Source organism: Coregonus clupeaformis, chromosome 25 (genome assembly GCF_020615455.1).
Source record: "Coregonus clupeaformis isolate EN_2021a chromosome 25, ASM2061545v1, whole genome shotgun sequence".
Lineage (NCBI taxonomy): Eukaryota > Metazoa > Chordata > Actinopteri > Salmoniformes > Salmonidae > Coregonus > Coregonus clupeaformis.
Window position 1 is genome coordinate 20402862 of NC_059216.1, and position 72089 is coordinate 20474950.

Consider the following 72089-nt stretch of genomic DNA (forward strand, 5'->3'; position numbering starts at 1 on the left):
TTACACAGACCCAGACAAGGGAAATTACATCATCACAGTGACTTTGATTGGCAGATACATGCTCTGCCCGACCTCTCTCTGTCTGTCTCTCTTTCACTCCTTCTCGCTCTCTCTTTCTAACTTCCCCTCCCTCTCTCTCTCCTTCTCCAAATATATACATATTGTTACACTTTCCTTTAAGTTTTTGAGGGAACTAGTAAATAACTGTAGCTAAATTACCTGTGATCCAGAAGAGTGGGACAGTGATAATGATCAGAGGTTTGTACATGTTGACTCTCAATGATTGTTGAAAACCAACTGACATCTCATCTGAACTGAGTGGAGAGGAGGGCCAGGAAGTGACCTCATCAGTGATGTAATGACAGAATGCAGCGTGACAGCCAGCTGTACTGTTATATTCTATTATATTGGCACTGAATCAAATCCAGACCTCAGTGCAGCTGTGAGGGAGGTGTTGCTTCAGTATAATCCACTGAGACAGTGAATGAGAGGGTTTTTGTAGTGTAGAGACGGAATCTGCAACACTGTGCTCCACTAGCAGCACAGAAATACACAGCACTGTGATCAGGTCGTCTCAAGTTGAACATGTTCAGAGAGGCATTCTTTGGGCCACCTCCACTCAAATCCCCACTCATATTGAAATGCTTTTCATATGGACTTTCAATGGTTGTAGTCAGAAAATACAGATTTCCTATGAGTTTTAGGCTGGTTTCACCAGGTGATTTCTGGTACCACAGCATCACTCCATATTCTGATTTCTGATGGTGGCAAAAGAGTTGAACATTCTCTCCAGGTCTGCTGAAGCCTGCAGAGGGAGTCTGGTGAACCTCAACACTGAGAGAGAGACCTGGAGAGAGATGGAGAGAAGACATTATCTTTCACGAGCATCGATAAGGAATTAACATACATAGTACTTGAAGAAATAGTGTCTTATAAACCCACATAGGGCTGGACACCAATTGGTGTACGACAATCAATCAATCATAGTGCCCATACTACCATACATCTAAACAAGTGATAATATCCAAGTCAGATTAATGTTATTAACCTGTGAGCCAACAGAGTACGAGGGCTCTGATCATGTTGACACGTTTGAGCTGAACAACCAACGACCAACTGACAGCTCATCTCATCTGATTCTGACTGCAGCGGAGGAGGAACAGGAAGTGACATCATCAGTGTTGTAATGACAGAACGCTGTCACAGTCGTAGAAGTAGAATCTCTAGAAAAGATGGCTGCCAGTCCACCCGTGTATGGCATCATTGACTTGAATGGGGAGGCCCGATCTACTCATTCTGTGGTTATAGAATATTGGCACTGAATCAAATCCAGATCTCAATGCAGGTGTGATCTGCTAAACAGTAGACTACAGTGAGACAGACTGTGTCACACGGGGTTTTTGTAGTGGAGAGAGGGAATCTACGACACTGTGCAGCACCTTGGCTCGCAACACAGAAATACACTGCACTGTGTTTGGGACCTTTGAGGTTGAACATGTTCAGAGAAGCGTTCTTTGGTTCATTTTGACTCAAATCCCCAGTCACGTTTAGATGCTCTTCAAAGTATGAGGTTGTAGACTTGAAATATAAATAAGCTAGGTATTTTAGTTCTGTTTCTCCTGGTGACTGCTGGAACCACTGCATCATTCTGTAGTTAGTTCTCTCATGACGGCAGAACAGTTGAACATTTTCTCCATTTTTAAGAAAGACTTCAGATGGAGTCTGGTGAACCTCAAGACTGAGAGAGAGACCTGGGGAGAAAATGGAGAGATGGAGAAAACACATTTAGCTACTTTTATATAAATAGATGTTTAAAAAAAATGAAACATACGTACACAAAAACTCTCATACTTGTCATAATTTCCTAGACCAATGTTATTACCTGTGAGACAAATAAGTGAGACAGAGAATGGGATGAGAAATCGGAACATGTTCTGTCAACAAGGACAACATCAGAGAGTCATTCTGAACTCACCAGGGAGGACGATATTAAACAGTATGACATCACATTCCAAACATGGGCATTACAGTAATGGTTCCTCCCACTTTGAAACAAAACAGAAATTGTGCGTCACAAATGGATCCCAAATGGCACCCTATTCCCTAAATAGTGCACTACTTTTGACCATGACCCATAGGGTGCAATTTGGGACTCACACCCTACAAATGATTTCAGCTGTTCACATCCTACAGTACAGGCATTTACAGTGGTGTTAAGCAGCCAGGTGGTTTGAATGAGCATCAGTACAGATAGTGATTCAACTGGATCATAGCAAGGGGTTTGAGAGGTTTTCAGTACTGTGTCAAACTGTCTGCACAGAAATACACAGCCCTGTCTTCCTGTGTGATCACTGAGATGTTCAATACACAGCCCTGTCTTCCTGTGTGATCACTGAGATGTTCAATACATAGCCCTGTCTTCTAGTGTGATCTCTGAGATGTTCAATACACAGCCCTGTCTTCCAGTGTGATCTCTGAGATGTTCAATACACAGCCCTGTCTTCCAGTGTGATCTCTGAGATGTTCAATACACAGCCCTGTCTTCCAGTGTGATCTCTGAGATGTTCAATACACAGCCCTGTCTTCCAGTGTGATCTCTGAGTGTAATTTTCATCATAGGTACACGTCAACTATGACAGACAAATTGAGGAAAAAAAATCCAGAAAATCACATTGTAGGATTTTTAATGAATTTATTTGCAAATTATGGTGGAAAATAAGTATGTTAACACCTGCTGATACCACAGTATGGTGCTGTACTGGGGAGAGTCTGTTAACACCCGCTGATACCACAGTATGGTGTAGTACTGGGGAGAGTCTGTTAACACCTGCTGATACCACAGTATGGTGCTGTACTGGGGAGAGTCTGTTAACACCCGCTGATACCACAGTATGGTGTAGTACTGGGGAGAGTCTGTTAACACCTGCTGATACCACAGTATGGTGTAGTACTGGGGAGAGTCTGTTAACACCTGCTGATACCACAGTATGGTGCTGTACTGGGGAGAGTCTGTTAACACCTGCTGATACCACAGTATGGTGCTGTACTGGGGAGAGTCTGTTAACACCTGCTGATACCACAGTATGGTTTTTCAGTTTCTCCAGAACTCTGAAACACTGAAGCTGGAGACTGGAGAACACTGGAACAGAGGAGTTCACCTGTTACAGAAGAGGAGAGAGAGAGAGATCTGTTATACTGTACATTTACATTTATGTCATTTAGCAGACGCTCTTATCCAGAGCGACTCACAAATAGGGGCATTCAACTTATGATAGCCAGTGGGACAACCACTTTTCTTCAAAAGAGTAGAGAGAGGTGTTATACTCTAGTCATTCATACAGGAAATATACAGAATTATAGATTATTTTAGACAATCTCTAACCTGTGAGCAAGAACACAAAAAGGAACAAGATCCATTTTGATACTGTAGCTAAAAATATCCAGCAGTGATACATTCTTAGCACAGCACTGACTGTCGGTGAACATTCAAAAGGACTAGGTATGGAGGAAGTTGCGTCGTCTTCTGAATGTGTCCAGCTCTCCGCCTCTCTCTCCGCCTCTCTCTCTCCGCCTCTCTCTCCGCCTCTCTCTCCGCCTCTCTCTCTCCGCCTCTCTCTCCGCCTCTCTCTCTCCGCCTCTCTCTCTCCGCCTCTCTCTCCCGCCTCTCTCTCCCGCTCTCCGCCTCTCTCTCTCCGCCTCTCTCTCTCCGCCTCTCTCTCTCCGCCTCTCTCTCCGCCTCTCTCTCCGCCTCTCTCTCTCCGCCTCTCTCTCCGCCTCTCTCTCCGCCTCTCTCTCCGCCTCTCTCTCTCCGCCTCTCTCTCTCCGCCTCTCTCTCTCGCCTCTCTCTCTCCGCCTCTCTCTCTCTCCTCTCTCCTCTCTCCGCCCCTCTCTCCGCCTCTCTCTGCCTCTCTCTCCGCCTCTCTCTCGCCTCTCTCCGCCTCTCTCTCTCGCCTCTCTCTCCGCCTCTCTCTCCCGCCTCTCTCTCTCCGCCTCTCTCTCCGCCTCTCTCTCCGCCTCTCTCTCTCCGCCTCTCTCTCCGCCCCTCTCTCTGCCTCTCTCTGCCTCTCTCTCCGCCTCTCTCTCCGCCTCTCTCTCTCCGCCTCTCTCTCTCTGCCTCTCTCTCTCGCCTCTCTCTCCGCCTCTCTCTCCGCCTCTCTCTCCGCCTCTCTCTCCGCCTCTCTCTCTCCGCCTCTCTCTCTCCGCCTCTCTCTCCGCCTCTCTCTCTCCGCCTCTCTCTCCGCCTCTCTCTCCGCTCTCTCTCCGCCTCTCTCACACTCATAGCAAAGTACATTGTGGTTCTGCATCTCCTGAATCCATGTATTCCATCTCTCATTTAGTAGTAATGACAGCTGGACACCGATGAACGTTTGTGTCTTTACTATCAACTTTGATCACTCTAAACAATCTCAACTGTGACCTCTGAAACCCCATTAACCCATTGTAGCTGGACAGCAAGTAACTAAATACATAACACCGCATGGATTGGTTGAGCTGTGACTCCACCTACAGGAAAGACATGATATCATATCAATAACATGTCATGGATTGGTTGAGCTGTGACTCCACCTACAGGAAAGACATGATATCATATCAATAACATGTCATGGTCTCCTGAATGTGCCATCAGAGGGAACCTCCCCTTTGCAATGGGCCGGCTGGTGAGCGTGTTGGCACCGACTGAGAGTCGGTTACAGTGTGACAACGCAGGTGTGAGGATTCTGACAGCATATCGGGGAGGAGGGTTGTTGTAGAGCAGAGAGGGAGATCTGATGCACTGTGTTAGCTAGAAGCACAGTAATACAAAGCACTGCTATCTGGAGTTAGCTCTCTGATGGTTAAGGTGCTGGTAGCACCTGCATTAGCATCTCCTTCCAAAGCTATATCAAATCCAGCCTCAGTGAATCCTGAACCCCCAATCATGTATCCCAGAAGTATTAACTGTCTATGTCCATCTTGTTTGTACCAGAGGATGGTGTTATAGTTTGGTACTCTATGCGAACACTCCATCTTAGCAGACTCTTCCTGGTTCTTGTACAGGGCTGCAGGATCTGGCCAACACGGTCACTCAGAGAAGAACCTGGAGAGAGAGAGAGAGAGAGAGAGAGAGAGAGAGAGAGAGAGAGAGAGAGAGAGAGAGAGAGTGTCATTGCCAACAACATTTCATCAATTTTAGAATAAGGGTGTAACGTAACAAAATGTGGGAAAAGTGAAGGGGTCTGAATACTTTCCGAATGGACTGTGAACATGGAGGTGTTCGCCTTAGCAATCTCGCTGGAATAAAGACCTCCTCCATTTCTGTTATTATTGAAAGAGATTGTGATAATATCTCACATCTCAAAATAGGGCTACTTAATGTTAGATCTCTCACTTCCAAGCCAGTCATAGTCAATGAACTAATCACTGATCATAAACTTGATGCGATTGGCCTGACTGAAACATGGCTCAAGAATTATGAATTTACTGCGTAGTCATGGCAGGTAATACTCACATTTTTGGTGACTTCAATATTCACATGGAGAAGACCACAGACACATTTTAAAAACGATCGGCCTATGTCAAATCTCCCATTCCTCTCTTTTGTTTTTCTTTTTTTCTTAAAGCTGTTCACTCAGCCGTGACCGGCCTCACCTCCAGTACAGTAAGTGGCGGTGTATGCACCTCAAAAGTTAGATACGATCCGTCTACCCAATCCCAAAGAAGAAGAAGAAGAAGACATTTCTCATCATTAAATTCCAAGAAAAGATTAACCACAAGCAGGTAAAACGGTTATACATGTAAATAGATTGGTTTATGTATGTCACATCTGACGTATCGGTCCACAAAGTCAGTGAAGAAAAGTAAACATAGAATGCATATTTCTTGCAGGCGTTTTACACGTTTACGTGGCGTATTTTGCGTGGACAGTGACGAAAGTGTTACATTTCATCTGCAACGAAGGATGCTGGCAAAACATTTCAAGCTAGCTATAAATAATAGTAGCTAAGTGCAGGTAGCTAGTTTTGATAACATTGTTATAACAATAATAGCTACGTTGGAGAGTACGATGTGGGCAATACGCTATGAATTACAACGTGCCTGCTGTAGGCAATAAGACTTAGGCGAGAAGATTGTCTGCCTGGCTAACTAACGTTAGCCGCTAGCCGATGGTGTTTAGATTTCAGCTAAAGTAAGGATCAGACTAGTTAGTTAGCTAGATTGACATGTTTGCATAACAAACCGTGTTCAAGATCAATAAGTTGCTGCCTATCTACATCTTTGAAAGACCAGAAATGATTTAGCTAACTGTTATAGCGAACGGACATGGCTGTTGGACCTGTGTGCAGCTAGCATTGCGACGTCGATGCGTTTGATCATTGTTTTGTTTACACTTGGCGTTTATTTGTCTAGCTAGCTAACGTTAGATCATCAGCACGAACCACAACTCGTGTCTAGCAAGCAAGCTGAAGAGCAAATCTAGCAAATCATCTGAACGCTTGTCAACCTAGCCAGTTAGTTTCTGGATTCGTCTTGAGGTCAGCCAAGCAAATTGTTGCTGTCAAGTTAGCAAAGCAAAGCTGCAACTATGTCTATGGACGACTTCACTTCGATCAGCCTGCTTTCCCTGTCCATGTTGGTGGGATGTTATGTGGCTGGAACCATTCCTCTGGCTATCAACTTCTCAGAGGTGAGTAGTACTCAAACTACAACTTTTCTGAGAAACAAAGTTCAATTTAAAATGGAGTCTTCGGCAGAAGTCCTTAGCTAGTTACTGAGATTACAGTGCTCATCAATGCACAAATTTTTTTGAACAGCATTGCCGGTGGTTTTTAGTGTAACCAAGCCGAACTAGTCAACTTAAATATATTCTAACGTTCACATACAATTCGACAAATTCAGTGATGTAAGGTAACTGATCACGTGAGGCCAAAGTTCATGGTTGGAATATTGATCCCTGCCATGATTGATCCCTGTCCTGGTTGTTATGTAATGCTGATGAACCCTCTCTCCTCTGTCTTGTCCTGCAGGAAAAGCTGAAACTGGTGACGGTCCTGGGAGCAGGGCTGCTGTGTGGTACTGCCCTGGCTGTCATCATCCCTGAGGGGGTCCATGCCCTGTATGAGGAGGTCCTGGAGGGTGAGACTCAGGCTGCGTCCCAAATGCCACCCTATATTCCCTTTATTATAATAATAATAATAATAATAATACGCCATTTAGCAGACGCTTTTATCCAAAGCGACTTACAGTCATGTGTGCATACATTTTTACGTATGGGTGGTCCCGGGGATCAAACCCACTACCCTGGCGTTACAAGCGCCATGCTCTACCAATTGAGCTACAGAGGACCACACTACTTTTGACCAGGGCCTATGGGGCTCTAGTCAAAAGTAGTGCACTATGTAATGGCGAGCACAGATAGAACAAGGACACATATATTTCACTGGATGTATAAATCTGAAGCATCCTCTTGGCCAAATATGGTGGTGAGAGGAAGCCTAGTGGCCGGCAGTGGGAGAAGGTGCGAGATGGATTTTGGCCAACGTTCTGCTAATTTTCTCATTGATGAAACATTTTGATCTCAGTACAGTTTTCTGTTCCCAAAACTAGAAATTGTTACGAACAGAGTGGACTAAGTTTTGTAGACTTTACCCTTTGCCAAAGTTGTAAAAAATTGCGTTGTTTAGACGGAGTGCAAAGGCAAATTGAGTTATTGCACACGCCCACTTCACAGAGTAGGCGTTCTCTAACGGAAATATGCAAATGCATGCTAGAACGCGCACATAGGATCTCGGTAGCTCGTGCTTGGCTCTGCCCAGCTTGCTTGGCTCTGCCCAATATGACTCATTGGTTCCCATTGGAAACGACAGGCTGTGGTCTGTCTTCGGTGATACTGTCTGTTCTGCTTGTGTCTGAGTGGGCTAGCAAGGTCTAGTAGGTAACACTGAGGACATAGTGAAGTGTATCAGGGTTTCCGTTAGCAGGTAAATGCTGGCTTTTGCCCCCCCCAAAAAAAAATAAAAATAAATAAATGAAAAGCCGATAAATACAATTGTTGCCGGCAAAGTTTTCTGGAAGAAGAAGAAAAATCCATTGCAAAATAATGTTTTTATTAATTGATGGAAATACTATTGGATGTGCTCCAACTTCATAGGATGATATACTTCATGATAATATACTTCATGATAATACACTTCATGATAATACACTTCATAGGATAATATACTTCATGATAATATACTTCATGATAATATACTTCATAGGATAATATACTTAATGATAATACACTTCATGATAATACACTTCATGATAATACACTTCATGATAATATACTTCATGATAATATACTTCATGATAATATACTTCATAGGATAATATACTTAATGATAATATACTTCATGATAATATACTTCATAGGATAATATACTTCATAGGATAATATACTTAATAGGAGAATATACTTCATGATAATACACTTCATAGGATAATATACTTCATAGGATAATATACTTCATAGGATAATACACTTCATAGGATAATACACTTCATAGGATAATATACTTCATAGGATAATATACTTCATAGGATAATATACTTCATAGGATAATATACTTCATAGGATAATATACTTCATGGTAATATACTTCATGGTAATATACTTCATAGGATAATATACTTCATGGTAATATACTTCATAGGATAATATACTTCATAGGATAATATACTTCATGATAATATACTTCATAGGATAATATACTTCATGATAATATACTTCATAGGATAATATACTTCATGATAATATACTTCATGATAATATACTTCATGATAATATACTTCATGATAATATACTTCTTAGGGTAATAAATCCTCAAGCTGCTGGACATTAGTGTAGGTGGTGTGTTTCTATATTTTACTCATGTTAAAGATGCGAGGTCCTCCATAAGGGACTTCAGCTAAGTGTACCCTGACTGATTGTGTTGGTCAGGCCCAGTCCTAGCAGTCCTGCTGCCGCCCTAGGCTAGATGGCTAGATCAACATATGTGTCATGTATAGTATAAAGATTTGCAATGGATTGATAGAGTAGAGTAATGATGTGTATCATGAACAATTGGTGCATTTCAGTTGAGCTTATTCAGTAGCACTTGGAAACTAAACATCGTTGCCAACTATTCACATCGGAGAGTTACAATGTTATAATCACTAGGCAGCCAACTGTCTATAGTAGGAAACAGAGTTGTTATCAATCACTAGACAGCCAACTGTCTATAGCAGGAAACAGAGTTGTTATCAATCACCAGGCAGCCAACTGTCTATAGTAGGAAACAGAGTTGTTATCAATCACCAGGCAGCCAACTGTCTATAGTAGGAAACAGAGTTGTTATCAATCACCAGGCAGCCAACTGTCTATAGTAGGAAACAGAGTTGTTATCAATCACCAGGCAGCCAACTGTCTATAGTAGGAAACAGAGTTGTTATCAATCACCAGGCAGCCAACTGTCTATAGCAGGAAACAGAGTTGTTATCAATCACTAGGCAGCCAACTGTCTATAGTAGGAAACAGAGTTGTTATCAATCACCAGGCAGCCAACTGTCTATAGTAGGAAACAGAGTTGTTATCAATCACCAGGCAGCCAACTGTCTATAGCAGGAAACAGAGTTGTTATCAATCACTAGCCAGCCAACTGTCTATAGCAGGAAACAGAGTTATCAATCACTAGGCAGCCAACTGTCTATAGTAGGAAACAGAGTTGTTATCAATCACCAGGCAGCCAACTGTCTATAGTAGGAAACAGAGTTATCAATCACTAGGCAGCCAACTGTCTATAGCAGGAAACAGAGTTGTTATCAATCACTAGGCAGCCAACTGTCTATAGCAGGAAACAGAGTTGTTATCAATCACTAGGCAGCCAACTGTCTATAGCAGGAAACAGAGTTGTTATCAATCACTAGGCAGCCAACTGTCTATAGCAGGAAACAGAGTTATCAATCACCAGGCAGCCAACTGTCTATAGTAGGAAACAGTGTTGTTATCAATCACCAGGCAGCCAACTGTCTATAGCAGGAAACAGAGTTGTTATCAATCACTAGGCAGCCAACTGTCTATAGTAGGAAACAGAGTTGTTATCAATCACTAGGCAGCCAACTGTCTATAGTAGGAAACAGAGTTGTTATCAATCACCAGGCAGCCAACTGTCTATAGCAGGAAACAGTGTTGTTATCAATCACCAGGCAGCCAACTGTCTATAGCAGGAAACAGAGTTGTTATCAATCACTAGCCAGCCAACTGTCTATAGTAGGAAACAGAGTTGTTATCAATCACTAGGCAGCCAACTGTCTATAGCAGGAAACAGAGTTGTTATCAATCACCAGGCAGCCAACTGTCTATAGCAGGAAACAGAGTTGTTATCAATCACTAGGCAGCCAACTGTCTATAGCAGGAAACAGAGTTGTTATCAATCACTAGGCAGCCAACTGTCTATAGCAGGAAACAGAGTTATCAATAAGCCACGTGTATCACACGAGTCACGACCCCACAATAGTTCAAATTACAATAAACATTACATTTATTAACATCATCCAGTCGAACTGTAAAAAGAGTGATATATAATTTGAGTTTTGGAAACTAGCGGTTTCATGTCGCGGGCCTCGTTTCACAGGATCATTGTAAAATAAGCATTCTCTCAATGAACCAGCCTTAACGAATTTCATTTATTTACATATAGAATTTGATTGTCCAACATCAGTTTTATAATTTCTTCAGTTTGTGGCCACCTAGAGTGGCCTCTTCCCACTGTTGTGGTGGTGAATCGCAGCGGGAGTGGGGCGTGGGTGGCCTCTTCCCACTGTTGTGGTGGTGAATCGCAGCGGGAGTGGGGCGTGGGTGGCCTCTTCCCACTGCTGTGGTGCTGAATCGCAGCGGGAGTGGGGCGTGGGTGGCCTCTTCCCACTGCTGTGGTGGTGAATCGCAGCGGGAGTGGGGCGTGGGTGGCCTCTTCCCACTGCTGTGGTGGTGAATCGCAGCGGGAGTGGGGCGTGGGTGGCCTCTTCCCACTGCTGTGGTGGTGAATCGCAGCGGGAGTGGGGCGTGGGTGGCCTCTTCCCACTGCTGTGGTGCTGAATCGCAGCGGGAGTGGGGTTGTGGGTGGCCTCTTCCCACTGCTGTGGTGCTGAATCGCAGCGGGAGTGGGGCGTGGGTGGCCTCTTCCCACTGCTGTGGTGCTGAATCGCAGCGGGAGTGGGGCGTGGGTGGCCTCTTCCCACTGCTGTGGTGCTGAATCGCAGCGGGAGTGGGGCGTGGGTGGCCTCTTCCCACTGCTGTGGTGCTGAATCGCAGCGGGAGTGGGGCGTGGGTGGCCTCTTCCCACTGCTGTGGTGGTGAATCGCAGCGGGAGTGGGCGTGGGTGGCCTCTTCCCACTGCTGTGGTGCTGAATCGCAGCGGGAGTGGGGCGTGGGTGGCCTCTTCCCACTGCTGTGGTGGTGAATCGCAGCGGGAGTGGGGCGTGGGTGGCCTCTTCCCACTGCTGTGGTGCTGAATCGCAGCGGGAGTGGGGCGTGGGTGGCCTCTTCCCACTGCTGTGGTGGTGAATCGCAGCGGGAGTGGGGCGTGGGTGGCCTCTTCCCACTGCTGTGGTGCTGAATCGCAGCGGGAGTGGGGCGTGGTGGCCTCTTCCCACTGCTGTGGTGGTGAATCGCAGCGGGAGTGGGGCGTGGGTGGCCTCTTCCCACTGCTGTGGTGGTGAATCGCAGCGGGAGTGGGGCGTGGGTGGCCTCTTCCCACTGCTGTGGTGGTGAATCACAGCGGGAGTGGGGCGTGGGTGGCCTCTTCCCACTGCTGTGGTGGTGAATCGCAGCGGGAGTGGGGCGTGGTGGCCTCTTCCCACTGCTGTGGTGGTGAATCGCAGCGGGAGTGGGGCGTGGGTGGCCTCTTCCCACTGCTGTGGTGGTGAATCACAGCGGGAGTGGGGCGTGGGTGGCCTCTTCCCACTGCTGTGGTGGTGAATCGCAGCGGGAGTGGGGCGTGGGTGGTCTCTTCCCACTGCTGTGGTGGTGAATCGCAGCGGGAGTGGGGCGGGCCTGCCCCAGTGTTCGTAGACAGCCATGTTTTGTTATTTATTAGGCCCAATTAAAATGTTCATGCCGGGGCTAAATTAAATTAGAGAGGCCTAGATTGTCTTTGAAACCAGCTGTGTTTTGTTATTCATTAATAAAAAAAATATAATACAAATAGCCTATAGGACAGGTCATTCGCAAATTATATTATACAAATATTATATTTAGAAGTTTTATTACTGGTGACTTGTTCTTCTCGTCCAATGGAGGGCCTAGTGTCTGCTGGTTTTAGTTTAAGACCTAGACAACCAGGTGAGGGGAGTTCCTTACTAAGACCTAAACAACCAGGTGAGGGGAGTTCCTTACTAAGACCTAGACAACCAGGCGAGGGGAGTTCCTTACTAAGACCTAGACAACCAGGTGAGGGGAGTTCCTTACTAAGACCTAGACAACCAGGTGAGGGGAGTTCCTTACTAAGACCTAGACAACCAGGTGAGGGGAGTTCCTTACTAAGACCTAAACAACCAGGTGAGGGGAGTGTCTTACTAAGACCTAGACAACCAGGTGAGGGGAGTTCCTTACTAAGACCTAGACAACCAGGTGTGGGGAGTTCCTTACTAAGACCTAGACAACCAGGTGAGGGGAGTTCCTTACTAAGACCTAGACAACCAGGTGTGGGGAGTTCCTTACTAAGACCTAGACAACCAGGTGTGGGGAGTTCCTTACTAAGACCTAAACAACCAGGTGAGGGGAGTTCCTTACTAAGACCTAAACAACCAGGTGAGGGGAGTTCCTTACTAAGACCTAAACAACCAGGTGAGGGGAGTTCCTTACTAAGACCTAGACAACCAGGTGTGGGGAGTTCCTTACTAAGACCTAGACAACCAGGTGTGGGGAGTTCCTTACTAAGACCTAGACAACCAGGTGTGGGGAGTTCCTTACAAAGCCCTAGACAACCAGGTGTGGGGAGTTCCTTACTAAGACCAAGACAACCAGGTGAGGGGAGTTCCTTACTAAGACCTAGACAACCAGGTGTGGGGAGTTCCTTACTAATCAGTGACCCTTAATTCATCAATCAAGTACAGGGGAGGAGTGAAACCCTGCAGACACTCGGCCCTCCGTGGAATGAGTTGGACACGTGTTCTAGGCTAAATGTTTTTTTAAATGATATTCATTTATGATTTATAGCAGGGATGAAGACGCGACGGGAAACGTTTTGCTTTTCAATAAAACCTGTGATGTTGGTATTACCATTTTTCTACTTTATTTTATTAAGACTTTACAGGCTAATTTCTATTCTGTTAAAATGAATTACAATAATATAAATGTGATTTTTGAGCACCGTGGGTGGACGCCCTAATGCGTTACGCACCCAATGCATATGTAAATTAAAATCTTGCCGGTCACGTTGTCTGGCGCCAAATGTTCCTAACGGAAACCAAGAAGTGTATGTCTATCTCTGAATCTACTGTATGGGTTAGGGTCTCTGAATCTACTGTATGGGTTAGGGTCTCTGAATCTACTGTATGGGTTAGGGTCTCTATATCTACTGTATGGGTTAGGGTCTCTGAATGTACTGTATGGGTTAGGGTCTCTGAATCTACTGTATGGGTTAGGGTCTCTGAATCTACTGTATGGGTTAGGGTCTCTGAATCTACTGTATGGGTTAGGGTCTCTGAATCTACTGTATGGGTTAGGGTCTCTGAATGTACTGTATGGGTTAGGGTCTCTGAATCTACTGTATGGGTTAGGGTCTCTGAATCTACTGTATGGGTTAGGGTCTCTGAATCTACTGTATGGGTTAGGGTCTCTGAATCTACTGTATGGGTTAGGGTCTCTGAATGTACTGTATGGGTTAGGGTCACTGAATCTGCTGTATGGGTTAGGGTCTTTGTCTCTGAATCTACTGTATGGGTTAGGGTCTCTGAATCTACTGTATGGGTTAGGGTCTCTGAATCTACTGTATGGGTTAGGGTCTCTGTCTTTGAATCTACTGTATGGGTTAGGGTCACTGAATCTGCTGTATGGGTTAGGGTCTTTGTCTCTGAATCTACTGTATGGGTTAGGGTCTCTGAATCTACTGTATGGGTTAGGGTCTCTGAATCTACTGTATGGGTTAGGGTCTCTGAATGTACTGTATGGTTTAGGGTCTCTGAATCTACTGTATGGGTTAGGGTCTCTGTCTCTTAATCTACTGTATGGGTTAGGGTCTCTGAATCTACTGTATGGGTTAGGGTCTTTGTCTCTGAATCTACTGTATGGGTTAGGGTCTCTGAATCTACTGTATGGGTTAGGGTCTCTGAATCTACTGTATGGGTTAGGGTCTCTGTATCTACTGTATGGGTTAGGGTCTCTGTATCTACTGTATGGGTTAGGGTCTCTGAATATACTGTATGGGTTAGGGTCTCTGAATCTACTGTATGGGTTAGGGTCTCTGAATCTACTGTATGGGTTAGGGTCTCTGAATCTACTGTATGGGTTAGGGTCTCTGAATATACTGTATGGGTTAGGGTCTCTGAATCTACTGTATGGGTTAGGGTCACTGAATCTGCTGTATGGGTTAGGGTCTTTGTCTCTGAATCTACTGTATGGGTTAGGGTCTTTGTCTCTGAATCTACTGTATGGGTTAGGGTCTCTGAATCTACTGTATGGGTTAGGGTCTCTGAATGTACTGTATGGGTTAGGGTCTCTGTATCTACTGTATGGGTTAGGGTCTCTGAATCTACTGTATGGGTTAGGGTCTCTGAATCTACTGTATGGGTTAGGGTCTCTTTCTTTGAATCTATTGTATGGGTTAGGGTCTCTGAATCTACTGTATGGGTTAGGGTCTCTGAATGTACTGTATGGGTTAGGGTCTCTGAATCTACTGTATGGGTTAGGGTCTCTGAATCTACTGTATGGGTTAGGGTCTCTGAATCTACTGTATGGGTTAGGGTCTCTGAATCTACTGTATGGGTTAGGGTCTCTGAATCTACTGTATGGGTTAGGGTCTCTGAATCTACTGTATGGGTTAGGGTCTCTGAATCTACTGTATGGGTTAGGGTCTCTGAATCTACTGTATGGGTTAGGGTCTCTGAATCTACTGTATGGGTTAGGGTCTCTGAATCTACTGTATGGGTTAGGGTCTCTGAATCTACTGTATGGGTTAGGGTCTCTGAATCTACTGTATGGGTTAGGGTCTCTGAATCTGCTGTATGGGTTAGGGTCTCTGAATCTACTGTATGGGTTAGGGTCTCTGTATCTACTGTATGGGTTAGGGTCTCTGTCTCTGAATCTACTGTATGGGTTAGGGTCTCTGAATCTACTGTATGGGTTAGGGTCTCTGTCTCTGAATCTACTGTATGGGTTAGGGTCTCTGAATCTACTGTATGGGTTAGGGTCTCTCAATCTACTGTATGGGTTAGGTTCTCTGTCTCTGAATCTACTGTATGGGTTAGGGTCTCTGTCTCTGAATCTACTGTATGGGTTAGGGTCTCTGTCTCTGAATCTACTGTATGGGTTAGGGTCTCTGTATCTACTGTATGGGTTAGGGTCTCTGAATCTACTGTATGGGTTAGGGTCTCTGTCTCTGAATCTACTGTATGGGTTAGGGTCTCTGAATCTACTGTATGGGTTAGGGTCTCTGAATCTACTGTATGGGTTAGGGTCTCTGAATCTACTGTATGGGTTAGGTTCTCTGTCTCTGAATCTACTGTATGGGTTAGGGTCTCTGAATCTACTGTATGGGTTAGGGTCTCTGAATCTACTGTATGGGTTAGGGTCTCTGAATCTACTGTATGGGTTAGGGTATCTGAATCTACTGTATGGGTTAGGGTCTCTGAATCTACTGTATGGGTTAGGGTCTTTGAATCTACTGTATGGGTTAGGGTCTCTGAATGTACTGTATGGGTTAGGGTCTCTGAATCTGCTGTATGGGTTAGGGTCTTTGTCTCTGAATCTACTGTATGGGTTAGGGTCTCTGAATCTACTGTATGGGTTAGGGTCTCTGAATCTACTGTATGGGTTAGGGTATCTGAATCTACTGTATGGGTTAGGGTCTCTGTCTTTGAATCTACTGTATGGGTTAGGGTCTCTGAATCTACTGTATGGGTTAGGGTCTCTGAATCTACTGTATGGGTTAGGGTCTTTGTCTCTGAATCTACTGTATGGGTTAGGGTCTCTGAATCTACTGTATGGGTTAGGGTCTCTGAATCTACTGTATGGGTTAGGGTCTCTGAATCTACTGTATGGGTTAGGGTCTCTGTATCTACTGTATGGGTTAGGGTCTCTGAATCTACTGTATGGGTTAGGTTCTCTGTCTCTGAATCTACTGTATGGGTTAGGGTCTCTGCGAATCTACTGTATGGGTTAGGGTCTCTGTCTCTGAATCTACTGTATGGGTTAGGGTCTCTGAATCTACTGTATGGGTTAGGGTCTCTGAATCTACTGTATGGGTTAGGGTCTCTGTCTCTGAATCTACTGTATGGGTTAGGGTCTCTGAATCTACTGTATGGGTTAGGGTCTCTGAATCTACTGTATGGGTTAGGGTCTCTCAATCTACTGTATGGGTTAGGTTCTCTGTCTCTGAATCTACTGTATGGGTTAGGGTCTCTGAATCTACTGTATGGGTTAGGGTCTCTGAATCTACTGTATGGGTTAGGGTCTCTGAATCTACTGTATGGGTTAGGGTATCTGAATCTACTGTATGGGTTAGGGTCTCTGAATCTACTGTATGGGTTAGGGTCTTTGAATCTACTGTATGGGTTAGGGTCTCTGAATGTACTGTATGGGTTAGGGTCACTGAATCTGCTGTATGGGTTAGGGTCTTTGTCTCTGAATCTACTGTATGGGTTAGGGTCTCTGAATCTACTGTATGGGTTAGGGTCTCTGAATCTACTGTATGGGTTAGGGTATCTGAATCTACTGTATGGGTTAGGGTCTCTGTCTTTGAATCTACTGTATGGGTTAGGGTCTCTGAATGTACTGTATGGGTTAGGGTCACTGAATCTGCTGTATGGGTTAGGGTCTTTGTCTCTGAATCTACTGTATGGGTTAGGGTCTCTGAATCTACTGTATGGGTTAGGGTCTCTGAATCTACTGTATGGGTTAGGGTCTCTGAATCTACTGTATGGGTTAGGGTCTATGTATCTACTGTATGGGTTAGGGTCTCTGAATCTACTGTATGGGTTAGGTTCTCTGAATCTACTGTATGGGTTAGGGTCTCTGAATCTGCTGTATGGGTTAGGGTCTCTGTCTCTGAATCTACTGTATGGGTTAGGGTCTCTGAATCTACTGTATGGGTTAGGGTCTCTGAATCTACTGTATGGGTTAGGGTCTCAATCTACTGTATGGGTTAGGGTCTCTAAATCTACTGTATGGGTTAGGGTATCTGAATCTGCTGTATGGGTTAGGGTCTCTGAATCTACTGTATGGGTTAGGGTCTCTGTATCTACTGTATGGGTTAGGGTCTCTGAATCTACTGTATGGGTTAGGGTCTCTGAATCTACTGTATGGGTTAGGGTCTCTGTCTCTGAATCTACTGTATGGGTTAGGGTCTCTGAATCTACTGTATGGGTTAGGGTCTCTGTCTCTGAATCTACTGTATGGGTTAGGGTCTCTGTATCTACTGTATGGGTTAGGGTCTCTGAATCTACTGTATGGGTTAGGTTCTCTGTCTGTGAATCTACTGTATGGGTTAGGGTCTCTGTCTCTGAATCTACTGTATGGGTTAGGGTCTCTGAATCTATTGTATGGGTTAGGGTCTCTGAATCTACTGTATGGGTTAGGGTCTCTGTCTCTGAATCTACTGTATGGGTTAGGGTCTCTGAATCTACTGTATGGGTTAGGGTCTCTGAATCTACTGTATGGGTTAGGGTCTCTCAATCTACTGTATGGGTTAGGTTCTCTGTCTCTGAATCTACTGTATGGGTTAGGGTCTCTGAATCTACTGTATGGGTTAGGTTCTCTGAATCTACTGTATGGGTTAGGGTCTCTGAATCTACTGTATGGGTTAGGGTCTCTGTATCTACTGTATGGGTTAGGGTCTCTGTATCTACTGTATGGGTTAGGGTCTCTGAATCTACTGTATGGGTTAGGGTCTCAGAATCTACTGTATGGGTTAGGGTCTCTGAATCTACTGTATGGGTTAGGGTCTCTGTCTCTGAATCTCCTGTATGGGTTAGGGTCTCTGAATCTACTGTATGGGTTAGGGTCTCTGTCTTTGAATCTACTGTATGGGTTAGGGTCTCTGAATGTACTGTATGGTTAGGGTCTCTGAATCTACTGTATGGGTTAGGGTCTCTGAATTTGCTGTATGGGTTAGGGTCTCTGAATCTACTGTATGGGTTAGGGTCTCTGAATCTACTGTATGGGTTAGGGTCTCTGAATCTGCTGTATGGGTTAGGGTCTCTGAATCTACTGTATGGGTTAGGGTCTCTGAATCTGCTGTATGGGTTAGGGTCTCGGTCTCTGAATCTACTGTATGGGTTAGGGTCTCTGAATCTACTGTATGGGTTAGGGTCTCAATCTACTGTATGGGTTAGGGTCTCAATCTACTGTATGGGTTAGGGTCTCTGTCTCTGAATCTACTGTATGGGTTAGGGTCTCTGAATCTGCTGTATGGGTTAGGGTCTCTGAATCTACTGTATGGGTTAGGGTCTCTGAATCTACTGTATGGGTTAGGGTCTCTGAATGTACTGTATGGGTTAGGGTCTCTGAATCTACTGTATGGGTTAGGGTCTCTGAATATACTGTATGGGTTAGGGTCTCTGAATCTACTGTATGGGTTAGGGTCACTGAATCTGCTGTATGGGTTAGGGTCTTTGTCTCTGAATCTACTGTATGGGTTAGGGTCTTTGTCTCTGAATCTACTGTATGGGTTAGGGTCTCTGAATCTACTGTATGGGTTAGGGTCTCTGAATCTACTGTATGGGTTAGGGTCTCTGTATCTACTGTATGGGTTAGGGTCTCTGAATCTACTGTATGGGTTAGGGTCTCTGAATCTACTGTATGGTTAGGGTCTCTTTCTTTGAATCTACTGTATGGGTTAGGGTCTCTGAATCTACTGTATGGGTTAGGGTCTCTGAATGTACTGTATGGGTTAGGGTCTCTGAATCTACTGTATGGGTTAGGGTCTCTGAATCTACTGTATGGGTTAGGGTCTCTGAATCTACTGTATGGGTTAGGGTCTCTGAATCTACTGTATGGGTTAGGGTCTCTGAATCTACTGTATGGGTTAGGGTCTCTGAATCTACTGTATGGGTTAGGGTCTCTGAATCTACTGTATGGGTTAGGGTCTCTGAATCTACTGTATGGGTTAGGGTCTCTGAATCTACTGTATGGGTTAGGGTCTCTGAATCTACTGTATTGGTTAGGGTCTCTGTCTTTGAATCTACTGTATGGGTTAGGGTCTCTGAATGTACTGTATGGGTTAGGGTCACTGAATCTGCTGTATGGGTTAGGGTCTTTGTCTCTGAATCTACTGTATGGGTTAGGGTCTCTGAATCTACTGTATGGGTTAGGGTATCTGAATCTACTGTATGGGTTAGGGTCTCTGTCTTTGAATCTACTGTATGGGTTAGGGTCTCTGAATGTACTGTATGGGTTAGGGTCACTGAATCTGCTGTATGGGTTAGGGTCTTTGTCTCTGAATCTACTGTATGGGTTAGGGTCTCTGAATCTACTGTATGGGTTAGGGTCTCTGAATCTACTGTATGGGTTAGGGTCTCTGAATCTACTGTATGGGTTAGGGTCTCTGAATCTACTGTATGGGTTAGGGTCTCTGTCATCTACTGTATGGGTTAGGGTCTCTGAATCTACTGTATGGGTTAGGTTCTCTGAATCTACTGTATGGGTTAGGGTCTCTGAATCTGCTGTATGGGTTAGGGTCTCTGTCTCTGAATCTACTGTATGGGTTAGGGTCTCTGTATCTACTGTATGGGTTAGGGTCTCTGAATCTACTGTATGGGTTAGGGTCTCTGTCTCTGAATCTACTGTATGGGTTAGGGTCTCTGAATCTACTGTATGGGTTAGGGTCTCTGAATCTACTGTATGGGTTAGGGTCTCTGAATCTACTGTATGGGTTAGGGTCTCTGTCTCTGAATTTACTGTATGGGTTAGGGTCTCTGTATCTACTGTATGGGTTAGGGTCTCTGTCTCTGAATCTACTGTATGGGTTAGGGTCTCTGAATCTACTGTATGGGTTAGGGTCTCTGAATCTACTGTATGGGTTAGGGTCTCTGAATCTACTTTATGGGTTAGTGTCTCAATCTACTGTATGGGTTAGGGTCTCTGAATCTACTGTATGGGTTAGGGTATCTGAATCTGCTGTATGGGTTAGGGTCTCTGAATCTACTGTATGGGTTAGGGTCTCTGTATCTACTGTATGGGTTAGGGTCTCTGTCTTGAATCTACTGTATGGGTTAGGGTCTCTGAATCTACTGTATGGGTTAGGGTCTCTGTCTCTGAATCTACTGTATGGGTTAGGGTCTCTGTCTCTGAATCTACTGTATGGGTTAGGGTCTCTGAATCTACTGTATGGGTTAGGTTCTCTGTCTCTGAATCTACTGTATGGGTTAGGGTCTCTGTCTCTGAATCTACTGTATGGGTTAGGGTCTCTGTCTCTGAATCTACTGTATGGGTTAGGGTCTCTGTATCTACTGTATGGGTTAGGGTCTCTGAATCTACTGTATGGGTTAGGGTCTCTGTCTCTGAATCTACTGTATGGGTTAGGGTCTCTGAATCTACTGTATGGGTTAGGGTCTCTGAATCTACTGTATGGGTTAGGGTCTCTGAATCTACTGTATGGGTTAGGGTCTCTGTCTCTGAATCTACTGTATGGGTTAGGGTCTCTGAATCTACTGTATGGGTTAGGGTCTCTGAATCTACTGTATGGGTTAGGGTCTCTGAATCTACTGTATGGGTTAGGGTATCAGAATCTACTGTATGGGTTAGGGTCTCTGAATCTACTGTATGGGTTAGGGTCTCTGAATCTACTGTATGGGTTAGGGTCTCTGAATCTACTGTATGGGTTAGGGTCTCTGAATCTACTGTATGGGTTAGGGTCTCTGAATCTACTGTATGGGTTAGGGTTCTCTGAATCTACTGTATGGGTTAGGGTCTCTGAATCTGCTGTATGGGTTAGGGTCTCTGTCTCTGAATCTACTGTATGGGTTAGGGTCTCTGAATCTACTGTATGGGTTAGGGTCTCTGTATCTACTGTATGGGTTAGGGTCTCAATCTACTGTATGGGTTAGGGTCTCTGAATCTACTGTATGGGTTAGGGTATCGGAATCTGCTGTATGGGTTAGGGTCTCTGAATCTACTGTATGGGTTAGGGTCTCTGTATCTACTGTATGGGTTAGGGTCTCTCAATCTACTGTATGGGTTAGGGTCTCTGAATCTACTGTATGGGTTAGGGTCTCTGTCTCTGAATCTACTGTATGGGTTAGGGTCTCTGAATCTACTGTATGGGTTAGGGTCTCTGTCTCTGAATCTACTGTATGGGTTAGGGTCTCTGTATCTACTGTATGGGTTAGGGTCTCTGAATCTACTGTATGGGTTAGGTTCTCTGTCTATGAATCTACTGTATGGGTTAGGGTCTCTGTCTCTGAATCTACTGTATGGGTTAGGGTCTCTGTCTTTGAATCTACTGTATGGGTTAGGGTCTCTGAATCTACTGTATGGGTTAGGGTCTCTGAATCTACTGTATGGGTTAGGGTCTCTGTCTCTGAATCTACTGTATGGGTTAGGGTCTCTGAATCTACTGTATGGGTTAGGGTCTCTGAATCTACTGTATGGGTTAGGGTCTCTCAATCTACTGTATGGGTTAGGTTCTCTGTCTCTGAATCTACTGTTTGGGTTAGGGTCTCTGAATCTACTGTATGGGTTAGGTTCTCTGAATCTACTGTATGGGTTAGGGTCTCTGAATCTACTGTATGGGTTAGGGTCTCTGTATCTACTGTATGGGTTAGGGTCTCTGAATCTACTGTATGGGTTAGGGTCTCTGAATCTACTGTATGGTTTAGGGTCTCTGAATCTACTGTATGGGTTAGGGTCTCTGAATCTACTGTATGGGTTAGGGTATCTGAATCTACTGTATGGGTTAGGGTCTCTGAATCTACTGTATGGGTTAGGGTCTCTGAATCTACTGTATGGGTTAGGGTCTCTGAATCTACTGTATGGGTTAGGGTCTCTGAATCTACTGTATGGGTTAGGGTATCTGAATCTACTGTATGGGTTAGGGTCTCTGAATGTACTGTATGGGTTAGGGTCACTGAATCTGCTGTATGGGTTAGGGTCTTTGTCTCTGAATCTACTGTATGGGTTAGGGTCTCTGAATCTACTGTATGGGTTAGGGTATCTGAATCTACTGTATGGGTTAGGGTCTCTGTCTTTGAATCTACTGTATGGGTTAGGGTCTCTGAATGTACTGTATGGGTTAGGGTCACTGAATCTGCTGTATGGGTTAGGGTCTTTGTCTCTGAATCTACTGTATGGGTTAGGGTCTCTGAATCTACTGTATGGGTTAGGGTCTCTGAATCTACTGTATGGGTTAGGGTCTCTGAATCTACTGTATGGGTTAGGGTCTCTGAATCTACTGTATGGGTTAGGGTCTCTGAATCTACTGTATGGGTTAGGGTCTCTGTATCTACTGTATGGGTTAGGGTCTCTGAATCTACTGTATGGGTTAGGTTCTCTGAATCTACTGTATGGGTTAGGGTCTCTGAATCTGCTGTATGGGTTAGGGTCTCTGTCTCTGAATCTACTGTATGGGTTAGGGTCTCTGAATCTACTGTATGGGTTAGGGTCTCTGAATCTACTGTATGGGTTAGGGTCTCTGAATCTACTGTATGGGTTAGGGTCTCTGAATCTACTGTATGGGTTAGGGTATCAGAATCTACTGTATGGGTTAGGGTCTCTGAATCTACTGTATGGGTTAGGGTCTCTGAATCTACTGTATGGGTTAGGGTCTCTGAATCTACTGTATGGGTTAGGGTATCTGAATCTACTGTATGGGTTAGGGTCTCTGTCTTTGAATCTACTGTATGGGTTAGGGTCTCTGAATCTACTGTATGGGTTAGGGTCTCTGAATCTACTGTATGGGTTAGGGTCTCTGAATCTACTGTATGGGTTAGGGTCTCTGAATCTACTGTATGGGTTAGGGTCTCTGAATCTACTGTATGGGTTAGGGTCTCTGAATCTACTGTATGGGTTAGGGTCTCTGAATCTACTGTATGGGTTAGGGTCTCTGAATCTACTGTATGGGTTAGGGTCTCTGAATCTACTGTATGGGTTAGGGTCACTGAATCTGCTGTATGGGTTAGGGTCTTTGTCTCTGAATCTACTGTATGGGTTAGGGTCTCTGAATCTACTGTATGGGTTAGGGTCTCTGAATCTACTGTATGGGTTAGGGTCTCTGTCTTTGAATCTACTGTATGGGTTAGGGTCTCTGAATCTACTGTATGGGTTAGGGTCTCTGAATCTGCTGTATGGGTTAGGGTCTCTGTCTCTGAATCTACTGTATGGGTTAGGGTCTCTGAATCTACTGTATGGGTTAGGGTCTCTGAATCTACTGTATGGGTTAGGGTCTCTGAATCTACTGTATGGGTTAGGGTCTCTGAATCTACTGTATGGGTTAGGGTCTCTGAATCTACTGTATGGGTTAGGGTCTCTGAATCTACTGTATGGGTTAGGGTCTCTGAATCTACTGTATGGGTTAGGGTCTCTGAATCTACTGTATGGGTTAGGGTCTCTGAATCTACTGTATGGGTTAGGGTCTCTGTCTCTGAATCTACTGTATGGGTTAGGGTCTCTGAATCTACTGTATGGGTTAGGGTCTCTGAATCTACTGTATGGGTTAGGGTCTCTGAATCTACTGTATGGGTTAGGGTCTCTGAATCTACTGTATGGGTTAGGGTCTCTGAATCTACTGTATGGGTTAGGGTCTCTGAATCTACTGTATGGGTTAGGGTCTCTGAATCTACTGTATGGGTTAGGGTCTCTGAATCTACTGTATGGGTTAGGGTATCTGAATCTACTGTATGGGTTAGGGTCTCTGTCTTTGAATCTACTGTATGGGTTAGGGTCTCTGAATCTACTGTATGGGTTAGGGTCACTGAATCTGCTGTATGGGTTAGGGTCTTTGTCTCTGAATCTACTGTATGGGTTAGGGTCTCTGAATCTACTGTATGGGTTAGGGTCTCTGAATCTACTGTATGGGTTAGGGTCTCTGAATCTACTGTATGGGTTAGGGTCTCTGAATCTACTGTATGGGTTAGGGTCTCTGAATCTACTGTATGGGTTAGGGTCTCTGAATCTACTGTATGGGTTAGGTTCTCTGAATCTACTGTATGGGTTAGGGTCTCTGAATCTGCTGTATGGGTTAGGGTCTCTGTCTCTGAATCTACTGTATGGGTTAGGGTCTCTGAATCTACTGTATGGGTTAGGGTCTCTGAATCTACTGTATGGGTTAGGGTCTCTAATCTACTGTATGGGTTAGGGTCTCTGAATCTACTGTATGGGTTAGGGTATCGGAATCTGCTGTATGGGTTAGGGTCTCTGAATCTACTGTATGGGTTAGGGTCTCTGTATCTACTGTATGGGTTAGGGTCTCTCAATCTACTGTATGGGTTAGGGTCTCTGAATCTACTGTATGGGTTAGGGTCTCTGTCTCTGAATCTACTGTATGGGTTAGGGTCTCTGTCTCTGAATCTACTGTATGGGTTAGGGTCTCTGTATCTACTGTATGGGTTAGGTTCTCTGTCTATGAATCTACTGTATGGGTTAGGGTCTCTGTCTCTGAATCTACTGTATGGGTTAGGGTCTCTGATCTCTGAATCTACTGTATGGGTTAGGGTCTCTGAATCTACTGTATGGGTTAGGGTCTCTGTCTCTGAATCTACTGTATGGGTTAGGTCTCTGTCTCTGAATCTACTGTATGGGTTAGGGTCTCTGAATCTACTGTATGGGTTAGGGTCTCTGAATCTGCTGTATGGGTTAGGGTCTCTGAATCTACTGTATGGGTTAGGGTCTCTGAATCTACTGTATGGGTTAGGGTCTCTGTCTCTGAATCTACTGTATGGGTTAGGGTCTCTGAATCTACTGTATGGGTTAGGGTCTCTGTCTCGAATCTACTGTATGGGTTAGGGTCTCTGTTTGAATCTACTGTATGGGTTAGGGTCTCTGAATCTACTGTATGGGTTAGGTTCTCTGTCTCTGAATCTACTGTATGGGTTAGGGTCTCTGTCTCTGAATCTACTGTATGGGTTAGGGTCTCTGAATCTACTGTATGGGTTAGGGTCTCTGAATCTACTGTATGGGTTAGGGTCTCTGAATCTACTGTATGGGTTAGGGTCTCTGAATCTACTGTATGGGTTAGGGTCTCTGTCTTTGAATCTACTGTATGGGTTAGGGTCTCTGAATGTACTGTATGGGTTAGGGTCACTGAATCTGCTGTATGGGTTAGGGTCTTTGTCTCTGAATCTACTGTATGGGTTAGGGTCTCTGAATCTACTGTATGGGTTAGGGTCTCTGAATCTACTGTATGGGTTAGGGTCTCTGAATCTACTGTATGGGTTAGGGTCTCTGAATCTACTGTATGGGTTAGGGTCTCTGAATCTACTGTATGGGTTAGGGTCTCTGAATCTACTGTATGGGTTAGGTTCTCTGAATCTACTGTATGGGTTAGGGTCTCTGAATCTGCTGTATGGGTTAGGGTCTCTGTCTCTGAATCTACTGTATGGGTTAGGGTCTCTGAATCTACTGTATGGGTTAGGGTCTCTGTATCTACTGTATGGGTTAGGGTCTCGAATCTACTGTATGGGTTAGGGTCTCTGAATCTACTGTATGGGTTAGGGTATCGGAATCTGCTGTATGGGTTAGGGTCTCTGAATCTACTGTATGGGTTAGGGTCTCTGTATCTACTGTATGGGTTAGGGTCTCTGAATCTACTGTATGGGTTAGGGTCTCTGAATCTACTGTATGGGTTAGGGTCTCTGTCTCTGAATCTACTGTATGGGTTAGGGTCTCTGAATCTACTGTATGGGTTAGGGTCTCTGTCTCGAATCTACTGTATGGGTTAGGGTCTCTGTATCTACTGTATGGGTTAGGGTCTCTGAATCTACTGTATGGGTTAGGTTCTCTGTCTAGAATCTACTGTATGGGTTAGGGTCTCTGTCTCTGAATCTACTGTATGGGTTAGGGTCTCTGTCTCTGAATCTACTGTATGGGTTAGGGTCTCTGAATCTACTGTATGGGTTAGGGTCTCTGTCTCTGAATCTACTGTATGGGTTAGTGTCTCAATCTACTGTATGGGTTAGGGTCTCTGAATCTACTGTATGGGTTAGGGTATCTGAATCTGCTGTATGGGTTAGGGTCTCTGAATCTACTGTATGGGTTAGGGTCTCTGTATCTACTGTATGGGTTAGGGTCTCTGTCTCTGAATCTACTGTATGGGTTAGGGTCTCTGAATCTACTGTATGGGTTAGGGTCTCTGTCTCTGAATCTACTGTATGGGTTAGGGTCTCTCAATCTACTGTATGGGTTAGGGTTCTCTGTCTCTGAATCTACTGTATGGGTTAGGGTCTCTGTCTCTGAATCTACTGTATGGGTTAGGGTCTCTGTCTCTGAATCTACTGTATGGGTTAGGGTCTCTGTATCTACTGTATGGGTTAGGGTCTCTGAATCTACTGTATGGGTTAGGGTCTCTGTCTCTGAATCTACTGTATGGGTTAGGGTCTCTGAATCTACTGTATGGGTTAGGGTCTCTGAATCTACTGTATGGGTTAGGGTCTCTGAATCTACTGTATGGGTTAGGCTTGTCTCTGAATCTACTGTATGGGTTAGGTTCTCTGTCTCTGAATCTACTGTATGGGTTAGGGTCTCTGAATCTACTGTATGGGTTAGGGTCTCTGAATCTACTGTATGGGTTAGGGTCTCTGAATCTACTGTATGGGTTAGGGTCTCTGAATCTACTGTATGGGTTAGGGTATCTGAATCTACTGTATGGGTTAGGGTCTCTGAATCTACTGTATGGGTTAGGGTCTCTGAATCTACTGTATGGGTTAGGGTCTCTGAATCTACTGTATGGGTTAGGGTATCTGAATCTACTGTATGGGTTAGGGTCTCTGTCTTTGAATCTACTGTATGGGTTAGGGTCTCTGAATGTACTGTATGGGTTAGGGTCACTGAATCTGCTGTATGGGTTAGGGTCTTTGTCTCTGAATCTACTGTATGGGTTAGGGTCTCTGAATCTACTGTATGGGTTAGGGTCTCTGAATCTACTGTATGGGTTAGGGTCTCTGAATCTACTGTATGGGTTAGGGTCTATGTATCTACTGTATGGGTTAGGGTCTCTGAATCTACTGTATGGGTTAGGTTCTCTGAATCTACTGTATGGGTTAGGGTCTCTGAATCTGCTGTATGGGTTAGGGTCTCTGTCTCTGAATCTACTGTATGGGTTAGGGTCTCTGAATCTACTGTATGGGTTAGGGTCTCTGAATCTACTGTATGGGTTAGGGTCTCAATCTACTGTATGGGTTAGGGTCTCAATCTACTGTATGTGTTAGGGTATCTGAATCTGCTGTATGGGTTAGGGTCTCTGAATCTACTGTATGGGTTAGGGTCTCTGTATCTACTGTATGGGTTAGGGTCTCTGAATCTACTGTATGGGTTAGGGTCTCTGAATCTACTGTATGGGTTAGGGTCTCTGTCTCTGAATCTACTGTATGGGTTAGGGTCTCTGAATCTACTGTATGGGTTAGGGTCTCTGTCTCTGAATCTACTGTATGGGTTAGGGTCTCTGTATCTACTGTATGGGTTAGGGTCTCTGAATCTACTGTATGGGTTAGGTTCTCTGTCTATGAATCTACTGTATGGGTTAGGGTCTCTGTCTCTGAATCTACTGTATGGGTTAGGGTCTCTGTCTCTGAATCTACTGTATGGGTTAGGGTCTCTGAATCTACTGTATGGGTTAGGGTCTCTGTCTCTGAATCTACTGTATGGGTTAGTGTCTCTGAATCTACTGTATGGGTTAGGGTCTCTGAATCTACTGTATGGGTTAGGGTCTCTGAATCTACTGTATGGGTTAGGGTCTCTGAATCTACTGTATGGGTTAGGGTCTCTGTATCTACTGTATGGGTTAGGGTCTCTGTCTCTGAATCTACTGTATGGGTTAGGGTCTCTGAATCTACTGTATGGGTTAGGGTCTCTGTCTCTGAATCTACTGTATGGGTTAGGGTCTCTGTCTCTGAATCTACTGTATGGGTTAGGGTCTCTCAATCTACTGTATGGGTTAGGTTCTCTGTCTCTGAATCTACTGTATGGGTTAGGGTCTCTGTCTCTGAATCTACTGTATGGGTTAGGGTCTCTGTCTCTGAATCTACTGTATGGGTTAGGGTCTCTGAATCTACTGTATGGGTTAGGGTCTCTGAATCTACTGTATGGGTTAGGGTCTCTGTCTCTGAATCTACTGTATGGGTTAGGGTCTCTGAATCTACTGTATGGGTTAGGGTCTCTGAATCTACTGTATGGGTTAGGGTCTCTGAATCTACTGTATGGGTTAGGGTCTCTGAATCTACTGTATGGGTTAGGTTCTCTGTCTCTGAATCTACTGTATGGGTTAGGGTCTCTGAATCTACTGTATGGGTTAGGGTCTCTGAATCTACTGTATGGGTTAGGGTCTCTGAATCTACTGTATGGGTTAGGGTCTCTGAATCTACTGTATGGGTTAGGGTCTCTGAATCTACTGTATGGGTTAGGGTCTCTGAATCTACTGTATGGGTTAGGGTCTCTGAATCTACTGTATGGGTTAGGGTCTCTGAATCTACTGTATGGGTTAGGGTCTCTGTCTCTGAATCTACTGTATGGGTTAGGGTCTCTGAATCTACTGTATGGGTTAGGGTCTCTGTCTCTGAATCTACTGTATGGGTTAGGGTCTCTGTATCTACTGTATGGGTTAGGGTCTCTGAATCTACTGTATGGGTTAGGTTCTCTGTCTAATCTACTGTATGGGTTAGGGTCTCTGTCTCTGAATCTACTGTATGGGTTAGGGTCTCTGTCTCTGAATCTACTGTATGGGTTAGGGTCTCTGAATCTACTGTATGGGTTAGGGTCTCTGTCTCTGAATCTACTGTATGGGTTAGGGTCTCAATCTACTGTATGGGTTAGGGTCTCTGAATCTACTGTATGGGTTAGGGTCTCTGAATCTACTGTATGGGTTAGGGTCTCTGAATCTACTGTATGGGTTAGGGTCTCTGTATCTACTGTATGGGTTAGGGTCTCTGTCTCTGAATCTACTGTATGGGTTAGGGTCTCTGAATCTACTGTATGGGTTAGGGTCTCTGTCTCTGAATCTACTGTATGGGTTAGGGTCTCTGTCTCTGAATCTACTGTATGGGTTAGGGTCTCTGAATCTACTGTATGGGTTAGGTTCTCTGTCTCTGAATCTACTGTATGGGTTAGGGTCTCTGTCTCTGAATCTACTGTATGGGTTAGGGTCTCTGGGTCTCTGAATCTACTGTATGGGTTAGGGTCTCTGTATCTACTGTATGGGTTAGGGTCTCTGAATCTACTGTATGGGTTAGGGTCTCTGTCTCTGAATCTACTGTATGGGTTAGGGTCTCTGAATCTACTGTATGGGTTAGGGTCTCTGAATCTACTGTATGGGTTAGGGTCTCTGAATCTACTGTATGGGTTAGGGTCTCTGAATCTACTGTATGGGTTAGGGTCTCTGAATCTACTGTATGGGTTAGGGTCTCTGAATCTACTGTATGGGTTAGGGTCTCTGAATCTACTGTATGGGTTAGGGTCTCTGAATCTACTGTATGGGTTAGGGTCTCTGAATCTACTGTATGGGTTAGGGTCTCTGAATCTACTGTATGGGTTAGGGTCTCTGAATCTACTGTATGGGTTAGGGTCTCTGAATCTACTGTATGGGTTAGGGTATCTGAATCTACTGTATGGGTTAGGGTCTCTGTCTTTGAATCTACTGTATGGGTTAGGGTCTCTGAATGTACTGTATGGGTTAGGGTCACTGAATCTGCTGTATGGGTTAGGGTCTTTGTCTCTGAATCTACTGTATGGGTTAGGGTCTCTGAATCTACTGTATGGGTTAGGGTCTCTGAATCTACTGTATGGGTTAGGGTCTCTGAATCTACTGTATGGGTTAGGGTCTATGTATCTACTGTATGGGTTAGGGTCTCTGAATCTACTGTATGGGTTAGGTTCTCTGAATCTACTGTATGGGTTAGGGTCTCTGAATCTGCTGTATGGGTTAGGGTCTCTGTCTCTGAATCTACTGTATGGGTTAGGGTCTCTGAATCTACTGTATGGGTTAGGGTCTCTGAATCTACTGTATGGGTTAGGGTCTCAATCTACTGTATGGGTTAGGGTCTCAATCTACTGTATGGGTTAGGGTATCTGAATCTGCTGTATGGGTTAGGGTCTCTGAATCTACTGTATGGGTTAGGGTCTCTGTATCTACTGTATGGGTTAGGGTCTCTGAATCTACTGTATGGGTTAGGGTCTCTGAATCTACTGTATGGGTTAGGGTCTCTGTCTCTGAATCTACTGTATGGGTTAGGGTCTCTGAATCTACTGTATGGGTTAGGGTCTCTGTCTCTGAATCTACTGTATGGGTTAGGGTCTCTGTATCTACTGTATGGGTTAGGGTCTCTGAATCTACTGTATGGGTTAGGTTCTCTGTCTATGAATCTACTGTATGGGTTAGGGTCTCTGTCTCTGAATCTACTGTATGGGTTAGGGTCTCTGTCTCTGAATCTACTGTATGGGTTAGGGTCTCTGAATCTACTGTATGGGTTAGGGTCTCTGAATCTACTGTATGGGTTAGGGTCTCTGTCTCTGAATCTACTGTATGGGTTAGGGTCTCTGAATCTACTGTATGGGTTAGGGTCTCTCAATCTACTGTATGGGTTAGGTTCTCTGTCTCTGAATCTACTGTTTGGGTTAGGGTCTCTGAATCTACTGTATGGGTTAGGTTCTCTGAATCTACTGTATGGGTTAGGGTCTCTGAATCTACTGTATGGGTTAGGGTCTCTGTATCTACTGTATGGGTTAGGGTCTCTGAATCTACTGTATGGGTTAGGGTCTCTGAATCTACTGTATGGGTTAGGGTCTCTGAATCTACTGTATGGGTTAGGGTATCTGAATCTACTGTATGGGTTAGGGTCTCTGAATCTACTGTATGGGTTAGGGTCTCTGAATCTACTGTATGGGTTAGGGTCTCTGAGTCTACTGTATGGGTTAGGGTCTCTGAATCTACTGTATGGGTTAGGGTCTCTGTAATCTACTGTATGGGTTAGGGTCTCTGAATGTAATGTATGGGTTAGGGTCACTGAATCTGCTGTATGGGTTAGGGTCTTTGTCTCTGAATCTACTGTATGGGTTAGGGTCTCTGAATCTACTGTATGGGTTAGGGTCTCTGAATCTACTGTATGGGTTAGGGTCTCTGAATCTACTGTATGGGTTAGGGTCTATGTATCTACTGTATGGGTTAGGGTCTCTGAATCTACTGTATGGGTTAGGTTCTCTGAATCTACTGTATGGGTTAGGGTCTCTGAATCTGCTGTATGGGTTAGGGTCTCTGTCTCTGAATCTACTGTATGGGTTAGGGTCTCTGAATCTACTGTATGGGTTAGGGTCTCTGAATCTACTGTATGGGTTAGGGTCTCCAATCTACTGTATGGGTTAGGGTCTCTGAATCTACTGTATGGGTTAGGGTATCTGAATCTGCTGTATGGGTTAGGGTCTCTGAATCTACTGTATGGGTTAGGGTCTCTGTATCTACTGTATGGGTTAGGGTCTCTGAATCTACTGTATGGGTTAGGGTCTCTGAATCTACTGTATGGGTTAGGGTCTCTGTCTCTGAATCTACTGTATGGGTTAGGGTCTCTGTAATCTACTGTATGGGTTAGGGTCTCTGTATCTACTGTATGGGTTAGGGTCTCTGAATGTACTGTATGGGTTAGGTTCTCTGTCTAGAATCTACTGTATGGGTTAGGGTCTCTGTCTCTGAATCTACTGTATGGGTTAGGGTCTCTGTCTCTGAATCTACTGTATGGGTTAGGGTCTCTGAATCTACTGTATGGGTTAGGGTCTCTGAATCTACTGTATGGGTTAGGGTCTCTGTCTCTGAATCTACTGTATGGGTTAGGGTCTCTGAATCTACTGTATGGGTTAGGGTCTCTGAATCTACTGTATGGGTTAGGGTCTCTCAATCTACTGTATGGGTTAGGTTCTCTGTCTCTGAATCTACTGTTTGGGTTAGGGTCTCTGAATCTACTGTATGGGTTAGGTTCTCTGAATCTACTGTATGGGTTAGGGTCTCTGAATCTACTGTATGGGTTAGGGTCTCTGTATCTACTGTATGGGTTAGGGTCTCTGAATCTACTGTATGGGTTAGGGTCTCTGAATCTACTGTATGGGTTAGGGTCTCTGAATCTACTGTATGGGTTAGGGTCTCTGAATCTACTGTATGGGTTAGGGTATCTGAATCTACTGTATGGGTTAGGGTCTCTGAATCTACTGTATGGGTTAGGGTCTCTGAATCTACTGTATGGGTTAGGGTCTCTGAATCTACTGTATGGGTTAGGGTCTCTGAATCTACTGTATGGGTTAGGGTCTCTGAATCTACTGTATGGGTTAGGGTCTCTGAATCTACTGTATGGGTTAGGGTCTCTGAATCTGCTGTATGGGTTAGGGTCTTTGTCTCTGAATCTACTGTATGGGTTAGGGTCTCTGAATGTACTGTATGGGTTAGGGTCACTGAATCTGCTGTATGGGTTAGGGTCTTTGTCTTTGAATCTACTGTATGGGTTAGGGTCTCTGTCTTTGAATCTACTGTATGGGTTAGGGTCTCTGAATGTACTGTATGGGTTAGGGTCACTGAATCTGCTGTATGGGTTAGGGTCTTTGTCTCTGAATCTACTGTATGGGTTAGGGTCTCTGAATCTACTGTATGGGTTAGGGTCTCTGAATCTACTGTATGGGTTAGGGTCTCTGTCTTTGAATCCACTGTATGGGTTAGGGTCTCTGAATCTACTGTATGGGTTAGGGTCTCTGAATCTGCTGTATGGGTTAGGGTCTTTGTCTTTGAATCTACTGTATGGGTTAGGGTCTCTGTCTGAATCTACTGTATGGGTTAGGGTCTCTGAATCTACTGTATGGGTTAGGGTCACTGAATCTGCTGTATGGGTTAGGGTCTCTGTCTCTGAATCTACTGTATGGGTTAGGGTCTCTGAATCTACTGTATGGGTTAGGGTCTCTGAATGTACTGTATGGGTTAGGGTCACTGAATCTGCTGTATGGGTTAGGGTCTTTGTCTCTGAATCTACTGTATGGGTTAGGGTCTCTGAATCTACTGTATGGGTTAGGGTCTCTGAATCTACTGTATGGGTTAGGGTCTCTGAATCTACTGTATGGGTTAGGGTCTCTGAATCTACTGTATGGGTTAGGGTCTCTGAATCTACTGTATGGGTTAGGGTCTCTGAATCTACTGTATGGGTTAGGGTCTCTGTATCTACTGTATGGGTTAGGGTCTCTGAATCTACTGTATGGGTTAGGTTCTCTGAATCTACTGTATGGGTTAGGGTCTCTGAATCTGCTGTATGGGTTAGGGTCTCTGTCTCTGAATCTACTGTATGGGTTAGGGTCTCTGAATCTACTGTATGGGTTAGGGTCTCTGAATCTACTGTATGGGTTAGGGTCTCTGAATCTACTTTATGGGTTAGTGTCTCAATCTACTGTATGGGTTAGGGTCTCTGTCTCTGAATCTACTGTATGGGTTAGGGTCTCTGTCTCTGAATCTACTGTATGGGTTAGGGTCTCTGTATCTACTGTATGGGTTAGGGTCTCTGAATCTACTGTATGGGTTAGGGTCTCTGTCTCTGAATCTACTGTATGGGTTAGGGTCTCTGAATCTACTGTATGGGTTAGGGTCTCTGAATCTACTGTATGGGTTAGGTTCTCTGTCTCTGAATCTACTGTATGGGTTAGGGTCTCTGAATCTACTGTATGGGTTAGGGTCTCTGAATCTACTGTATGGGTTAGGGTCTCTGAATCTACTGTATGGGTTAGGGTCTCTGAATCTACTGTATGGGTTAGGGTCTGCTGAATCTACTGTATGGGTTAGGGTCTCTGAATCTACTGTATGGGTTAGGGTATCTGAATCTACTGTATGGGTTAGGGTCTCTGTCTTTGAATCTACTGTATGGGTTAGGGTCTCTGAATGTACTGTATGGGTTAGGGTCACTGAATCTGCTGTATGGGTTAGGGTCTTTGTCTCTGAATCTACTGTATGGGTTAGGGTCTCTGAATCTACTGTATGGGTTAGGGTCTCTGAATCTACTGTATGGGTTAGGGTCTCTGAATCTACTGTATGGGTTAGGGTCTATGTATCTACTGTATGGGTTAGGGTCTCTGAATCTACTGTATGGGTTAGGTTCTCTGAATCTACTGTATGGGTTAGGGTCTCTGAATCTGCTGTATGGGTTAGGGTCTCTGTCTCTGAATCTACTGTATGGGTTAGGGTCTCTGAATCTACTGTATGGGTTAGGGTCTCTGAATCTACTGTATGGGTTAGGGTCTCAATCTACTGTATGGGTTAGGGTCTCAATCTACTGTATGGGTTAGGGTATCTGAATCTGCTGTATGGGTTAGGGTCTCTGAATCTACTGTATGGGTTAGGGTCTCTGTATCTACTGTATGGGTTAGGGTCTCTGAATCTACTGTATGGGTTAGGGTCTCTGAATCTACTGTATGGGTTAGGGTCTCTGTCTCTGAATCTACTGTATGGGTTAGGGTCTCTGAATCTACTGTATGGGTTAGGGTCTCTGTCTCTGAATCTACTGTATGGGTTAGGGTCTCTGTCATCTACTGTATGGGTTAGGGTCTCTGAATCTACTGTATGGGTTAGGTTCTCTGTCTCTGAATCTACTGTATGGGTTAGGGTCTCTGTCTCTGAATCTACTGTATGGGTTAGGGTCTCTGTCTCTGAATCTACTGTATGGGTTAGGGTCTCTGAATCTATTGTATGGGTTAGGGTCTCTGAATCTACTGTATGGGTTAGGGTCTCTGTCTCTGAATCTACTGTATGGGTTAGGGTCTCTGAATCTACTGTATGGGTTAGGGTCTCTGAATCTACTGTATGGGTTAGGGTCTCTCAATCTACTGTATGGGTTAGGTTCTCTGTCTCTGAATCTACTGTTTGGGCTTAGGGTCTCTGAATCTACTGTATGGGTTAGGTTCTCTGAATCTACTGTATGGGTTAGGGTCTCTGAATCTACTGTATGGGTTAGGGTCTCTGTATCTACTGTATGGGTTAGGGTCTCTGAATCTACTGTATGGGTTAGGGTCTCTGAATCTACTGTATGGGTTAGGGTCTCTGAATCTACTGTATGGGTTAGGGTCTCTGAATCTACTGTATGGGTTAGGGTATCTGAATCTACTGTAATGGTTAGGGTCTCTGAATCTACTGTATGGGTTAGGGTCTCTGAATCTACTGTATGGGTTAGGGTCTCTGAATCTACTGTATGGGTTAGGGTCTCTGAATCTACTGTATGGGTTAGGGTATCTGAATCTACTGTATGGGTTAGGGTCTCTGAATGTACTGTATGGGTTAGGGTCACTGAATCTGCTGTATGGGTTAGGGTCTTTGTCTCTGAATCTACTGTATGGGTTAGGGTCTCTGAATCTACTGTATGGGTTAGGGTATCTGAATCTACTGTATGGGTTAGGGTCTCTGTCTTTGAATCCACTGTATGGGTTAGGGTCTCTGAATGTACTGTATGGGTTAGGGTCACTGAATCTGCTGTATGGGTTAGGGTCTTTGTCTCTGAATCTACTGTATGGGTTAGGGTCTCTGAATCTACTGTATGGGTTAGGGTCTCTGAATCTACTGTATGGGTTAGGGTCTCTGAATCTACTGTATGGGTTAGGGTCTCTGAATCTACTGTATGGGTTAGGGTCTCTGTATCTACTGTATGGGTTAGGGTCTCTGAATCTACTGTATGGGTTAGGTTCTCTGAATCTACTGTATGGGTTAGGGTCTCTGAATCTGCTGTATGGGTTAGGGTCTCTGTCTCTGAATCTACTGTATGGGTTAGGGTCTCTGAATCTACTGTATGGGTTAGGGTCTCTGAATCTACTGTATGGGTTAGGGTCTCTGAATCTACTTTATGGGTTAGTGTCTCAATCTACTGTATGGGTTAGGGTCTCTGAATCTACTGTATGGGTTAGGGTATCTGAATCTGCTGTATGGGTTAGGGTCTCTGAATCTACTGTATGGGTTAGGGTCTCTGTATCTACTGTATGGGTTAGGGTCTCTGTCTCTGAATCTACTGTATGGGTTAGGGTCTCTGAATCTACTGTATGGGTTAGGGTCTCTGTCTCTGAATCTACTGTATGGGTTAGGGTCTCTGTCTCTGAATCTACTGTATGGGTTAGGGTCTCTCAATCTACTGTATGGGTTAGGTTCTCTGTCTCTGAATCTACTGTATGGGTTAGGGTCTGTGTCTCTGAATCTACTGTATGGGTTAGGGTCTCTGTCTCTGAATCTACTGTATGGGTTAGGGTCTCTGTATCTACTGTATGGGTTAGGGTCTCTGAATCTACTGTATGGGTTAGGGTCTCTGTCTCTGAATCTACTGTATGGGTTAGGGTCTCTGAATCTACTGTATGGGTTAGGGTCTCTGAATCTACTGTATGGGTTAGGGTCTCTGAATCTACTGTATGGGTTAGGGTCTCTGAATCTACTGTATGGGTTAGGGTCTCTGTCTCTGAATCTACTGTATGGGTTAGGGTCTCTGAATCTACTGTATGGGTTAGGGTCTCTGAATCTACTGTATGGGTTAGGGTCTCTCAATCTACTGTATGGGTTAGGTTCTCTGTCTCTGAATCTACTGTTTGGGTTAGGGTCTCTGAATCTACTGTATGGGTTAGGTTCTCTGAATCTACTGTATGGGTTAGGGTCTCTGAATCTACTGTATGGGTTAGGGTCTCTGTATCTACTGTATGGGTTAGGGTCTCTGAATCTACTGTATGGGTTAGGGTCTCTGAATCTACTGTATGGGTTAGGGTCTCTGAATCTACTGTATGGGTTAGGGTCTCTGAATCTACTGTATGGGTTAGGGTCTCTGAATCTACTGTATGGGTTTAGGGTCTCTGAATCTACTGTATGGGTTAGGGTCTCTGAATCTACTGTATGGGTTAGGGTCTCTGAATCTACTGTATGGGTTAGGGTCTCTGAATCTACTGTATGGGTTAGGGTATCTGAATCCACTGTATGGGTTAGGGTCTCTGAATGTACTGTATGGGTTAGGGTCACTGAATCTGCTGTATGGGTTAGGGTCTTTGTCTCTGAATCTACTGTATGGGTTAGGGTCTCTGAATCTACTGTATGGGTTAGGGTCTCTGAATCTACTGTATGGGTTAGGGTCTCTGAATCTACTGTATGGGTTAGGGTCTCTGAATCTACTGTATGGGTTAGGGTCTCTGTATCTACTGTATGGGTTAGGGTCTCTGAATCTACTGTATGGGTTAGGTTCTCTGAATCTACTGTATGGGTTAGGGTCTCTGAATCTGCTGTATGGGTTAGGGTCTCTGTCTCTGAATCTACTGTATGGGTTAGGGTCTCTGAATCTACTGTATGGGTTAGGGTCTCTGAATCTACTGTATGGGTTAGGGTCTCTGAATCTACTTTATGGGTTAGTGTCTCAATCTACTGTATGGGTTAGGGTCTCTGAATCTACTGTATGGGTTAGGGTATCTGAATCTGCTGTATGGGTTAGGGTCTCTCAATCTACTGTATGGGTTAGGTTCTCTGTCTCTGAATCTACTGTATGGGTTAGGGTCTCTGTCTCTGAATCTACTGTATGGGTTAGGGTCTCTGTCTCTGAATCTACTGTATGGGTTAGGGTCTCTGTATCTACTGTATGGGTTAGGGTCTCTGAATCTACTGTATGGGTTAGGGTCTCTGTCTCTGAATCTACTGTATGGGTTAGGGTCTCTGAATCTACTGTATGGGTTAGGGTCTCTGAATCTACTGTATGGGTTAGGGTCTCTGAATCTACTGTATGGGTTAGGGTCTCTGAATCTACTGTATGGGTTAGGGTCTCTGAATCTACTGTATGGGTTAGGGTCTCTGAATCTACTGTATGGGTTAGGGTCTCTGAATCTACTGTATGGGTTAGGGTCTCTGAATCTACTGTATGGGTTAGGGGTATCTGAATCTACTGTATGGGTTAGGGTATCTGAATCTACTGTATGGGTTAGGGTCTCTGAATCTACTGTATGGGTTAGGGTCTCTGAATCTACTGTATGGGTTAGGGTATCTGAATCTACTGTATGGGTTAGGGTCTCTGTCTTTGAATCTACTGTATGGGTTAGGGTCTCTGAATGTACTGTATGGGTTAGGGTCACTGAATCTGCTGTATGGGTTAGGGTCTTTGTCTCTGAATCTACTGTATGGGTTAGGGTCTCTGAATCTACTGTATGGGTTAGGGTCTCTGAATCTACTGTATGGGTTAGGGTCTCTGAATCTACTGTATGGGTTAGGGTCTCTGTATCTACTGTATGGGTTAGGGTCTCTGAATCTACTGTATGGGTTAGGTTCTCTGAATCTACTGTATGGGTTAGGGTCTCTGAATCTGCTGTATGGGTTAGGGTCTCTGTCTCTGAATCTACTGTATGGGTTAGGGTCTCTGAATCTACTGTATGGGTTAGGGTCTCAATCTACTGTATGGGTTAGGGTCTCAATCTACTGTATGGGTTAGGGTATCTGAATCTGCTGTATGGGTTAGGGTCTCTGAATCTACTGTATGGGTTAGGGTCTCTGTATCTACTGTATGGGTTAGGGTCTCTGAATCTACTGTATGGGTTAGGGTCTCTGAATCTACTGTATGGGTTAGGGTCTCTGTCTCTGAATCTACTGTATGGGTTAGGGTCTCTGAATCTACTGTATGGGTTAGGGTCTCTGTCTCTGAATCTACTGTATGGGTTAGGGTCTCTGTATCTACTGTATGGGTTAGGGTCTCTGAATCTACTGTATGGGTTAGGTTCTCTGTCTATGAATCTACTGTATGGGTTAGGGTCTCTGTCTCTGAATCTACTGTATGGGTTAGGGTCTCTGTCTCTGAATCTACTGTATGGGTTAGGGTCTCTGAATCTACTGTATGGGTTAGGGTCTCTGAATCTACTGTATGGGTTAGGGTCTCTGTCTCTGAATCTACTGTATGGGTTAGGGTCTCTGAATCTACTGTATGGGTTAGGGTCTCTGAATCTACTGTATGGGTTAGGGTCTCTCAATCTACTGTATGGGTTAGGTTCTCTGTCTCTGAATCTACTGTTTGGGTTAGGGTCTCTGAATCTACTGTATGGGTTAGGTTCTCTGAATCTACTGTATGGGTTAGGGTCTCTGAATCTACTGTATGGGTTAGGGTCTCTGTATCTACTGTATGGGTTAGGGTCTCTGAATCTACTGTATGGGTTAGGGTCTCTGAATCTACTGTATGGGTTAGGGTCTCTGAATCTACTGTATGGGTTAGGGTCTCTGAATCTACTGTATGGGTTAGGGTCTCTGAATCTACTGTATGGGTTAGGGTCTCTGAATCTACTGTATGGGTTAGGGTCTCTGAATCTACTGTATGGGTTAGGGTCTCTGAATCTACTGTATGGGTTAGGGTCTCTGAATCTACTGTATGGGTTAGGGTCACTGAATCTGCTGTATGGGTTAGGGTCTTTGTCTCTGAATCTACTGTATGGGTTAGGGTCTCTGAATCTACTGTATGGGTTAGGGTATCTGAATCTACTGTATGGGTTAGGGTCTCTGTCTTTGAATCTACTGTATGGGTTAGGGTCACTGAATCTGCTGTATGGGTTAGGGTCTTTGTCTCTGAATCTACTGTATGGGTTAGGGTCTCTGAATCTACTGTATGGGTTAGGGTCTCTGAATCTACTGTATGGGTTAGGGTCTCTGAATCTACTGTATGGGTTAGGGTCTCTGAATCTACTGTATGGGTTAGGGTCTCTGTATCTACTGTATGGGTTAGGGTCTCTGAATCTACTGTATGGGTTAGGTTCTCTGAATCTACTGTATGGGTTAGGGTCTCTGAATCTGCTGTATGGGTTAGGGTCTCTGTCTCTGAATCTACTGTATGGGTTAGGGTCTCTGAATCTACTGTATGGGTTAGGGTCTCTGAATCTACTGTATGGGTTAGGGTCTCTGAATCTACTTTATGGGTTAGTGTCTCAATCTACTGTATGGGTTAGGGTCTCTGAATCTACTGTATGGGTTAGGGTATCTGAATCTGCTGTATGGGTTAGGGTCTCTGAATCTACTGTATGGGTTAGGGTCTCTGTATCTACTGTATGGGTTAGGGTCTCTGTCTCTGAATCTACTGTATGGGTTAGGGTCTCTGAATCTACTGTATGGGTTAGGGTCTCTGTCTCTGTATCTACTGTATGGGTTAGGGTCTCTGTATCTACTGTATGGGTTAGGGTCTTTGAATCTACTGTATGGGTTAGGTTCTCTGAATCTACTGTATGGGTTAGGGTCTCTGAATCTGCTGTATGGGTTAGGGTCTCTGTCTCTGAATCTACTGTATGGGTTAGGGTCTCTGAATCTGCTGTATGGGTTAGGGTCTCTGTCTCTGAATCTACTGTATGGGTTAGGGTCTCTGAATCTACTGTATGGGTTAGGGTCTCTGAATCTACTGTATGGGTTAGGGTCTCTCAATCTACTGTATGGGTTAGGTTCTCTGTCTCTGAATCTACTGTATGGGTTAGGGTCTCTGTCTCTGAATCTACTGTATGGGTTAGGGTCTCTGTCTCTGAATCTACTGTATGGGTTAGGGTCTCTGTATCTACTGTATGGGTTAGGGTCTCTGAATCTACTGTATGGGTTAGGGTCTCTGTCTCTGAATCTACTGTATGGGTTAGGGTCTCTGAATCTACTGTATGGGTTAGGGTCTCTGAATCTACTGTATGGGTTAGGGTCTCTGAATCTACTGTATGGGTTAGGGTCTCTGAATCTACTGTATGGGTTAGGGTCTCTGAATCTACTGTATGGGTTAGGGTCTCTGTCTCTGAATCTACTGTATGGGTTAGGGTCTCTGAATCTACTGTATGGGTTAGGGTCTCTGAATCTACTGTATGGGTTAGGGTCTCTGAATCTACTGTATGGGTTAGGGTCTCTGAATCTACTGTATGGGTTAGGGTCTCTGAATCTACTGTATGGGTTAGGGTCTCTGAATCTACTGTATGGGTTAGGGTATCTGAATCTACTGTATGGGTTAGGTTCTCTGTGAATCTACTGTATGGGTTAGGGTCTCTGAATGTACTGTATGGGTTAGTGTCACTGAATCTGCTGTATGGGTTAGGGTCTTTGTCTCTGAATCTACTGTATGGGTTAGGGTCTCTGAATCTACTGTATGGGTTAGGGTCTCTGAATCTACTGTATGGGTTAGGGTCTCTGAATCTACTGTATGGGTTAGGGTCTATGTATCTACTGTATGGGTTAGGGTCTCTGAATCTACTGTATGGGTTAGGTTCTCTGAATCTACTGTATGGGTTAGGGACTCTGAATCTGCTGTATGGGTTAGGGTCTCTGTCTCTGAATCTACTGTATGGGTTAGGGTCTCTGAATCTACTGTATGGGTTAGGGTCTCTGAATCTACTGTATGGGTTAGGGTCTCTGAATCTACTGTATGGGTTAGGGTCTCTGAATCTACTGTATGGGTTAGGGTCTCTGAATCTACTGTATGGGTTAGGGTCTCTGTATCTACTGTATGGGTTAGGGTCTCTGAATCTACTGTATGGGTTAGGGTCTCTGAATCTACTGTATGGGTTAGGGTCTCTGTCTCTGAATCTACTGTATGGGTTAGGGTCTCTGAATCTACTGTATGGGTTAGGGTCTCTGTCTCTGAATCTACTGTATGGGTTAGGGTCTCTGTATCTACTGTATGGGTTAGGGTCTCTGAATCTACTGTATGGGTTAGGTTCTCTGTCTCTGAATCTACTGTATGGGTTAGGGTCTCTGTCTCTGAATCTACTGTATGGGTTAGGGTCTCTGTCTCTGAATCTACTGTATGGGTTAGGGTCTCTGAATCTACTGTATGGGTTAGGGTCTCTGAATCTACTGTATGGGTTAGGGTCTCTGTCTCTGAATCTACTGCATGGGTTAGGTTCTCTGTCTCTGAATCTACTGTATGGTTAGGGTCTCTGAATCTACTGCATGGGTTAGGGTCTCTGAATCTACTGTTTGGGTTAGGTTCTCTGAATCTACTGTATGGGTTAGGGTCTCTGTCTCTGAATCTACTGTATGGGTTAGGGTCTCTGAATCTACTGTATGGGTTAGGTTCTCTGTCTCTGAATCTACTGAATGGGTTAGGGTCTCTGAATCTACTGTTTGGGTTAGGTTCTCTGAATCTACTGTATGGGTTAGGGTCTCTGTCTCTGAATCTACTGTATGGGTTAGGGTCTCTGAATCTGCTGTATGGGTTAGGGTCTCTGAATCTACTGTATGGGTTATGGTCTCTGTATCTACTGTATGGGTTAGGGTCTCTGTCTCTGAATCTACTGTATGGGTTAGGGTCTCTGAATCTACTGTATGGGTTAGGGTCTCTGTCTCTGAATCTACTGTATGGGTTAGGGTCTCTGTCTCTGAATCTACTGTATGGGTTAGGGTCTCTCAATCTACTGTATGGGTTAGGTTCTCTGTCTCTGAATCTACTGTATGGGTTAGGGTCTCTGTCTCTGAATCTACTGTATGGGTTAGGGTCTCTGTCTCTGAATCTACTGTATGGGTTAGGGTCTCTGTATCTACTGTATGGGTTAGGGTCTCTGAATCTACTGTATGGGTTAGGGTCTCTGTCTCTGAATCTACTGTATGGGTTAGGGTCTCTGAATCTACTGTATGGGTTAGGGTCTCTGAATCTACTGTATGGGTTAGGGTCTCTGAATCTACTGTATGGGTTAGGTTCTCTGTCTCTGAATCTACTGTATGGGTTAGGGTCTCTGAATCTACTGTATTGGTTAGGGTCTCTGAATCTACTGTATGGGTTAGGGTCTCTGAATCTACTGTATGGGTTAGGGTATCTGAATCTACTGTATGGGTTAGGGTCTCTGAATCTACTGTATGGGTTAGGGTCTCTGAATCTACTGTATGGGTTAGGGTCTCTGAATCTACTGTATGGTTTAGGGTATCTGAATCTACTGTATGGGTTAGGGTCTCTGTCTTTGAATCTACTGTATGGGTTAGGGTCTCTGAATGTACTGTATGGGTTAGGGTCACTGAATCTGCTGTATGGGTTAGGGTCTTTGTCTCTGAATCTACTGTATGGGTTAGGGTCTCTGAATCTACTGTATGGGTTAGGGTCTCTGAATCTACTGTATGGGTTAGGGTCTCTGAATCTACTGTATGGGTTAGGGTCTATGTATCTACTGTATGGGTTAGGGTCTCTGAATCTACTGTATGGGTTAGGTTCTCTGAATCTACTGTATGGGTTAGGGTCTCTGAATCTGCTGTATGGGTTAGGGTCTCTGTCTCTGAATCTACTGTATGGGTTAGGGTCTCTGAATCTACTGTATGGGTTAGGGTCTCTGAATCTACTGTATGGGTTAGGGTCTCAATCTACTGTATGGGTTAGGGTCTCTGAATCTACTGTATGGGTTAGGGTATCTGAATCTGCTGTATGGGTTAGGGTCTCTGAATCTACTGTATGGGTTAGGGTCTCTGTATCTACTGTATGGGTTAGGGTCTCTGAATCTACTGTACGGGTTAGGGTCTCTGAATCTACTGTATGGGTTAGGGTCTCTGTCTCTGAATCTACTGTATGGGTTAGGGTCTCTGAATCTACTGTATGGGTTAGGGTCTCTGTCTCTGAATCTACTGTATGGGTTAGGGTCTCTGTATCTACTGTATGGGTTAGGGTCTCTGAATCTACTGTATGGGTTAGGTTCTCTGTCTCTGAATCTACTGTATGGGTTAGGGTCTCTGTCTCTGAATCTACTGTATGGGTTAGGGTCTCTGTCTCTGAATCTACTGTATGGGTTAGGGTCTCTGAATCTATTGTATGGGTTAGGGTCTCTGAATCTACTGTATGGGTTAGGGTCTCTGTCTCTGAATCTACTGCATGGGTTAGGGTCTCTGTCTCTGAATCTACTGCATGGGTTAGGGTCTCTGAATCTACTGTATGGGTTAGGGTCTCTGAATCTACTGTATGGGTTAGGGTCTCTCAATCTACTGTATGGGTTAGGTTCTCTGTCTCTGAATCTACTGAATGGGTTAGGGTCTCTGAATCTACTGTTTGGGTTAGGTTCTCTGAATCTACTGTATGGGTTAGGGTCTCTGAATCTACTGTATGGGTTAGGGTCTCTGTATCTACTGTATGGGTTAGGGTCTCTGTATCTACTGTATGGGTTAGGGTCTCTGAATCTACTGTATGGGTTAGGGTCTCAGAATCTACTGTATGGGTTAGGGTCTCTGAATCTACTGTATGGGTTAGGGTCTCTGAATCTACTGTATGGGTTAGGGTCTCTGTCTCTGAATCTCCTGTATGGGTTAGGGTCTCTGAATCTACTTTATGGGTTAGGGTCCCTGTCTTTGAATCTACTGTATGGGTTAGGGTCTCTGAATGTACTGTATGGGTTAGGTTCTCTGTCTCTGAATCTACTGAATGGGTTAGGGTCTCTGAATCTACTGTTTGGGTTAGGTTCTCTGAATCTACTGTATGGGTTAGGGTCTCTGAATCTACTGTATGGGTTAGGGTCTCTGTATCTACTGTATGGGTTAGGGTCTCTGTATCTACTGTATGGGTTAGGGTCTCTGAATCTACTGTATGGGTTAGGGTCTCAGAATCTACTGTATGGGTTAGGGTCTCTGAATCTACTGTATGGGTTAGGGTCTCTGAATCTACTGTATGGGTTAGGGTCTCTGTCTCTGAATCTCCTTTATGGGTTAGGGTCTCTGAATCTACTGTATGGGTTAGGGTCTCTGTCTTTGAATCTACTGTATGGGTTAGGGTCTCTGAATGTACTGTATGGGTTAGGGTCTCTGAATCTACTGTATGGGTTAGGGTCTCTGAATTTGCTGTATGGGTTAGGGTCTCTGAATCTACTGTATGGGTTAGGGTCTCTGAATCTACTGTATGGGTTAGGGTCTCTGAATTTGCTGTATGGGTTAGGGTCTCTGAATCTACTGTATGGGTTAGGGTCTCTGAATCTGCTGTATGGGTTAGGGTCTCTGGCTTTGAATCTACTGTATGGGTTAGGTTCTCGGTCTCTGAATCTACTGTATGGGTTAGGGTCTCGGTCTCTGAATCTACTGTATGGGTTAGGGTCTCTGAATCTACTGTATGGGTTAGGGTCTCAATCTACTGTATGGGTTAGGGTCTCTGTATCTACTGTATGGGTTAGGGTCTCTGAATCTACTGTATGGGTTAGGGTCTCAGAATCTACTGTATGGGTTAGGGTCTCTGAATCTACTGTATGGGTTAGGGTCTCTGAATATACTGTATGGGTTAGGGTCTCTGTCTCTGAATCTCCTGTATGGGTTAGGGTCTCTGAATCTACTGTATGGGTTAGGGTCTCTGTCTTTGAATCTACTGTATGGGTTAGGGTCTCTGAATGTACTGTATGGGTTAGGTTCTCTGTCTCTGAATCTACTGAATGGGTTAGGGTCTCTGAATCTACTGTTTGGGTTAGGTTCTCTGAATCTACTGTATGGGTTAGGGTCTCTGAATCTACTGTATGGGTTAGGGTCTCTGTATCTACTGTATGGGTTAGGGTCTCTGTATCTACTGTATGGGTTAGGGTCTCTGAATCTACTGTATGGGTTAGGGTCTCAGAATCTACTGTATGGGTTAGGGTCTCTGAATCTACTGTATGGGTTAGGGTCTCTGAATCTACTGTATGGGTTAGGGTCTCTGTCTCTGAATCTCCTGTATGGGTTAGGGTCTCTGAATCTACTGTATGGGTTAGGGTCTCTGTCTTTGAATCTACTGTATGGGTTAGGGTCTCTGAATGTACTGTATGGGTTAGGGTCTCTGAATCTACTGTATGGGTTAGGGTCTCTGAATTTGCTGTATGGGTTAGGGTCTCTGAATCTACTGTATGGGTTAGGGTCTCTGAATCTACTGTATGGGTTAGGGTCTCTGAATTTGCTGTATGGGTTAGGGTCTCTGAATCTACTGTATGGGTTAGGGTCTCTGAATCTGCTGTATGGGTTAGGGTCTCTGGCTTTGAATCTACTGTATGGGTTAGGTTCTCGGTCTCTGAATCTACTGTATGGGTTAGGGTCTCGGTCTCTGAATCTACTGTATGGGTTAGGGTCTCTGAATCTACTGTATGGGTTAGGGTCTCAATCTACTGTATGGGTTAGGGTCTCAATCTACTGTATGGGTTAGGGTCTCTGTCTCTGAATCTACTGTATGGGTTAGGGTCTCTGAATCTGCTGTATGGGTTAGGGTCTCTGAATCTACTGTATGGGTTAGGGTCTCTGAATCTACTGTATGGGTTAGGGTCTCTGAATCTACTGTATGGGTTAGGGTCTCTGAATCTACTGTATATGGGTTAAGGTCTCTGTATCTACTGTATGGGTTAGGGTCTCTGAATCTACTGTATGGGTTAGGGTCTCTGAATCTACTGTATGGGTTAGGGTCTCTGAATCTACTGTATGGGTTAGGGTCTCTGAATCTGCTGTATGGGTTAGGGTCTCTGTCTCTGAATCTACTGTATGGGTTAGGGTCTCTGAATCTACTGTATGGGTTAGGGTCTCTGTCTCTGAATCTACTGTATGGGTTAGGGTCTCTGTCTCTGAATCTACTGTATGGGTTAGGGTCTCTGTCTCTGAATCTACTTTATGGGTTAGGGTCTCTGTCTCTGTATCTACTGTATGGGTTAGGGTCTCTGAATCTACTGTATGGGTTAGGGTCTCTGAATCTACTGTATGGGTTAGGGTCTCTGAATCTACTGTATGGGTTAGGGTCTCTGAATCTACTGTATGGGTTAGGGTCTCTGAATCTACTGTATGGGTTAGGGTCTCTGAATCTACTGTATGGGTTAGGGTCTCTGTCTCTGAATCTACTGTATGGGTTAGGGTCTCTGTCTCTGAATCTACTGTATGGGTTAGGGTCTCTGAATCTACTGTATGGGTTAGGGTCTCTGAATCTACTGTATGGGTTAGGGTCTCTGAATCTACTGTATGGGTTAGGGTCTCTGTCTCTCTCTCTCTGTAGGTGTGCACCATGCCCCTGTCCAGGCGGAGGGGGTGGTGGTGTCTGAGCCCAAGGAGGGTGTGGATGCAGCTCTGGGAGTCAGTGGGGGCCACAGCCACAGCCACCAACACCTCCATGCCTACATCGGGGTTTCCCTGGTCCTGGGGTTCGTCTTCATGCTGCTGGTCGACCAGATAGGAAGCGCCCACGTACACAGCAGCGCTGACGGTCAGTCAGGGAACAGCATGCGCACACACACACACACACACGGGGACACAGACACAGACGGGACAGGACAGACAGGACAGAAATAACAGTCAGTGTGGGTGGAGCTCACCACTCTCAGGGCCTGTTTCCCGGACACAGATGAAGCCTAGTAGTCCTGAACTAAGATATGTTCAGTGGAGAATCACCATTGAAAGTGCTTTTCAGCCCAGGTCTAGGCTTAATCTGTCCGGGAAACCAGGCCCTCAAGGTTCTACTTTTTTAAAGCAATATTTGTCCATTGAGTGGTCTGTCTGATGTGTGTGTGTGTTTGTTTAGATCCAGAATCTGCGAGGGTTGCCAGTTCAAAGATCACCACAACTTTGGGACTGGTGGTCCATGCAGCAGGTAAGATGGCTTCATTATACAATGTTTCAGACCGAGATGTTTTAGGAAGAAGAGTGTGTGGAAGGCTATGAAGGCTTGTTGGTGTATTTTTTTTTTTTGTTGGTACGATTTGATAAATGTTCTTTTAAACAATACAATACTCTACATTCCAGCGGACGGAGTGGCTCTCGGAGCAGCTGCCTCCACCTCTCAGACCAGTGTTCAGCTCATTGTCTTTGTGGCCATCATGCTTCACAAGGTACAGTGACAACCCCGTTCATCTTATCGCGCTCCATGTTTTGTTTCAACACTGTGCGTTTGTAGCGGATGTCACTGTGTTGGTTAACAGAAAAGCTTCCTTCCTTTTAAACTTTTTTTTTTACATTTTTAGTCATTTAGCAGACGCTCTTATCCAGAGCGACTTACAGTTAGTGAGTGCATACATTATTATTTTTTCATACTGGCCCCCCGTGGGAATCGAACCCACAACCCTGGCGTTGCAAACGCCATGCTCTACCAATTGAGGTACATCCCTGCCGGCCATTCCCCGTGGGAATCGAACCAACAACCCTGGCGTTGCAAACGCCATGCTCTACCAATTGAGGTACATCCCTGCCGGCCATTCCCCTCCCCTACCCTGGATGACGCTGGGCCAATTGTGCGCCGCCCCATGGGTCTCCCGTTCGCGGCCGGCTACGACAGAGCCTGGATTCGAACCAGGATCTCTAGTGGCACAGCTAGCACTGCGATGCAGCGCCTTAGACCACTGCCCCACTCGGGAGGTTTACTTGTTGGTTAACAGAATAGCTTCCTTCCTCACTAGCCCACTATAACAACGTTTTAAATTCACTAACAATATGAACAACACAAAACAGATAAAGGAACAACTATGAGGTAACAATTAAAAAGTAACCAATCAATGCTACATACCCCCCCCGTCTAGTATGTATACATAGGTGTTAGTTCAGTTGTAATTCCTGTAATTGGTCTGTATGTTAAACTGTCTCTCTTTCTCCCCAGGCCCCAGCAGCCTTTGGCCTGGTCTCTTTCCTGATGCATGCTGGTCTGGAGAGGAACCGGATCCGTAAACACCTGCTGGTCTTCGCCCTGGCAGCACCCGTCCTCGCCATGGTTACCTTCGTAGGACTCAGCCAGGTCAGTTGGGGGAGGGGGGGGGTCCCATGAGCCCAGAATGCTACTCAATCCTCCCACTACTCCTCTCCCCAGCCCGTAGAATGAAATAATGCCCTGAGATAACATGCTCCATTTTAAAGTAGTCAACTGAGTGGAACACAGGATTCCATCCAAATGAAACTCCCCTGTTTCTCCCTCCCTACAGTCCAGTAAAGAGGCGCTGTCAGATGTGAATGCCACGGGCGTGGCCATGTTGTTCTCCGCCGGGACCTTCCTGTACGTCGCCACGGTACATGTCCTTCCCGAGGTGGGCGGGACCGGACACAGCCACGCCCCCGCTCCGGGGAAGGAAGCAGCGAAGGGACTGAGCAAGGTGGAAGTTGGAACCTTGCTTTTGGGTTGTCTGATACCACTGGTACTGTCTGTTGGACACCAGCACTAGAGAGGAGAGGAGAGGAGAGGAGAGGAGAGGAGAGGAGAGGAGAGGAGAGGAGAGGAGAGGAGAGGAGAGGAGAGGAGAGGAGAGGAGAGGAGAGGAGAGGAGAGGGGTACGATGGAGAGGAGAGGGGTAAGATGGAGGGATAAGGAGAGGAGAGGAGGGGGTTTAAAGTGAAAGCAGCCAAACAAGACACATCTGTCATATTTACCTGTTCTGTGACTGCTGATTGGTTGGAGTGGGACAACGACCTGCGGCGTGATCAGAACCATTAAAACCACGCCGGAAGACACAGGAGTCCTGATGATGACATCATAATAACAGCAACCTCCCACTTTTTCTACACTCTACGAGAAGTGCTGTCTGCCGATACTGTAGACAAAAGACTTCTACCACTATGTTTTTTTTTATTTCTAAGCTCTAGGTAGGCTGTGCAAGATAGCAGGGGAGTTGGATCATGGCTGTATCCTGTTTCAGTGATACAGATGGCAAGTGTCGACTGACTCCTGAACTCATGTTAATGTACATGCTTTTATTTGTTGAAGACTGGGCTTTAAGAAATGTAAAGACCTTATTTGTGACATCTTGCAGTGAAAGGAACGTTTTTAAATGTGTGATTTTTCACACTCGCTGGTTTTTAGAGCAATGCCACAAACACACTGTAAGAACTCTGCTCTTACTGTAAGATGAAATGTGATCTTTATTTATTTTCTTGCTAGTGGAATCAGTAACTATTTAGACGTTTACATGTAAGTAGTTACATTTCTATGACTTTTGATCTTACCCAATGGTTACTTATTAATCTTCTCTACTAGTAATATATGGGACATCTGAGGGAAATAATTCTGCTTTCCACAGACCCTAACCTGTTACCTGAAGGTTAATGACTGTCTTGCTTCAGCCACATAAAGGAACCCTTGTCCCCAGGACCAGCCTCTAAATGACACACCAAATGATCTAAACCTATATCAGCCCTTCTTTCTTTCACATTTAGTTTGGTTGTTTTCCCCAGACCTGCTTTCCTGGTAGAGGAAGTGGAGAATGAGCACCTTTTTTAGATGATTGTGGAGTAGGGTGAGGTTGCCACTAGACGTTGATCTTGGGTCAGCCCCACTAATGGTTAAGGTCAAAACTGAGCCTAGATCTGTATCTAGGGGAAACTTCACTCCGGAGCGATGATTGTATAGAGAAAACGGCTACTATTCTATTTGACGGTGGTGGTGGTGGACTGAGTGTTTCTAGAGCATGTGAGTAGACAGATTATAATGAACTCTGAACTGAGGGACCAGCATTATGGAGTGGAGGCAGACAGACACATTATAATGAACTCTGAACTGAGGGACCAGCATTATGGAGTGTAGGGAGACAGACAGACACATTATAATGAACTCTGAACAGAGGGACCAGCATTATGGAGTGGAGGGAGACAGACACATTATAATGAACTCTGAACAGAGGGACCAACATTATGGAGTGGAGGGAGACAGACACATTATAATGAACTCTGAACTGAGGGACCAGCATTATGGAGTGGAGGGAGACAGACAGACACATTATAATGAACTCTGAACTGAGGGACCAGCATTATGGAGTGTAGGGAGACAGACACATTATAATGAACTCTGAACTGAGGGACCAGCATTATGGAGTGGAGGGAGACAGACACATTATAATGAACTCTGAACAGAGGGACCAGCATTATGGAGTGGAGGGAGACAGACACATTATAATGAACTCTGAACAGAGGGACCAGCATTATGGAGTGTAGGGAGACAGACAGACACATTATAATGAACTCTGAACTGAGGGACCAGCATTATGGAGTGGAGGGAGACAGACAGACACATTATAATGAACTCTGAACTGAGGGACCAGCATTATGGAGTGGAGGGAGACAGACAGACACATTATAATGAACTCTGAACTGAGGGACCAGCATTATGGAGTGTAGGGAGACAGACAGACAGACACATTATAATGAACTCTGAACAGAGGGACCAGCATTATGGAGTGTAGGGAGACAGACAGACACATTATAATGAACTCTGAACAGAGGGACAAGCATTATGGAGTGTAGGAAGACAGACAGACAGACACATTATAATGAACTCTGAACTGAGGGACCAACATTATGGAGTGGAGGGAGACAGACAGACACATTATAATGAACTCTGAACTGAGGGACCAGCATTATGGAGTGTAGGGAGACAGACAGACACATTATAATGAACTCTGAACAGAGGGACCAGCATTATGGCATTATGGAGTGTAGGAAGACAGACAGACAGACACATTATAATGAACTCTGAACTGAGGGACCAGCATTATGGAGTGTAGGAAGACAGACAGACAGACACATTATAATGAACTCTGAACTGAGGGACCAGCATTATGGAGTGTAGGGAGACAGACAGACACATTATAATGAACTCTGAACAGAGGGACCAGCATTATGGAGTGGAGGGAGACAGACAGACACATTATAATGAACTCTGAACTGAGGGACCAGCATTATGGAGTGGAGGGAGACAGACACATTATAATGAACTCTGAACTGAGGGACCAGCATTATGGAGTGGAGGGAGACAGACAGACACATTATAATGAACTCTGAACTGAGGGACCAGCATTATGGAGTGGAGGGAGACAGACAGACACATTATAATGAACTCTGAACAGAGGGACCAGCATTATGGAGTGGAGGGAGACAGACACATTATAATGAACTCTGAACTGAGGGACCAGCATTATGGAGTGTAGGGAGACAGACAGACACAGTATAATGAACTCTGAACTGAGGGACCAGCATTATGGAGTGTAGGGAGACAGACAGACACATTATAATGAACTCTGAACTGAGGGAACAGCATTATGGAGTGGAGGGAGACAGACAGACACATTATAATGAACTCTGAACAGAGGGACCAGCATTATGGAGTGTAGGGAGACAGACAGACACATTATAATGAACTCTGAACTGAGGGACCAGCATTATGGAGTGGAGGGAGACAGACAGACACATTATAATGAACTCTGAACAGAGGGACCAGCATTATGGAGTGGAGGGAGACAGACACATTATAATGAACTCTGAACAGAGGGACCAGCATTATGGAGTGGAGACAGACAGACACATTATAATGAACTCTGAACAGAGGGACCAGCATTATGGAGTGTAGGGAGACAGACAGACACATTATAATGAACTCTGAACAGAGGGACCAGCATTATGGAGTGTAGGGAGACAGACAGACACATTATAATGAACTCTGAACTGAGGGACCAGCATTATGGCATTATGGAGTGTAGGGAGACAGACAGACACATTATAATGAACTCTGAACAGAGGGACCAACATTATGGAGTGGAGGGAGACAGACACATTATAATGGACTCTGAACTGAGGGACCAGCATTATGGAGTGTAGGGAGACAGACAGACACATTATAATGAACTCTGAACTGAGGGACCAGCATTATGGAGTGTAGGGAGACAGACAGACACATTATAATGAACTCTGAACAGAGGGACCAGCATTATGGAGTGGAGGGAGACAGACACATTATAATGAACTCTGAACTGAGGGACCAGCATTATGGAGTGGAGGGAGACAGACACATTATAATGAACTCTGAACTGAGGGACCAGCATTATGGAGTGGAGGGAGACAGACAGACACATTATAATGAACTCTGAACTGAGGGACCAGCATTATGGAGTGGAGGGAGACAGACAGACACATTATAATGAACTCTGAACAGAGGGACCAGCATTATGGAGTGGAGGGAGACAGACACATTATAATGAACTCTGAACAGAGGGACCAGCATTATGGAGTGGAGGGAGACAGACACATTATAATGGACTCTGAACTGAAGGAACAGCATTATGGAGTGTAGGGAGACAGACACATTATAATGAACTCTGAACAGAGGGACCAGCATTATGGAGTGGAGGGAGACAGACACATTATAATGGACTCTGAACTGAAGGAACAGCATTATGGAGTGTAGGGAGACAGACACATTATAATGAACTCTGAACTGAGGGACCAGCGTTATGGAGTGGAGGGAGACAGACAGACACATTATAATGAACTCTGAACTGAGGGACCAGCATTATGGAGTGTAGGGAGACAGACACATTATAATGAACTCTGAACTGAGGGACCAGCATTATGGAGTGTAGGGAGACAGTCCAACAAAGGCAGATGTGCAGACAGACAGCTTTGTCTGGACCACTTTAGTGCTCATCTATCAAATCAAATGTTATTCGTCACATGCACAAAATACAACAGGTGTAGGTAGACCTTACTGTGAAATGCTTAATTACCCAGCCCTTTCCCAACAATACAGAGTTAAAAGGTAAGAAGAATTTGCTAGATAAGGAAAGGAAATAGTAACACAAAATAAGATTTATATTAACCATGTCCTTGCACAGCTACGACTCAAGAGAAACATAGGATATATTACAGTTCTTCAGATCACGTTGATAGGATAGTCTCGAACGGAGCTCGTCCAGTTTATTCTCCAGTGATTGCACGTTCGCCAATGGAACGGAGGGTAGAGGCGGTTTATCCACTCTCCGACGTAGTCTCGTCAGGTATTCCGCACGCCGGCCTCTATTACGGCGCCTCTTCCTTTTTTTGAGTGTCCGGGATTTGGGCCTGGTCCGGGACGAGCAGTATGTCCTTCGCCGCCGAATCATTGAAGTAGAAGTCCTCATCCAAATCGAGGTTAGTGATCGCCGTTCTGATGTCGAGAAGCTCTTTTCGGTCATAGGAAACAATGGCGGAAACATTATGTACAAAAAAAAAGTCACGATCAGCGCGAAAAAACACACAGGAGCTCGTACCATGGCTGCTATTCCCTCCAGCGCCATTCTGGCAATTTTGCGTCTGTAAAGAGTTAATTAACTATTTGCATTTGGGCCAAACAAAACAGCAGTCATGACATAGATGTATTTAGTTTTTTTTCTCCGTTTGCTTTAATTGATCTTCTGTCATTAAAGCTGAGATCTGCATTTGGTGAAACAGCGTCACTGGACGCCCCCAACCGCATCGTGGTAAAAATCATAGTACATACTCTGCTGTTCTATCGCGCGTGCAATGATTGTCCGTGGGGGGAAAAACTAATGTTTGTTGTCTAAAGTAACATCTTTGATTTTGTAATGTCGCAAACTGATGTGGCAGTTTCACCACTATGGGCTCCAGCTTTAAAGGGATCCTGCTGCTTTCAAGATTTAGGTCGTTTATCTACTTCCCCAGTCAGATGAACTCATCAATACCATTTGTATGTCTCTGCGTGCAGTTTGGAGATGATTGAAGTTAAGATATTGTTACGCAAGAGAACAGTACAGCTGCCAGCTCCTCTCAAAGCAGGGAAATAGACCTACAGTTGAAGTCAGAAGTTTACATACACCTTAGCCAAATATATTTAAACTCAATTTTTCACAATTCCTGACATTTAATCCTAGTAAAAATTGATTGTCTTAGGTCAGTTAGGATCATCACTTTATTTTAAGAATGTGAAATGTCAGAATAATAGTAGAGAGAATTATTTATTTCAGCTTTTATTTATTTTCAATCACATTCCCAGTGGGTCAGAAGTTTACATACACTCAATTAGTATTTGGTAGCATTGCCTTTAAATTGTTTAACTTGGGTCAAACGATTCAGGTAGCCTTCCACAAGCTTCCCACAATAAGTTGGGTGAATTTTGGCCCATTCCTCTTGACCCCAGAACTGGTGTAACTGAGTTAGGTTTGTAGGCCTCCTTGCTCGCACATGCTTTTTCAGTTCTGCCCACACATTTTCTATAGGATTGAGGTCAGGGCTTTGTGATGTCCACTCCAATACCTTGACTTTGTTGTCCTTAAGCCATTTTGCCACAACTTTGGAAGTATGCTTGGGGTCGTTGTCCATTTGGAAGACCCATTTGCGACCAAGCTTTAACTTCCTGACTGATATCTTGAGATGTTGCTTCAATATATCCACATAATTTCCCTTCCTCATGATGCCATCTATTTTGTGAAGTGCACCAGTCCCTCCTGCAGCAAAGCACCCCCACAGCATGATGCTGCCACCCCCGTGCTTCACGGTTGGGATGGTGTTCTTCGGCTTGCAAGCGTTCCCCTTTTTCCTCCAAACATAACGATGGTCATTATGGCCAAACAGTTCTATTTTTGTTTCATCAGACCAGAGGACATTTCTCCAAAAAGTACGATCTTTGTCCCTCCAGCATCTTCACAAGGTCCTTTGCTGTTGTTCTGGGATTGATTTGCACTTTTTGCACCAAAGTACGTTTATCTCTAGGAGACAGAACGCGTCTCCTTCCTGAGCGGTATGACGGCTGCGTGGTCCCATGGCGTTTATACTTGCTTACTATTGTTTGTACAGATGAACGTGGTACCTTCAGGCGTTTGGAAATTGCTCCCAAGGATGAACCAGATTTGTGGAGGTCTACCATTTTTTTTTCTGAGGTCTTGGCTGAATTCTTTTGATTTTCCCACGATGTCAAGCAAAGAGGCACTGAGTTTGAAGGTAGGCCTTGAAATACATCCACAGGTACAGCTCCAATTGACTCAAATGATGTCAATTAGCCTATCAGAAGCTTCTAAAGCCATGACATCATTTTCTGGAATTTTCCAAGCTGTTTAAAGGCACAGTCAACTTAGTGTATGTAAACTTCTGACCCACTGGAATTGTGATACAGTAAATTATAAGTGAAATAATCTGTCTGTAAACAATTGTTGGAAAAATTACTATTATGTGGGATTCACGTTATTGTTGTTATCATGGGGGATTTACCTTCTTTTTGTTTTCATGGGGGATTTACCTTCTTTTTGTTTTCATGGGGGATTTATCTTGTTTTCATGGGGGATTTACCTTCTTTTTATTTTCATGGGGGATTTATCTTGTTTTCATGGGGGATTTACCTTCTTTTTGTTTTCATGGGGGATTTATCTTGTTTTCATGGGGGATTTACCTTCTTTTTATTTTCATGGGGGATTTATCTTGTTTTCATGGGGGATTTACCTTCTTTTTGTTTTCATGGGGGATTTATCTTGTTTTCATGGGGGATTTACCTTCTTTTTGTTTTCATGGGGGATTTATCTTGTTTTCATGGGGGATTTACCTTCTTTTTGTTTTCATGGGGATATATCTTGTTTTCATGGGGGATTTACCTTCTTTTTGTTTTCATGGGGATTTATCTTGTTTTCATGGGGATTTACCTTCTTTTTGTTTTCATGGGGGATTTATCTTGTTTTCATGGGGGATTTACCTTCTTTTTGTTTTCATGGGGGATTTATCTTGTTTTCATGGGGGATTTACCTTCTTTTATTTTCATGGGGGATTTATCTTGTTTTCATGGGGGATTTACCTTCTTTTTGTTTTCATGGGGGATTTATCTTGTTTTCATGGGGGATTTACCTTCTTTTTGTTTTCATGGGGGATTTATCTTGTTTTCATGGGGGATTTACCTTATTTTTGTTTTCATGGGGGATTTATCTTGTTTTTATGGGGGATTTACCTTCTTTTTGTTTTCATGGGGATTTATCTTGTTTTCATGGGGGATTTACCTTCTTTTTGTTTTCATGGGGGATTTATCTTGTTTTCATGGGGGATTTACCTTCTTTTTGTTTTCATGGGGGATTTATCTTGTTTTCATGGGGGATTTACCTTATTTTTGTTTTCATGGGGGATATATCTTGTTTTCATGGGGGATTTATCTTGTTGTTTTCATGGGGGATTTATCTTGTTGTTTTCATGGGGGATTTACCTGCCTGGCTTCAGAAGGAAGTTGTCTGATGCCATGTACCTGCATATTATCACACGCCCCAGTGACAGGAGCTGTTTCTATTGGTTGATGTGGAGGCTAGCTGCTGTTCTCCTCATTTCTGATTGGCTGGGGTTTTTAGGTGTCACTGTAACCGTGCCTACCCAGCAGAGCTCATATGTATTTATGATGTACATGCATCACAGGAGGTTGGTGGCACCTTAATTGGGGAGGACGGGCTCGTGGTAATGGCTGGAGTGGAATTAGTGGAATGGTATCAAATACATCAAACACATGGTTTCCATGGTTTCCAGGTGTTTGATGCCGTTCCAGCCCTTATTATGAGCCGTCCTCCCCTCAGCAGCCTCCACTGACATGTATGTAATGATGCTGTACATAATAAACATTTTCCACAATGATAACGGTGTCTGTGTGAGTCCCAAATGGCACCGTATTCCCTATATAGTGCACTCACTACTTTTAACTAGAACCCTATGGGCCCTGTTGAAAAGTTGTGCACTTAAAGGTCGTGTCATGTTTGTCATGAAATGTGATGATATTTGAAGGAAACCAGATCAAAGGATGATGACCAAAGTATGAAAAATGACTGTTGCTTCTACATTAATACAGTTTTGTCAAACACTTGGATTCATTATTAAGGGGACAAGGTGACATCACCTAAACTCTCATTTTAATACACCAATGGTAACATGATATTCTCTTAACTAATTGAAATTAGTACCGCCTTGTAACCAACATCGGAGAAGGCATTTCCTAGAGGGTCGTGGTTTATATAGCTAGGTATCTACTCTACTGGTGCCAAAATCTGACTGTAGGGTGTCAGCAAATATAATTAGAAGTTTTATTAATCTATGGCAACGGAAATGATATGTCTCTCCTTTCATCTGTGTCTTGTGTTAGCTAGTTACTGGCTAGCTAGGTCTTCATCTGTTTCTGGTGTTAGCTAGTTACTGGCTAGCTAGGTCTTCATCTGTGTCTGGTGTTAGCTAGTTACTGGCTAGCTAGGTCTTCATCTGTGTCTGGTGTTAGCTAGTTACTGGCTAGCTAGGTCTTTATCTGTCTGGTGTTAGCTAGTAACTGGCTAGCTAGGTCTTCATCTGTCTGGTGTTAGCTAGTTACTGGCTAGCTAGGTCTTCATCTGTCTGGTGTTAGCTAGTTACTGGCTAGCTAGGTCTTCGTCTGTCTGGTGTTAGCTAGTTACTGGCTAGCTAGGTCTTCATCTGTCTGGTGTTAGCTAGTTACTGGCTAGCTAGGTCTTCATCTGTCTGGTGTTAGCTAGTTACTGGCTAGCTAGGTCTCCATCTGTCTGGTGTTAGCTAGTTACTGGCTAGCTAGGTCTTCATCTGTCTGGTGTTAGCTAGTTACTGGCTAGCTAGGTCTTCATCTGTCTGGTGTTAGCTAGTTACTGGCTAGCTAGGTCTTCATCTATCTGGTGTTAGCTAGTTACTGGCTAGCTAGGTCTTCATCTGTCTGGTGTTAGCTAGTTACTGGCTAGCTAGGTCTTCATCTGTCTGGTGTTAGCTAGTTACTGGCTAGCTAGGTCTTCATCTGTCTGGTGTTAGCTAGTTACTGGCTAGCTAGGTCTTCATCTGTCTGGTGTTAGCTAGTTCCTGGCTAGCTAGGTCTTCATCTGTCTGGTGTTAGCTAGTTCCTGGCTAGCTAGGTCTTCATCTGTGTCTGGTGTCAGCTAGTTACTGGCTAGCTAGGTCTTCATCTGTCTGGTGTTAGCTAGTTCCTGGCTAGCTAGGTCTTCATCTGTCTGGTGTCAGCTAGTTACTGGCTAGCTAGGTCTTCATCTGTCTGGTGTCAGCTAGTTACTGGCTAGCTAGGTCTTCATCTGTCTGGTGTTAGCTAGTTACTGGCTAGCTAGGTCTTCATCTGTCTGGTGTTAGCTAGTTACTGGCTAGCTAGGTCTTCATCTGTCTCTGGTGTTAGCTAGTTACTGGCTAGCTAGGTCTTCATCTGTGTCTGGTGTTAGCTAGTTACTGGCTAGCTTGGTCTTCATCTGTCTGGTGTTAGCTAGTTCCTGGCTAGCTAGTTCTTCATCTGTCTTATGTTAGCTAGTTCCTGGCTAGCTGGTCTTCAGCCAGCATGGAACAAAAGGGGAGGAAGGGTCGTTCAAAACTCTGACGCAGTTGTCATGTCAACACATCCATCAGTGCTGCTGTGAACCTCATCACAAGAGACATGCCAAATGGGAGATGTGTCCAAAATACTTTATTTAATTAATGGAAATTTGCTTGAGAAGGTTTTACTGCAGCACTGCTCACTGCACCCAAGTTGCTTGACATAGGCGTTTCAAAGAGCTGTCAGTCAAGGCGAGCTCGTGAATATAAGCTCCCCACCCACTCAGCCAGTCTTTTCAAACTTCCTGGTAGTTAGAATGACAGAATGACCGTTCAGGACCTTTAATTGGCAATAGGATTCCTTCCAATAATACTTAGAGGTGCACTACTCACCTGTACCCACAGAGGGGGTGTGTGAGGCTCGCTCTCTTTCTGTTGGCCGGGGCAGCCTAGGCTACAGTGCTACTATAGTCACTATTTACTACAGTCACTATTTACTATAGTCACTATTTACTTTAGTCACTATTAACTTTAGTCACTATTTACTATAGTCACTATTTACTATAGTCACTATTTACTACAGTCACTATTTACTACAGTCACTATTTACTATAGTCACTATATACTACAGTCACTATTTACTATAGTCACTATTTACTATAGTCACTATTTACTACAGTCACTATTTACTATAGTCACTATATACTGTAGTCACTATTTACCAAAGTGGGAATAGGAAGCATCAGGTCACAAAAGGATTGAGTGGGGAGTCCAGTCCAAATGTAATTAACATTTTATATTGATGAAGTTAAGCTTTGAATTAAGAGTTTTACATGGGAATAGTAATTTAACTTCCTATCATGTTATATCTACCGTTACTTTGATTGGACTGATCGTGTCAACATCATACTTTCAAAATCTTAGCTAGCAAGCAGTCGTCATCATGAATGAAGTCGACAATCTACTGTCAAATCCTTTTCAATCCTCGTCATATGAAGAGAAATTATGAAGAGTAATTATAGATAAAACGTATCGGTGCTCATCGTTCATTGGACATAAATATTACACAACAAGTTGGAAATCGCAAATTCAACAATGATTGGTTTGGAAGGAATCAGTGGCTAACTGCATGCGTTGCAAAGCAATCACTAGCCTGCTATTCAATGGAGTGGGTGTGTGGTCCAAGTCTGGATTTAAGGGTCTATTTTCCATGCTTAAAATGATAAACATTCAACACCATGGGCCATAAAAGTTTGAATACATTTGCCATGCTGTCAATCCAGCATGACTTCTGCCGCGTTCAAGACAACTGGGAACTCGGGGAAAAAACTAGCTCCGACTGAGGAAAATACGGTCATCCAATTCGGAATTCTAAGTCGGGAACTCGGGCCTCTTACTAGAGCTCCGACCTGATGATCACTGACATCATGATTCAACCTTATTTTTTTCAGAGTTCCTAGTTGTCTTGAAAGCACCATAAATCAAGAGAATGCCAGACTTTGATGACAAGTTTTGATGTCAAAATTTGCCCACGAAGGACCGCCACACCACCTTCCTGTTCAAGTGAGCACAGCACAACAAGGTGAGTCCAAAAATTTATTCTATGCTGCTGCATAAATGATGTAATAAGCCAGGGACAGTGGTGGAAAAAGTACCCAGTTGTGATACTTGAGTAAAAGTAAAGATATCTTAATAGAAAATGACTCAAGTAAAAGTGAAAGTCACCCAGTAAAATACTACTTGAGTAAAAGTCTAAAAGTATTTGGTTTTAAATATACTTAAGTATCACAAGTAAATGTAATTGCTAAAATATACTTAAGTATCAAAAGTAAAAGTATAAATCATTTCAAATTCCTTATATTAAGCAAACCAGACAGCACCATTTTAATTTATTTAAATTTATTTAATTTACGGATGGACAGGGGCACACTCAGACATCATTTACAAACGAAACGTGTGTTTAGTGAGTCCGCCAGATCAGAGGCAGTAGGGATGACCAGGGATGATCTCTTGATAAGTGCGTGAATTGGACAATTTTTCTGTCCTGCTAAGCATTCAAAATATAACTAGTACTTTTGGGTGTCAGGGAAAATGTATGGAGTAAAAAGTACATTATTTTCTTTAGGAATGTAGTGAAGTAAAAGTAAAAGTAGTCAAAAATATACCCCCAAAAACTACTTTAAAATATTTTTACTCAAGTACTTTACACCACTGGCCAGAGAATATTGTAAGAGCTTTCATTGTCTGCTTATATGCCCCCTTTATTTATCCTACGGTTCTGACTTGGTGTACAGGGAGAACACTGTAAGAGCGGCCCATGTTCTGAATTCTGCCGCTGTACATTTCAAAAGTGCTGAACTAATAGTTATATTGACTACGTCCATCCTAGCTCGCTCATTAATGTCTTAATCGAAATTACGGATTGCCTCTTATCCGCTCATCGTCCCCTTATGCCATAGTTTTGTACATCTCAATTGTCAGTAGAAACCACATTTGTTTAAGCAAGTCAGCCATATCAGCTATGTTTTTTTTAAAGGCAGTAAATGAGGCTGAATGAACTGTTTTGCTGCCAGACGAGGCTCCGCTGATAGCCAGGTGCGCGACTGGACACTTTTGTAACCACGTTTTCTTGCGCTACTGCCACTGACACAGTTGGCAACTGGACATTTAAATACGTCAAGAAGCTACCTAGTAATGAACAATATATTACGATATCCTAGAAGTGCTATATAGCTAACGTTAGCTCATCAATTTGCAGAGAGGATCTTGGCTAACTTAGCTAACGACATTAACGTTAGCTATGTTGGCTAATTAGCTAACGTTACATCAGCTAGCTAGCTTACTGGTCATGCAGTCCGAGTCGATGCCCGACTGCAGTCCCTCTACCACCCCAGTCCCTCTACCACCCCAGTCCCTCTACCACAATCTCTCCTATCATGGACAACACCTTCTCCTCCAGCTGAATGTTCGATACCCTCCCTTCATTCTTCTTCAATTCCCTGCTTCTCTCAACTCCCTTCTTGTTAGCAACCGACTTGATGTTGGACCACCTATTTCTTATGGCGTCGCTGTCCCTCGCAACATCCTCCACGGCAGAGACAGACTAGGCCACTCTCACCCGTCCTCTCTTTTTTTTGGTCTCTGCAGTGACCCCCACAGTTATCGAGTCTCCCCAACAGCTGTATCCTCCACCGTCATTTCAAGCTCTTGTTTTTATTGGGCTTTCCTTGGTTTCCTTGGTTATCCTTGGTTTCCTTGGTTATCCTTGGTTTCCTTGATTATCCTTGGTTTCCTTGGTTATCCTTGGTTTCCTTGGTTATCCTTGGTTTCCTTGGTTATCCTTGGTTTCCTTGGTTATCCTTGGTTTCCTTGGTTATCCTTGGTTTCCTTGGTTTCCTTGGTTATCCTTGGTTTCCTTGGTTTCCTTGGTTATCCTTGGTTTCCTTGGTTTCCTTGGTTTCCTTGGTTATCCTTGGTTTCCTTGGTTATCCTTGGTTTCCTTGGTTATCCTTGGTTTCCTTGGTTATCCTTGGTTTCCTTGGTTATCCTTGGTTTCCTTGGTTATCCTTGGTTTCCTTGGTTTCCTTGGTTTCCTTGGTTATCCTTGGTTTCCTTGGTTTCCTTGGTTATCCTTGGTTATCCTTGGTTATCCTTGGTTTCCTTGGTTATCCGTAGCTATAGCTAGTCTGATTACTATAATGTGTGAAAAATAACGGGGGGGTTTTTGTATAAAGGATTCGTGAGCCAACTATATTTTTATTTAGTCTCGAGACATAACATTTTAGTCATTTAGCAGACGCTCTTATCCAGAGCGACTTACAGTTAGTGAATACATATTTTTTTTATACTGGCCCCCCGTGGGAATCAAACCCACAACCCTGGCGTTGCAAACGCCATGCTCTATCAACTGAGCTACATCCCTGCCGACCATTCCCTCCCCTACCCTGGACGAATTGTGCGCCGCCCATGAGTCTCCCGGTCGCGGCCGGCTGCGACAGAGCCTGGATTCGAACCAGGATCTCTAGTGGCACAGTTAGCACTGCGATGCAGTGCCTTAGACCACTGCGCCACTCAGGAGGTTAAAGCAGATAAATGTGATAAATTGGAAATATCAACACTTTATTATAAATCCTATCATCCCAGTCACATAGGCTTATTTATTGGTTTCAAGCACGTCACTAATGTCAATGCCACACAAAGAAGATATTTACGAAGTTCTTTACGAAAGATATTTACGAAGTTCTTAAGAAAACAACTATGAATTCCTAAGAACATTTTGAGGAATTGCACTTATGAACTTCTTATTTTCTTCCTTAAGAAGCGTTTAAAAAAACGTTTTAGTAGTATTTTGTTTATCCAGGAGGGGGTGTAACCTGTAAGACGTTAAACAGCAGTTAAAGGGGAATGGAAACATTTTAGGAAGTAAAGTTAAGGAAATTAATTAATTAAATCCACTAATACTAAACGTGTCTTTAACATAAAAACATCTCTTTATTTAGTATTTTGATCGTCGACAACATTTATTTGAGCAACGGTCAGCAGCATTTTAAATTGCTATAGTAACGACTGACGCCAGTGCGTCACTGGCAGGAAGTTTCGATGCAAGCTAACCCTCTAAGGGTATCTGTCATCTACATCCAAGGAGCATTTCTTCGGAGACGAGGCCTACCCCAATCTATCTAAATAAAAAATCCATATTGCATTCTGTCTTTGTTGTCCATTCAGTTAAGTCTGTACTCGATTGAACTGTATACGGTGAGCTGGGGACAGAGCAGGAGGAGGTCAAACTGAGAGAGAAACAAACATGAGAAACAGACTGATCTTTAACAGAAAACATGCATATACAGTAATCCCCAAATACTCAGTAAGAAACGGTTATACAGTAATCCCCAAATACTCAGTAAGAAAGATCCATATACAGTAATCCCCAAATACTCAGTAAGAAACGGTTATACAGTAATCCCCAAATACTCAGTAAGAAAGATGCATATACAGTAATCCCCAAATACTCAGTAAGAAACGGTTATACAGTAATCCCCAAATACTCAGTAAGAAAGATGCATATACAGTAATCCCCAAATACTCAGTAAGAAACGGTTATACAGTAATCCCCAAATACTCAGTAAGAAACATGCATATACAGTAATCCCCAAATACTCAGTAAGAAACATGCATTAATGCATAATTTAATGTGCAAGAAGTGTAGCTAGTATCTCCCTATATAGTCTTGTCCACCAGCCTGGAGATGAGGAGGTTAACTGTTGAGTAGCATCATCCACCAGCCTGGAGATGAGGAGGTTAACTGTTGAGTAGCATCATCCATCAGCCTGGGGATGAGGAGGTTAACTGTTGAGTAGCATCATCCATCAGCCTGGGGATGAGGAGGTTAACTGTTGAGTAGCATCATCCATCAGCCTGGAGATGAGGAGGTTAACTGTTGAGTAGCATCATCCATCAGCCTGGAGATGAGGAGGTTAACTGTTGAGTAGCATCATCCACCAGCCCTGGGGATGAGGAGGTTAACTGTTGAGTAGCATCATCCACCAGCCCTGGGGATGAGGAGGTTAACTGTTGAGTAGCATCATCCACCAGCCCTGGGGATGAGGAGGTTAACTGTTGAGTAGCATCATCCACCAGCCTGGGGATGAGGAGGTTAACTGTTGAGTAGCATCATCCATCAGCCTGGGGATGAGGAGGTTAACTGTTGAGTAGCATCATCCATCAGCCTGGAGATGAGGAGGTTAACTGTTGAGTAGCATCATCCATCAGCCTGGAGATGAGGAGGTTAACTGTTGAGTAGCATCATCCACCAGCCTGGAGATGAGGAGGTTAACTGTTGAGTAGCATCATCCACCAGCCTGGAGATGAGGAGGTTAACTGTTGAGTAGCATCATCCATCAGCCTGGAGATGAGGAGGTTAACTGTTGAGTAGCATCATCCATCAGCCTGGGGATGAGGAGGTTAACTGTTGAGTAGCATCATCCATCAGCCTGGGGATGAGGAGGTTAACTGTTGAGTAGCATCATCCATCAGCCTGGGGATGAGGAGGTTAACTGTTGAGTAGCATCATCCATCAGCCCTGGGGATGAGGAGGTTAACTGTTGAGTAGCATCATCCATCAGCCTGGGGATGAGGAGGTTAACTGTTGAGTAGCATCATCCATCAGCCTGGGGATGAGGAGGTTAACTGTTGAGTAGCATCATCCACCAGCCTGGAGATGAGGAGGTTAACTGTTGAGTAGCATCATCCACCAGCCTGGAGATGAGGAGGTTAACTGTTGAGTAGCATCATCCACTAGCCTGGAGATGAGGAGGTTAACTGTTGAGTAGCATCATCCACTAGCCTGGAGATGAGGAGGTTAACTGTTGAGTAGCATCATCCATCAGCCTGGAGATGAGGAGGTTAACTGTTGAGTAGCATCATCCACTAGCCTGGAGATGAGGAGGTTAACTGTTGAGTAGCATCATCCACTAGCCTGGAGATGAGGAGGTTAACTGTTGAGTAGCATCATCCATCAGCCCTGGGATGAGGAGGTTAACTGTTGAGTAGCATCATCCATCAGCCTGGGGATGAGGAGGTTAACTGTTGAGTAGCATCATCCATCAGCCTGGGGATGAGGAGGTTAACTGTTGAGTAGCATCATCCATCAGCCTGGAGATGAGGAGGTTAACTGTTGAGTAGCATCATCCATCAGCCCTGGGGATGAGGAGGTTAACTGTTGAGTAGCATCATCCACCAGCCTGGGGATGAGGAGGTTAACTGTTGAGTAGCATCATCCACCAGCCTGGAGATGAGGAGGTTAACTGTTGAGTAGCATCATCCATCAGCCTGGGGATGAGGAGGTTAACTGTTGAGTAGCATCATCCATCAGCCTGGGGATGAGGAGGTTAACTGTTGAGTAGCATCATCCATCAGCCTGGGGATGAGGTTAACTGTTGAGTAGCATCATCCATCAGCCTGGGGATGAGGAGGTTAACTGTTGAGTAGCATCATCCATCAGCCTGGGGATGAGGTTAACTGTTGAGTAGCATCATCCATCAGCCTGGAGATGAGGAGGTTAACTGTTGAGTAGCATCATCCACCAGCCTGGGGATGAGGAGGTTAACTGTTGAGTAGCATCATCCATCAGCCTGGGGATGAGGAGGTTAACTGTTGAGTAGCATCATCCATCAGCCTGGGGATGAGGAGGTTAACTGTTGAGTAGCATCATCCATCAGCCCTGGGGATGAGGAGGTTAACTGTTGAGTAGCATCATCCACCAGCCTGGGGATGAGGAGGTTAACTGTTGAGTAGCATCATCCATCAGCCTGGAGATGAGGAGGTTAACTGTTGAGTAGCATCATCCACCAGCCTGGAGATGAGGAGGTTAACTGTTGAGTAGCATCATCCATCAGCCTGGAGATGAGGAGGTTAACTGTTGAGTAGCATCATCCATCAGCCTGGAGATGAGGAGGTTAACTGTTGAGTAGCATCATCCACCAGCCTGGAGATGAGGAGGTTAACTGTTGAGTAGCATCATCCACCAGCCTGGAGATGAGGAGGTTAACTGTTGAGTAGCATCATCCATCAGCCTGGAGATGAGGTTAACTGTTGAGTAGCATCATCCACCAGCCTGGAGATGAGGAGGTTAACTGTTGAGTAGCATCATCCACTAGCCTGGAGATGAGGGGGTTAACTGTTGAGTGACGTGAACACTCAATCTGTTGTGAGAAAGTGGATGTGATGCTCTCTGGACTGGTTTCAGAGCAGAGTCAATCTCTCTGGACTGGTTTCAGAGCAGAGTCAATCTCTCTGGACTCGTTTAAGAGCAGAGTCAATCTCTCTGGACTGGTTTCAGAGCAGAGTCAATCTCTCTGGACTCGTTTAAGAGCAGAGTCAATCTCTCTGGACTGGTTTCAGAGCAGAGTCAATCTTTGTGGTGTGTGCTGTTGACAGTAAAGTGTGTGTTTATTTTTGTGGTGTGTGTTGTTGACAGTAAAGTGTGTGTTTATCTTTGTGGTGTGTGTTGTTGACAGTAAAGTGTGTGTTTATCTTTGTGGTGTGTGTTGTTGACAGTAAAGTGTGTGTTTATCTTTGTGGTGTGTGTTGTTGAAAGGGACTTGGATACAATACCTCAGTCCCTGAAAGGTGTGGAGTCTGAAAAGGAGAAGTTGAACAACTTAACAACTCTGCTACAGAAATGTATTGAGGCATTAAAACACACACACACACACACAGTCTTGTACAGCTAACCTTGTTGGAACACACAATTCAGTCCCATTCAAAATCCTATTTTCCCTAACCCTAACCCTAATCCAAAAACCTAACCCGTACTCTTCCCCTAACCCTAAACCTAAACCTAACCCTAGCTCCTAACCCTAACCCAAAAACGAACCATTAGCTCCTAACCCTAAACCTAATTCTAACCCTAACACTAATTCTAAACGTAACCTTAAACCACCTAGAATTAGCATTTGACCTCGTGGGGACTAACAAAATGTCCCCAGTTGGTCAAATGTTTGTTTGTTTGTTATTATTTTGGGGACTTCTGGTAGTTAAACACGTCCACGTCCACGTCCACGTCCACACACACACACACACACTTTCCGCCCCTCATCAAGTTTGTTTTTTCAGGAGCTGTCTCTCACTGTCCCCACTGAAGAGCTCCGCGTTGAGGCCCACAGAGAGTATCTCTCTCAATGGAGGGTCCCCACTGAAGAGCTCCGCGTTGAGGCCCACTGAGAGTATCTCTCTCACTGTCCCCACTGAAGAGCTCCGCGTTGAGGCCCACTGAGAGTATCTCTCTCACTGTCCCCACTGAAGAGCTCCGCGTTGAGGCCCACTGAGAGTATCTCTCTCAATGGAGGGTCCCCACTGAAGAGCTCCGCGTTGAGGCCCACTGAGAGTATCTCTCTCAATGGAGGGTCCCCACTGAAGAGCTCCGCGTCGAGGCCCACTGAGAGTATCTCTCTAAATAATGTAACCACTGAAGAGCTCCGCGTTGAGGCCCACTGAGAGTATCTCTCTAAATAATGTAACCACTGAAGAGCTCCGCGTTGAGGCCCACTGAGAGTATCTCTCTCAATAATGTAACCACTGAAGAGCTCCGCGTTGAGGCCCACTGAGAGTATCTCTCTAAATAATGTAACCACTGAAGAGCTCCGCGTTGAGGCCCACTGAGAGTATCTCTCTAAATAATGTAACCACTGAAGAGCTCCGCGTTGAGGCCCACTGAGAGTATCTCTCTCAATAATGTAACCACTGAAGAGCTCCGCGTTGAGGCCCACTGAGAGTATCTCTCTCAATAATGTAACCACTGAAGAGCTCCGCGTTGAGGCCCACTGAGAGTATCTCTCTCAATAATGTAACCACTGAAGAGCTCCGCATTGAGGCCCACTGAGAGTATCTCTCTCAATAATGTAACCACTGAAGAGCTCCGCGTTGAGGCCCACTGAGAGTATCTCTCTCAATAATGTAACCACTGAAGAGCTCCGCGTTGAGGCCCACTGAGAGTATCTCTCTCAATAATGTAACCACTGAAGAGCTCCGCGTTGAGGCCCACTGAGAGTATCTCTCTCTAAATAATGTAACCACTGATGAGCTCCGCGTTGAGGCCCACTGAGAGTATCTCTCTGAATGAATGGCCCCCAGCAAAGTGCTCCGTGACACAGCCCACTGTTGGTTTTCCACAAGGCACGTTCTGTAAATTGGGACAACAGCAGTCTTCTCTCTATTACAGCTCATTACGAGCTTGTGTCTGATATTATATATTAAAATCCCTTTGTGATTTTCCTAATAAATTCCTCCATTACATAAGAGGCAAGTGATATAAAATGCCTAGGAGGCTTTTTAATGCCCTGGTATTTATTTCTGACAATGAGCCCGTCACTGTGTGTGTGTGTGTACAGTACTTTTCCTCTGGCTCCCCCTACAGGAGAATGAGCGGCACATTACAGTGATGCAGGAGGAGAATTCTACTCCCTCTCAGACCAGGACCCTACAGCCAGTGGCGTCCCGTCATTCAGGGCACAATTTTTTGGGCTTGTCTGTTTTGCATTTTATTTTGGCATCAATACGTGTCACATATCAGTTTGCCTACAATGTAAAAAAATAACAATAATCATTGAGTTAATAAAGCCGCATACAAACATGGTCTCTTTTTTTCTTCTTTTTTTTTTTGAGTAAGGCAGGAGTGGTTTACTATTTCAGCCGCAATAGACTTCCTTATTGCTCGTTGTGCACTGTGGGGTAACCAAAAGACACGGACACGCTCCAAAAAACACCAAATACATCATTTTTTAGAAACAAACATGCTCTCAGTGATGTAGGTATTAGATGTTGTACACATGCAGCGGCGACCATCATTCAGGGTAGGTAGGGCAGAGCCCCACCTGTTTAGCAAAAACATTATATATTATTTTTTTTGCATGTTATTTTGTCACATATCAGTTTGCAAAACAATGTAAAAAAATAAATAATAATAATAATCATTGAGTTAATAAAGCTGCGTACAATCTTGGTCTCTTTTTTGCTTTCTTGAGTAAGGCAGCTCCAACATGCAGGTGTTTCAGCCTAGCTCCGTGCTTTCTGTGGTGGTGGGGCAGCCAGCGGAAAATACAGAGCTTAGGGGTTGGTAATGTTCTCTAGTTGTGCTGTGATTGGCTCAGTGTTCTGTCACTCGTGGGGACACTACGTCACCGCCAAATCCAAGGGTAGAGCTCGAAAATTCAAGCCCCTTAGGTGCTGCCATATAGTTACATTAGAAGTGCCCATCCAAGAAGGCTCAAGGTCATTGGCCACAGATAAAATGACGTCAAATCACGTTATATCTGCAGTAGCTTTGATTGGACTGATCATGTCAACATCATACTTTCAAAATTTTAGCTAGCAGTCATCAAAATGAATCAAGTCAACAATCTCCGGCAAATCCTTTTTAATCCTTGTCATATGAAGAGAAATAATGAAGAGAAATTATAGATAAAACGTATCAGTGCTCATCGGCCATTGGACATAAACATCACACAACAAGTTGGAAATCGCAAATTCAACAATGAGTGGTTTGGAAGGAATCAGTGGCTAACTGCAAGCTTTGCAACGCAATCACTAGCCTGCTATTCAGTGGAGTGGCTGTGTGGTCCCAAATCTGAGATTAAGGGTCTCTTTTCCAAGTTTAAAATGATAAACATTCAACATTGGTCTTGCTGTCAATGAAGCATGATTTGTGCCAAGCTCAAAACAACTGTTAACTCGAAACTGCGAAAACTTGACTTCAGTGAGTTCAAGACAACTGGAAAGTCGGGAAAAAAACGAGCTCTGACTGGGAAAATACGTTTTGAACGGTCATCCAACTCGGAATTGTAAATCCGGAACTCCGGCCTCTTTCTAGAGCTACGACCTGAAGATCAATGACGTCATCATGATTCGACCCTGTTTTTTTCCGAGTTCCCAGTTGTCTTGAAAGCACCATCAATCCAGAGAATGCCAGACTTTGATGACAAAGTTTGATGACAAAATCTGGCCATGAAGGACCGCCGCGCCACCTTCCTGTTCAAGTGAGCACAGCACAACAAGGTCCTAAAAGTCCAAAAATATATTCTATGCTGCTGCATTAATGATGTAATATGCCAGGGAGATATGTATACTGTAGCTAAGAAAGTAATACTAAGTGTATGTTGTGTAGTAAGCTGTTAGTAGCCCATGTGCCTCACCCTAATAATTTGGTCCCTTTCCCCCTCATAACTTAGCCTACTGTTCTGACTTGATGGTGCATATGTAGCCTATAGAGAAATGTAATCATCGAATATTTTAAGAGCTTTCATTGTCTGCTTATATGCTCCCTTTATTTATCCTACGGTTCTGACTTGGTGTACAGGGAGAACACTGTAAGAACGGCCCATGTTCTGAATTCTGTCGCTGTACATTTAAAAAGTACTAAACAAATAGTTATATTGACTACGTCCGTCCTAGCTCGCTCATTAATGTCTTAATCGAAATTACGGATTGCCTCTTATCCGCTTGTCGTCCCCTTATGCCATAGTTTGTACATCTCAATTGTCAGCAGAAATCACATTTGTTTAAGCAAGTCATCCATATCAGCTATGTTTTTTTAAAAGGCAGTAAATGTTTCGCTGCCAGACGAGGCTCCGCTGATAGCCAGGTGTAGCAGTGGAAAGGTGTTGGCCCTAACAGTTTGTGGGCACCGTTTGTCACCGTTATAGTGCAAGGAATGTATTGTTTAGTGTTGTGTTGTGTTGTGGCTTTGCTGGCATGCATCCAACATTTTTTTGTTTTGTTTGCCCCACCAAGATTTACATGCTAAAATCACAACTGGCTGTAACCCAGTAACCATTCAGATGTGTACCACAGGAGGCTGCTGAGAGGAGGACGGTTCATAATAATGTCCAGAACAGAGTGAATGGAACGGCATCATACACCTGGAAAACCAGGTGTTTGATGTACTGTATATGATACCATTCCACTGATTCCGCTCCAGCCATTACCGCGAGCCCATCCTCCCCAAATAAGGTGCCACCAGCTAAAATCGCCACTGCCTACAGCAGTTCCTCACACATCTCACTGTGGACAAGAAGCAGACTGAGGTGGACTACTGCAACTCGCTGTTGGGCTCCCCGCTTGTGCCATCAAACCCCTGCAACTTACCCAGAACGCCTCAGCACACCCGGTGTTCAACCATCCCAAGTTCTCCCATGGCATCCCGCTCCTCCGCACACTCCACTGGCTTCCAGTCGAAGCTCGCATCCACTACAAGACCATGGTGCTTGCCTAGAAACATAATCCCACTTTGGGCCTTGTCACAGAGCTCTTCGGTGAGGCCTCTTCGGTGAGGCCATCCAT

General features: G+C 44.4%; 1 protein-coding gene across 1 annotated transcript; it reads left to right on the forward strand.

The window, feature by feature from the left end:
- The first annotated feature begins 5641 nt into the window (after positions 1-5641).
- Positions 5642-49432, forward strand: LOC121539119 (zinc transporter ZIP9-like). Its single transcript, XM_041847381.2, has 7 exons — positions 5642-6664; positions 7005-7113; positions 47251-47457; positions 47773-47841; positions 47994-48079; positions 48841-48975; positions 49160-49432. The coding sequence occupies exons 1-7, from the start codon at positions 6563-6565 to the stop codon at positions 49394-49396; spliced, it is 945 nt and encodes a 314-aa protein (XP_041703315.1). The 5' UTR covers positions 5642-6562; the 3' UTR covers positions 49397-49432.
- The last annotated feature ends 22657 nt before the right edge of the window (positions 49433-72089 follow it).

Bases quoted from the DNA above. Each gene is read 5' to 3' on its own strand.
- LOC121539119 (XM_041847381.2), top strand. From the start codon at position 6,563: ATGTCTATGGACGACTTCACTTCGATCAGCCTGCTTTCCCTGTCCATG. The intron at 6,665-7,004 runs GTGAGTAGTACT...CTTGTCCTGCAG, and splicing joins TGGCTATCAACTTCTCAGAG to GAAAAGCTGAAACTGGTGAC. The intron at 7,114-47,250 runs GTGAGACTCAGG...CTCTCTCTGTAG, and splicing joins GTATGAGGAGGTCCTGGAGG to GTGTGCACCATGCCCCTGTC.